We start from the raw sequence: 69,143 nt of genomic DNA on the forward strand, positions 1-69,143 counted from the left end.
AAATCTCGGAGACGGTCTGCTCGCCTCCTCCAGGACACTGCTGGTGCTAACAAACAATCAGCCATTGTTACTGTCTGTCTGTCAGCACGTGTTAGCTGGTGATATCAAAAGCCGGACTCGGTTTCAGTAATGACCCTTCACTCATGATTTAATCGCAGTTACCTTTTTCCCCACGTGTGAAACGCTCACTGTTGCCTCGCCGGGAGACGCCATCTTTGTTGTATACGTTTTTCAGTTCCTGTGAAGTCAGAACTAACTACGTCACTTCTGGTTGTGTACGTGTTCGTGTGTGTGTATTTAATTATTCTTTTTTTTAATTATTTGATTAAAATCATTTCATTTAAAACAATTAATTATTATTCGTTTGTTTTTTTTTAATATTTTAGTTTAGTTTATTGTTATGTGTAATATTTAACGCATCAGTTATAAATAACTGAATAAATAAAAGTAAGCAGTTATAAAAATACGAATAAGGGAATTATTATTATTGTTATTATTTTATTATTATTTTATTTGTATTGTTATTATCATACTTATTATCAATCATGGTTTGAATCTTCTAATGGCTACTTCAAGCATGATAATGCACCATGTCACAAAGCAAAGGCCTCAAATGGTTTCATGAACATGACAATAAGTTCAGTGTTCTTTAGTGGCCTCCCCAGTCACCAGATGTGGTAGAATGTGAGATTCACAGCATGAATGTGCAGCAGACAAATATTACTTCAGATCTTTGGCTAAGGCTAAGTGTTTTCTACACAAACACACAACTAGCCTTATATTCCTGTTGTTTATGCCATAAAAAGGCATCTTACATCTGACATGTTTTGGAAGAGTGTTCCTTCTTCTCACAAACGTCTTGTTTTTTCTGTCTTGCTCTCATCCTTCTGTATGCAAGACATCCCAGGTCCAAATGCCAAGTACCAAGTACACTTAAAAAACACTGAATTTCAGTTCTGCTCATTGGTTCCTAAAAACCATAACCCTTTATTATTGCAAATAAAGGCTACATGTCTGCTTGAACATACATAGCTATCTGCCAGGACCAGGATCTGTCTATGACACTATCACACATCAACACAGCAGTGTGAAAGATGTGAAAGGGAAAAAAGAAGAGGATGATGAGAAAGAGGAGAGGAAAGGAGGACAGGATGAGAGCAACTGTAGTCGTACTTAGGTTCCAGTTTGGGCTGAAGACTTTTATCTTTGTTAGCAGCTCATTAGTTGTAGTAATAATAGTTAATAATGAACAGTAATAATTCAATAGTCCATGTCATGGCTATGCATTATATATTTTTATTGTAAATAAATACTTTAATATAAATTAATACTACTTACTTTGTGAATGTTCAGTCAACGCGTAAAAGAATAAAGATTTTTATGTTATCTAAACGTTTTACTTTTTTTTTTTTCTCATTTCGGAATCAAAACGGAATCGATAAGAACTGGAATTGATAAGCAGTTTTTGAATTGAAATCTATAAAATTCAACAGACAATCCTAACATCCAATTTAATTTGTTTTTTCCTTTCTCAAAAAAAAGTGGGCAGGCGTGTCACTAAAAGGTTGAGATATATTCAGAGCTGTGCATTGCCCTAGGTTAAATACTCATGTGGGAACTTCCTGCGCTACACCCACTGAAAAGTATTTTTGAAACTGGGCCAAGACTCTTTATCTCCACATAATGAAGGGGAGAAGGGGAGTTCACTGAGGCATAATACTGTGAGGTTAAAAAGAACAAATGGCATGGAAAAAGTAAAACATCTTTCCTGTTCAAATTTGATACACACAAACATGGACCTGTATGGCACTGTAAACATGGCTATACAAGTTGGTTCTTATAATGTCTAGCCATACAAACTGCACAGTTACATAAACCATGGGTCTGAGAAAACTAAAGGGTAAAAGCCCAGGAAATCTTGAAGGACCGGGAGGGGGCTGGAATTTCACATCACATAAGGGAGTGTACCATTACAATGGGGATGGTGTTACGCAACAAAAAGAGAGAGAGGAAGGTAAATCCTTTGCTAGTCTGGGGAAAACTTCAATAGAAGAGAAAAGCATCAGAAATACAGCAAAGAAACCAGCAGCGATCAGCTTCTCACTTAATCCAGTAAAGGTATGTCTGACGCCTTTTTTGCAAAGAGCTACGGTGTGTTTTAGTTTCATAGTGTTAATTTCTTGTTAAGCATGTAATGTTGAGCTAATGTATTTGTGCATGACAGTGTTTTAAAATGAATGCAACAGCTATGTATTTGCATTTGAAGATCGGATTTGAAGTGTTGTTTCTCTTGAGCACAACCTGAGGCTACTCTTTGAGCGCACCAATGTCCGTTAGGCCTGTTGACTACTTGTTGTGAGATGAATAGTATATTGTTCTTAGAAAATGGAATCTATACCTGGAACTCAGGTATACCATTCTTGCTCAATAGTGGACTGATGGCAAAGATTTTTCAATCACCCTATAATTCACTTACACCCCAAAAACATGGGAAAACAAGGACCCAGGTTAAAAAATTCAGGAGCCATCTTTTAACATGACATTAAAACTTAGTACCTTGCAGCCCTGTTAAGCAATGAGACTTTTCTCTACCTGGAGGAGGTTATTTCATTTTTTTCAAATCTTTGCCATTGTTGTTTGACTCTGAAGAAGGCTCAGTAAGCATCAAAGAGTTAGTTGTTTGCACGTAAATTGTGAATTGAAGTGCTAAAGTGAATCATCTTTTCCAGTATTTCATTTAGGTTCTGTCATTTTGAACCCAACCCATCGAACTAAATGGAATAAAGAGTGTTTTCATCATCATCATTAAGTTTTTCATTTTCTTACAGTGAATGCTGCGGTGGATTTGTGGATTTGTCTTAGAATATGAAAAGCAAACACTTAATTTTTTCATAAAGATGAATGAAAATGCTGAATGAGTAATTGCATTGAGTTACAGAAGCCAATGAAACAGAGTGTAGTCCAGTTGTGACTTTATGACGTCTGATTGGCTGGAAGGTCTAACTAATAGTAGGACTGGACAGTTATGGCGCAGGTGTTTGTTTGCAGTTCTAAATTACGGTGCCAGTATTAAACTATAGCAATTACAGAAATGTGCTTCGCTAAGTAACTTTCTAGCATCATTTGCATTTACCACCACAGCCACCAACAACTACAAAAATGTTAACAGCTTCCCATTGAAAACAATACAAATTTAATTTCAAACATTTTTGATATTACCGTGAATCTCTGAATGTCAAATCAACTAACTGTAGGCAGAGGAGAGAGAGGACATCAGGAATAACTTCATGCCTTGGTGAAGTTGGTAGCCTGTGGGTCTGAGAGACAACTGCAAAAGAGGGAGAGAAAAATAAAGGAGAGAGAAAACAGGGGGCAAAAGTACACATAAAGAGATGAGTTGGGGTGAGTGTGGGAAAGAGTGAGCAATGAAGAGTTAGACCCAATCCCAATGTACCCCCTGAGCCCTGAACCCTCACAGACTTAATTGATGTAGCCTGGTTAGTGATTGAGTGCGAGAGGCTGCAAGGGCCCAAAATGGTATAAAGAGGAATGGGACAGCACTTATATCACATTACCTTGATGATGCCAAAACATTTGCTTTTAAATGTGGGTTTGGGACTTTTGATTGTAGGCTACATTTTTATTCCCTCCCTTCACTCCCTGTTTGGAAACAAGAAATAATAATATTGGATCAGATCTGATTCAATTTGGATATTTGAAATTCATCATCATATCATCATAGGACAAATAACGCTGCAGTTCTGGCTCTGAGCTCTGTGCACAGTGAGCTCTTTGTTATACTGTCATATAATGTTTTTTTTCTTGTAATGCTAACACTAGGGTTCGTTCCTTTCATACTTGTTTGTTAGATAGATAGATAGATAGATAGATAGATAGATAGATAGATAGATAGATAGATAGATAGATAGATAGATAGATAGATAGATAGATAGATATTATTTATTCCCTAGGGGAAATCCATGTGTCCATTAGCTCATTGATGATAATGATAATAATAATAATAATAATAATAATAATAATAATAATAAGAAGAAGAAGAAGAAGAAGAAGAAGAAGAAGAAGAAGAAGAAGAAGAAGAAGAAGAAGAAGAAGAAGAAGAAGAAGAATAGAAACATTTAATAAATAAAAAATAATAATTAGATTAGTCCACTTCCTTTGGCTGAGGTGTTGTATAATAATGTCACAACGTTATGAACTTTTAATTTCCTTTCTTACAGAAAGTGTGCATAAAGGGCTCAAAATGTCTGCTGGAGAGCCCTCATGCACCAGATGGTTTGACAGTGGGACAGCGCTAAGCCCTCTCAAATTTACGGGGAAGGCGCCTCCAAGTCTGTGAGTCCGTGAGGGTGGACTTTGGGATAGGGACTCAGGGGTGTATCAAGGGGATTCGGAGAGAGCATATGAAAAGTCCTAATGAGAAGAATCCTATAAATAAACGACTCACTTAAAGGATTATGAGACCATCAGTTTCGTGCCATTTTCAGTTCTCGTCAAATTCTTACGGATGCCTTCATGGAAAACACTATTTTCAAATGGATTTGTCTTTTGAAACTGCAATTGCAGCATTGCGCCCACCTGGTGGCGCTGTACCGTGATCAGCACAATGCATAACAGCTGCAATTTCCTCTACAGAGCGTCTATTTTTAACCCACAGCAGGAGTGTGTCAGGCGGCGGCGCCCTGATATGTAGTGGATGTGAGGTGGATGTTGTTTGCTTTGCATCCAAGCACGTTTCATCCCGATCAGCGATTACTTTAAAAGCGGGTCCACGAAGAAGAGAATCGCGAGGGCAGGTGAAACAGTGCAGACACCCAATTTTTACAGACAGGTAGAAAACAGTGAATTACGTTACTGACGAGATGCTGTACAATTGTGAGGTCTGAGAGTAGAGCACAAACTACAAAGAAGTCTAGAAGGACCGGTGATGGAGAAGATCAGAGTCCAGACAGGACGCTTTTACGTTTACGTGATTTTAACGTCACTTTTTATTAATCTTACCCCAAAGAGAAAAATCAGATCCGTCTGCCATTACAGCATAAAGCCGTGCATATGATAGGTTTTAATTCTAAAGTCCTGGATGAAGTCGTATTTGGCCTATGGAGCAAATACATTCATTTTCCTGGTGTTCACTGGGGGCATTGTTGCTCTATTATAGAGCACTGTAGACCATTGGAATAAATTACATTCAAAATCAATAGACTATAATATATTATACCTCATAGGTGCAGTACTGTACATAAGTTACAGTAGGCTATTGAGCTTTGAAGATGTGTGTGAGTGTGAGTGTGTGTGGCCTAGCTACTACAAATATGGCATACGCCTTTATGCAAATTGTGTGATTGCTTGTCCATGAGTCTAGAACAAGTGGTTCTCATGGCATTGTTTTTTCATGATCCAAAAAAAAATCTCCCTTTTAGTATTTAGTATATGGAAAATAATATGAAAACTGTGACATTATGTAAACAAACTGGGATTTGTAGGGTTACAATCCTGAAAATGAATGAACATTTGACAGTTATGATCAGAATTTGAAAATAAATAAACAGAGAAATAAAAATTGAAACTCAGTGAACTAGTAAATTATAATATTTAATTGCTTTTTTGACAACGATATCTTTGTCCTCAAAGAATCTCAGTATAATTTTTAAAACAAGGGTTACCAAAGGTCAAAAGATGCACATGCTCAGAAGCTCACTCCATGAACGTGGAATAACCAGTGGCTCAAAAGAGATGGATGTGGCGGAATCAGGACATCTGAATAATTACCTGTGTAAGTATTTTTTTAGAATGTTTGTGTAGTTGGCATGTCGGTATGTGATTAGAAAGTGACATTGACGCTGTTAGTTTATATTACATGTAGAAATATGGGCAATATGTGCACACAGGGTAGCTAGCTAGGGAGCTAGCCAATACATCATGTTAACAAGTGGGCATACAGTAGAGTAAAAACTAAACTGTTCAAAATCAAGAGTCTTGCAGCCTCGCATGAAAGCATCATTATTTGACTGAAGTGAAAACTGGCAGTTCAGAGTTTTAGGCACGATAGTCTTATAAGTCCATGTGAACTCCTGGGGATGAAGGGAGAGTGGGGCGCTTAGGCTGACACACAGAGGGGGCTTGTCGGGAGTCAGGGAGTGTTTGACTGGCATCTTGACTGGCATCTTGACCGGCATTAGCCAGCGGCAGAGTGTCTGTGATGGGGTATGACGGACTTGATAAACTTGTGTTGTTAACTGTAGCTTGCAAGTTAAATACATGATGTTTTGTTAGCAGTTATGCAGAAGAACAGTCTTCACAAAAGTTGGCACCACTAGTGTTTCAGCTGCAGTGTACTGGCTAATGGCTAATTGCTAATCTCAAACAAGCCTACGGAGGTCAGAGAAAGTAAAATCAAGAAAAATCTAAAAAAGTTTTCAAATAGTTGTGCATCTAGCAGCAGTAACAGTGCAGACAACAGATAGGAGGAGCAGAGCAGCAGGGTGAGTTCAAGCTCCCAGTACAGCTTCCAGTTTTACTCAATAAGCAGTGGGCAAAAGACAACAGGAATCCAGTCCGAGTTTATTTATCAGGATAATGACGAATAGCTTTGTCGTCTGTTCTGCTTTCATATTATTATGTAGTAATTCTAATTTGCTAATTAAAGTCCTCAAAGTCTATGTGATCAGCTCAGATCTACAGAATTTTATCACAGAAAGATCAAATGAAGGGACAAAAACTAATAAAATATCTGTTATTAATTGCTGTTCTGTCCAGTCTGAACTCTAACCTCACAGTTTCTATGGCCTCTAACTTTTACAGAATGAAGTGAAAAAAGATCTACAGTTTAGTTTAGTTCATCTGTTTACTATATGGTTCTTGTAAAGTATGACAAAGGCCATATATGATGGTGTGTCTCCTGATGTGTTCTGGTAGGCCAGTCCAAGTCAAAAGTCCAAGTCCAATTTTTCTTCTCACTCTTTCCCTGAATATGAAGAACTTGCCTACTGAGAAATACAGACACTAATATGGATTAGCAGGAGCATACATCTATCTAATCTAACAACAAAGCAAGAATCTTTTGATCATTTTGATTTTGGGATGGTTAAGATTGTTTTTCAGGATGTTGAGTATGGAAGCAATGGTTAGAAACGGATGTATTTCAGTACTAAGCCATCATTTATAACCAGCATGATAACTCAAATGCCATCATCATATGATTTGCATTTGATTTGATTTTTTTTTTTTTTGTTTTTTAAAGATGGATTCACCATTTCGACCAGAACTGTTTGATTTCATTGGAGTCTGAATGACTCAGTATTTCACAGAAATTTGGAAGAACATTCAAAACTTCCAGGCCTGGCCAGATTATATTCTTATTGCATCATACCCCAAAGCAGGTCAGTCTATGACATGATGTCAGTGTAAGTGCTTTACAGCTCTTAAAAGATATGTGTGTAGAGGTGAGGATTTGATTCTATTTTATTTTCCTCTTTCTGCCTCTTTCTCTCTTTCTCTCTATAGGAAAAAATCCTACATCCTTGACCTGCTGTATTTTGATCAGACATCAGAGCATCAGAAATTTGTCCCTATTTATGCAAGTGCAGAGTGCCTAATTTGGAGATCCCCTTAACTCCTCTGCAGCCAGGTTGAGTCACATATTCATAATATTTCCTATGTCACAAACATTCAAACATTTGTATACTGTGAGGAAAATTATGATTATGATGTGTTTTCATCATGCACTGATAATCAAAATTGAGCCTATTCGCCAAAAGGGCAGCGTTGAGCGTATAAAGGAGAGCTGTCTGTTGTGGACATCTGTCTGTCATGTTCTGTGTTAGAGCAGGATGTCACTTGCACATGTAGTGAGTGTTGTGTGTAACTGTATCTTCCATTCATTTTTTAAAAAAAAAGAGCAGTAAAGGAGCATTTCATCAATCTCACTCTGCTTAAGTTATTCTGTTGTTCATGGGAGAGATATAGAGAATTTTACTCACAATTCCATGATGGTAATTCTCTTTCTTTTGCTTAAATCAGTAAATTAAATTGTTAATATTGTTGAATAGTGATATGTCATTGCGTTGTGTGCATCTATCTCCATCATTGTAACCTTCCATCATGTTTTTATTCAGGCACTCTATCTAAAAACATTTCCTGTGCGGTTCATTGACATGTAAACGGTTGTAATAATGTACAGGATCCAGGCTTTTTTTTAACCTAATTCAAAGGAACAGAAATGGTGGACAAGCTTCACACTTCTCCTCGACTGATGAGGACTCATCTTCCAATCCTGTTTGTGCCGAAGTCCTTTTGGGAGCAGAACTGCAGGGTATGTTTAATAATGAAGTTTGCTTAGTGATTATGCCATCAGAGTAACCATTATTTAGACAGGGAAGCTTTGCTGAGTGCGATGCTAACTCTAATGCTGATCTGAGGGATGTCTAACTCCAGTTACTAATACAAATTATTAGTTCTCAATTGTTCATGAATACAAATTCTATCATGTTTCATGTGATGTTTGCCTCCAGATAATTTGTTGTGTTTTTTTTTCTTATGGAGATCATTTATGCCAAATGCCAAAGAGTATGTATGAGATATAATAACTCATTTGTTTTGTGTTTTTCAAAGATGCAAAAAAAAAAAGTCCAAATTTACTGAAGCATTCTGATGTATTTTGTGGCCTCAGTGGTGTTTGGATCCTGGTATGACCATGTGAACAGCTGGTGGAAGAAGAAAGATACATATTCAAACCTCCATTACATGTTCGAAGAAGATCTTGTTGAGGTAATTTAGTTGTCTCTGTGGGTTGTCCTTGCGTTATTTTACTATTCAGGTTTTTGCAGACGATAATTGTGTGCTGAAATTATCTGACCATGTTTCTAGGATACTGGATGAGAAATAGACAAACTCTGCTGCTTTCTTGGTTTGTCTCTGTCAGTCCAGGAGAAGGAAAGAATTGGATGAGAAATCCAGTTTGAAAAGGACAACATGGTCAATCTTTCAATATACCCAGGGATGGATTTCACAACTTTGTCCTTCACTAAAAAAGGTAAATTAGATAATGATATACAATAAATAAGACATGTAAAAGAAAATCAGTTCTCCACCTAAAATACCTGACTGATTCTCTGTGGTTCTTCAGGAAAGGTTGGTGACTGGAAAAACTATTTCACTGTGGCCCAGAGTGAAGAGTTTGATGAAGATTACAAGAAAAAGATCAAGGACCCCACACTTCATTTCCATGCTGACATCTGAACAGGGCTGGAGTGTATGTAAAGATAATTCAAGGATATTGTGAAGCAAATCTGTTTCAAAATTAAGTTAACTTGTTGCTAATGTTATCTGAGTAAATCAAGTGACTCATCATGTGTGAAGTAGATTATATTTATTTATTTTACTTTGTAACAGAGTTAGATGGAAGGATCAACACCAGTCTCATATTTGGCCACAACCAGCACCTATTAGCTCAGGCTTACCTCTGACCTGATAGCAGTGGTGTTTGACTAGTCACACTTACGTTGATATAAGGACAAACCATGTCCACGCCTGCATTCATTTCAGGAAGTTGTGCAGTTATGTCACAAGGAGTACTACACAAGAAATAGACGTCTTTCGAGTGCATGATCCAGACATAATCACTGTTTTGAAAAATATCTACTGAGCAGGGTAAGTGCGCAGTGAGCTACTTATAACTTCCGGAACATGGCAGGGTTTTTAATATGTATGTTTTCAAATGTGCTGCACTGAAATGATAATTGGCATATTATTAAATGACAGCAGAGGAATGACATTGTTCTGGCTTCATGCTCCTAAAGTTACAGGTCATACACAGCAAATATTTGACCAAGACACTTCAACTGTTTAACTGTTTGTAAATCTGTTGGGATCAATGATTTAAATGTGGAGGCACAGACCATCACAGAAAGATGCGTTGTATTCATAGGTTGCAAATAATAAATCTGCCGCTTATACTTAAGGAAGTAAAGACTAAGGATTAAAGGGATTACATTTTACTTTAACTTTGTTTAACTTTTTTAAATTCCATTCAATGAATAAATAAATAAATGTAAGCTGTCATTGTTCTTTTGTGTATTTAATGTGGCCGGGGAATCCTTAGCTGAACAGGAAATGTTGTAATATTTGAATTTCCCTGCATTAGTAATGTTCTGTGCATGATTTTAAAGCTGGTTGTCTCTTAAATGTTATGTGTTTTGTATTTATCCAAAAATGAATTTACAAAAAACAATCAAGTTCTGGGGCCATGAAAGAGGTTAAATGAACCGAACTTAACTCATGCTATGATAAGGCAATTTACCTAAACTTAGATTTGTTAAATTGCCTTATCATAGCATGAGTTAAATTCTGCAAAAGTCAACAGACATAAGAATCACAAAATGGGACAGTGGATATACTGTCTGATCAGACCAATTGTACACAAAGAGTGATGATAAAAAAACACTCAACACATTAACTAGCAACAAAAGGATTAAAACAGGACGGTTAATCTGTAAATTGAAATAAACATCCTGTTAATCAAAGCCAACAGTATCCAAATACCAACCTCTAAACCAAAAACCAAAGTCTAATGAAACTGACAAATTATTGAACTCCAGTACTGTCATGGTTTGCCATGGCAGGCACTTTTTGTTTGAGTTTATGTTTGGCTTTTGTCACTTCCTGTTTTATTTTGTAGTTGGTTTCCTTGTGTGTCTCAATTTTTCTTTACTTCCTGTCTTGGTCCTGTTCCTCTGTTTGGCGATTGTCTGCCCCGCCCTAATGTGTTACACCTGTGTTCAATCACCCATGCTTCCCTTGTGTCTATACAGTCTATGTGCTCCCCTTTGTCTGTGTCGGTTGGTCTGTTCATGTTGCCTGTTCATGTCGGCTGTTGTTAACCCCTGTGTCTCCGGTTGTTGTTCCTTGTGTGCCCTCGTGCTTCGGTTTCCTGTTCTGTTGATTCACCAGTTTCGTAACTCTAATAAACAATTTTGCACTTCATCCCATTTGTTGGATGCATTTGGGTCCAGCCTTTCCCGCACCGTGACAGAACGAACCGACCATAATATGGACCCAGCTTTAGATCTGGAAGACCCTGAGCCGTCGTCTTCTTTTTGGCAGCTTGCAGCCAGCGCCCCCGTCGAACGTCAGGTCCCTTTTTCACACTGGCTGACCCGCTGTCTGACTCGGATCTGGAGGACCCTGACGAGTCCCCTTTCAAGGGATGAGTCTGTTTTTCCGGGGTTCCGTGGTGGCCACAGAAGGCGATGACATTGTGGCTCCCGTCACCACAGGGAAACCAGGAGCCCTCCCCAACCACCCTGGCTGATGCATCAGCTGTCTCAGCGTTGGGGGTCCCGGTCGACTTCTCCCTTCTTCCCGAGTTAGTGGTTCTGGACAACGTCTCACCTCCTATTCTGTTGGCGGTCCGCCCGATTACTGTATCCTGCTCCCCGTGTCATGTCGTTGGCCTGATTCTGATTCTGATTCCTGATTCTGGTTCCCAGTCAGTGGTCCGGCCGACTACAGTTCCAAATTCCCAGTCTGCGCTCCAGATTTCCTATCAGCAGTCCAGCTGACTCCTGCTCCGGCTCAACCTCCGGAGAGAGCCGGTCTCCGCCACCGTCCTCTGGCCAGGCCTCCGGAGTGACCCGGTCTTCGCTGCTGCCCTTCCGCTCGACCTCCGGGGAGAGCCGTTCTCCGCCGCCGTCCTCCGGCCCGGCCCGGCCTCCGGTGGGAGCCGGTTGTAATGGGGGAAAAAACGGTTTTCCTCCATTTCATGTAACGTTTTCTTTTAATCGGATTGGATGGTCTCTTTTAATGTATGAACAAACTGTATTAACTGATCTCCGCAAATACACTTAATGATTAAGCAAGATGAATGACCCTGAATGAAAGTTGAACTGTTTGCTTAAACGTGTACGTGATGGTCACTGTATAAAAGAGCTAAGTATGAGATTGGAGGGTGTCCAGACTGGCCGGGGAATCCTTAGCTGAACAGGAAATGTTGTAATATTTGAATTTCCCTGCATTAGTAATGTTCTGTGCATGATTTTAAAGCTGGTTGTCTCTTAAATGTTATGTGTTTTGTATTTATCCAAAAATGAATTTACAAAAAACAATCAAGTTCTGGGGCCATGAAAGAGGTTAAATGAACCGAACTTAACTCATGCTATGATAAGGAAATTTACCTAAACTTAGATTTGTTAAATTGCCTTATCATAGCATGAGTTAAATTCTGCAAAAGTCAACAGACATAAGAATCACAAAATGATATACTGTCTGATCAGACCAATTGTACACAAAGAGTGATGATAAAAAACACTCAACACATTAACTAGCAACAAAAGGATTAAAACAGGACGGTTAATCTGTAAATTGAAATAAACATCCTGTTAATCAAAGCCAACAGTATCCAAATACCAACCTCTAAACCAAAAACCAAAGTCTAATGAAACTGACAAATTATTGAACTCCAGTACTGAGTGGTTGAGAGAGGCTGCACCCTATTTGGCCAAATAGTAATAGTGTATGTAATAGTAATGTGTTGCTCTTTGCCTCTGCTTATGATCATTGTGTTGATTGCTGATTCATTCTAATTTGACAGTGTTCGGTAATAAATCTTTGAATCTCCATAGACTCATTGTTGTCTGCTTTCCTCACCTTAGAGCATTATTGCCCCTACACCGGTCTCCGCCGCCGTCCTCTGCCCCGGTCTCCAGAGAGAGCCGTTCTTCGCCGCCGCCCTTCCGCTCGAACTCCGCCGCCGTCCTCCGGCTCGACCTCCGGAGAGAGACGGTCTCCGCCGTCGACCTCCGGAGAGAGCCGGTCTCCGCCGCCGCCCTCCGCTCAACCTCCGGAGAGGCCCGGTCGCCACCGATCCTCCGGCCCGGCCTCCAGAGAGAACGGTCTCCGCCGCGATCCTCCGGCTAGACCTCAGGTCTTCGGAGGCCCAGTCTCCACCGCCGGAGAGACACGGTCTTCGCTGCTGCCCTTCCGCTCAACCTCCGGAGAGGCCCGGTCGCCGCCGCCGCGATCCGGCCCGGAGAGACCCGGTCTTCTACGCCGCCCTTCCGCTCAACCTCCGGAGAGGCCCGGTCGCCGCCGCGATCCTCCGGCCCAGCCTCCGGAGAGACCCGGTCTTCGCCGCCCTCCACTCGACCTCCGGAGAGACCCGGTCTCCGCCGCGATCCTCCGGCCCAGCCTCCGGAGAGACCCGGTCTTCGCGGCTGCCCTTCCGCTCGACCTCCGGAGAGTCCCGGTCTTCTACGCCGCCCTTCCGCTCACCCTCCGGAGAGGCCCGGTCGCCGCCGCGATCCTCCGGCCTGGCCTCCGAAGAGACCCGGTCTCCGCCGCGATCCTCCAGCTAGACCTCAGGAGAGACCCGGTCTTCGCTGCTGCCCTTCCGCTCGACCTCCGGAGAGACCCGGTCTCCGCTGCCGTCCTCCCGCTTACCCTCCGGAGAGGCCCGGTCTCCGCCGCGATCCTCCAGCTAGACCTCAGGAGAGACCCGGTCTTCTACGCCGCCCTTCCGCTCGCCCTCCGGAGAGCCCCGGTCTCCGCTGCCGTCCTCCCGCTTACCCTCCGGAGAGGCCCGGTCTCCGCCGCGATCCTCCAGCTAGACCTCAGGAGAGACCCGGTCTTCTACGCCGCCCTTCCGCTCGCCCTCCGGAGAGCCCCGGTCTCCGCTGCCGTCCTCCCGCTTACCCTCCGGAGAGGCCCGGTCTCCGCCGCGATCCTCCAGCTAGACCTCAGGAGAGACCCGGTCTTCTACGCCGCCCTTCCGCTCGCCCTCCGGAGAGCCCCGGTCTCCGCTGCCGTCCTCCCGCTTACCCTCCGGAGAGGCCCGGTCTCCGCCGCGATCCTCCAGCTAGACCTCAGGAGAGACCCGGTCTTCTACGCCGCCCTTCCGCTCGCCCTCCGGAGAGCCCCGGTCTCCGCTGCCGTCCTCCCGCTTACCCTCCGGAGAGGCCCGGTCTCCGCCGCGATCCTCCAGCTAGACCTCAGGAGAGACCCGGTCTTCTACGCCGCCCTTCCGCTCGCCCTCCGGAGAGCCCCGGTCTCCGCTGCCGTCCTCCCGCTTACCCTCCGCCGCGATCCTCCGCCGTCCTTTCGCTCGGCCTGATCGCCGCCGCGATTCTCCGGCCCGGCCTCCGGAGAGACCCGGTCTCCGCTGCCGTCCTCCCGCTTAACCTCCGCCGCGATCCTCCGCCGTCCTTTCGCTCGGCCTGATCGCCGCCGCGATTCTCCGGCCCGGCCTCCGGAGAGAACGGTCTTCGCCGCCCTCCGCTCGACCTCCGGAGAGACCCGGTCTCTGCTGCCGTCCTCCCGCTCGACCTCCAGAGAGGCCGGGTCTCCGCCACGATTCTCCGGCTAGACCTCAGGAGAGACCCGGTCTTCGCTGCTGCCCTTCCGCTCGACCTCCGGAGAGACCCGGTCTCCGCCGCGATCCTCTGGCTAGACCTCAGGAGTGACCCGGTCTTCGCTGCTGCCCTTCCGCTCAACCTCCGGAGAGGCCGCGATTCTCTGGCCCGGCCTCCGGAGAGACCCGGTCTCCGCTGCCGTCCACCCGCTCAACCTCCGGAGAGGCCCGGTCTCCGCCGCGATTCTCCGGCTAGACCTCAGGAGAGACCCGGTCTTCGCTGCTGCCCTTCCGCTCAACCTCCGGAGAGGCCCGGTCTCCGCCGCGATTCTCCGGCCCGGCCTCCGGAGGGACCCGGTCTCCGCTGCCGTCCTCCCGCTCGCCCTCCAGAGAGGCCTGGGCTCCGCCGCGATTCTCCGGCCCGGCCTCCGGAGGGACCCGGTCTCCGCTGCCGTCCTCCCGCTCGCCCTCCAGAGAGGCCTGGGCTCCGCCGCGATTCTCCGGCCCGGCCTCCGGAGGGACCCGGTCTCCGCTGCCGTCCTCCCGCTCGCCCTCCAGAGAGGCCTGGGCTCCGCCGCGATTCTCCGGCCCGGCCTCCGGAGGGACCCGGTCTCCGCTGCCGTCCTCCCGCTCGCCCTCCAGAGAGGCCTGGTCTCCGCCGCGATTCTCCGTCTAGACCTCAGGAGAGACCCGGTCTTCGCTGCTGCCTTTCCGCTCAACCTCCGGTCGCCGCCGCGGTCCTCCACTCGACCTCCGGAGAGGCCTGGTCTCCGCCGCGATTCTCTTCTCCAGTCTTCTCCGCCGCCCTCCCGCTCGACCTCCAGAGAGGCCTGGTCTCCGCCGCGATTCTCTTCTCCAGTCTTCTCCGCCGCCCTCCCGCTCGACCTCCAGAGAGGCCTGGGCTCCGCCGCGATTCTCCGTCTAGACCTCAGGAGAGACCCGGTCTTCGCTGCTGCCTTTCCGCTCAACCTCCGGTCGCCGCCGCGATCCGGTCTTCTCCGCCGCCCTTCCGCTCGACCTCCGGAGATGCCTGGTCTCCGCCGCGATTCTCTTCTCCGGTCTTCTCCGCCGCCCTCCCGCTCGACCTCCAGAGAGGCCGGGTCTCCGCCGCGATCCTCCGCCGTCCTTTCGCTCGGCCTGATCGGCCGCCCTTCCGCTCGACCTCCGGAGAGACCCGGTCTCCGCTGCCGTCCTCCCGCTCGACCTCCGGAGAGACCCGGCCTGGCCTCCGGAGAGACCCGGTCTCTGCTGCCGCCCTCCCGCTCGACCTCCAGAGAGGCCGGGTCTCCGCCGCGATCCTCCGGCTAGACCTCAGGAGAGACCCGGTCTTCGCTGCTGCCTTTCCGCTCAACCTCCGGTCGCCGCCGCGATCCTCCACTCGACCTCCGGAGAGGCCTGGTCTCCACTGCGATCCTCCGGCCTGCCCTCCGGAGAGACCCGGTCTCTGCTGCCGTCCTCCCGCTCGACCTCCGCCGCGATCCTCTGGCTAGACCTCAGGAGAGACCTGGTCTCCGCCGCGATTCTCCGGCTAGACCTCAGGAGAGACCCGGTCTTCGCTGCTGCCCTTCCGCTCAACCTCCGGAGAGGCCTGGTCGCCGCCGCCACGATCCTCCGGCCTCCGGAGAGAACGCTCTTCGCCGCCCTCCACTCGACCTCTGGAGAGACCCGGTCTTCCCCGCCGCCCTTCCGCTCGACCTCCGGAGAGGCCTGGTCTCCGCTGCGATCCTCCGGCCTGGCCTCCGCTGCCGTCCTCTGGCCCGGCCTCAGGAGAGACCCGGTCTTCGCTGCTGCCTTTCCGCTCAACCTCCGGAGAGGCCCGGTCTCCGCCGCGATCCTCCGCCGTCCTTTCGCTCGACCTCAGTGTCACTTCCTGTTTTATTTTGAAGTTGGTTTCCTTGTGTCTCAATGTTTTTACTTCCGTTTGGTGATTGTCTGCCCCGCCCTAATGTGTTTCATCTGTGTTCAATCACCCTTGCCTCCCTTGTATCTACATAGTCTCTGTGCTCCTCTTTGTCTGTGTCGGTTCATCTGTTCATGTCTGGTTTGTCCTCGGTCTGTTCATGTCGGCTGTTGTTATCCCCTGTGTCTCCGTTTGTTGTTCCTTGTGTGCCCTCATGCTTAGGTTTCCTGTTCTGTTGGTTAGCCAGTTTCGTAAGTCTTCCATTAATAAACAATTTTGCACGTGATTCCCATGTGTTGGCTGAATTTGGGTCCAGCCTTACCCGCACCATGACAAGTTCCTTCCTGACATGGTGAACACCTTATTGTGCCTTATTGGCACTTCCTGTAGTTAGGACCACTGCTTCCGTTCGGCCAATCCTGGCCACGTGAAGCAAGGAACCCCTTGCATCAATACAGAGAATTAGGACAACATAAATTAACATAATGTTGAATATACAAAACTAAATGTGCACACTACAAGTAGAGCTAATGTACTTCCACCAAGCTCGAAATAAACCATAACTATGTTGTATAAAATGAAGACTTATGTGTTTGTGTGTGTGTATGTAATATGGGTGTAAAAGTGTAAAGAAGCTTAAGATAACTGAGGTGTGTCAGTGCATGGGTGTTACTGACTTTTATTGTAGCTGTGTTGCTGCAGGGGCGGCCAACACATGCATTAACCTTATTACTACTTATTAGTTATACATCTGTATTGTACTGGCTACATCAGCTAAGTAAGTATTGAAAATACCAGTTCCATTTTAACGATGTGTACAGTCAACTGAATGATTAAAACTAATATATTTAGGTTTGAATCTTGTTCTGGCAGCATGGCTGGTATTCAAAATGTCATATTGATATTTTCTCACAGATGGAGTTGCCTCCTCGAGCGACACTGTTTGACTTCCATGGAGTCTCCATGACCAGATACTTCACCGACAACTGGGACAACGTCCAAAACTTCAAAGCGAGACCAGATGATATTCTTATAGCTACTTATCCTAAAGCAGGTGGGGTTGTGTGGATTAGAGTATTGACCTTGTGGCATCATTGTTATACTGTATCATTTCATGTTGATGAATACCCTGGAGTTATTTTTTTTCTGATGTTCAGGCCATTGAAAAGCATGTGTTTTAATCTCAGGGACCACGTGGGTCTCGTACATCCTGGACCTTTTGTATTTTGGGCAGGCGTGTCCGGAGCGTCAGACATCCATCCCTATTCATATGAGAGTGCCCTTCCTGGAGATCTGCTTACCGTCTCTACCTGCAGGTTGAATCATGTGGTCACAAGCCTATTAATATCACACTTAAATCTTTTGAATGCAAATTTCTATAGACTGGCTCCTATAGACTATAGACTTTGCGTCCGTAATCTCTACATTGTTGTGTGCTTATTGCCTCAGCGATATTTATTTCACAGACACTGTCAAAAGTCCTGAAACAAGACTCTTTGCCTCACATTAGTCTTGTTTGCAGATATGCACTCAGTCATATGTGTGTCATATGATGAAAGGGCTGCTGTCAGAACTCACGGCTTTTAAGAAACTCAAGAGATTACAATCAGTTTTGTTGTAGTTATTGAAAGAGGTGCTATGTGCAAAGTGACTGGCAGATTCATAGAAAGCCTTTTTTCGGCAAATGTGTAGTTGTATAACTTTCTTTTACTTGATTATCATGTTCTATCAATGTTTTTATCAGCAGGATTTCAGTGTGTAAATTCATGACACCATGTAAAATGTAAAACGTCTGAGAAGCACCTTTTTTTTTTTTTTTTGCCCGTTTTGGCTGTTAGCTTCTTTGGTATATAAACAAGGCTGTACATGCAGTCAGTCACAGATAAATTCTTCTCTTCACAAAGGCAAAGAGCTTGCAGACCAGCTTCCCACCACTCCTCGCCTTATTAAGACCCATCTGCCAGTCCAGTTTGTGCCTAAGTCCTTCTGGGAGCAGAACTGCAGGGTAAAAGCCTTTGAAATGTAAGATTTATGGACCACATTTTAATTCTGATTCAGCTAAGATTTAATTTTTGTTTTATGTCCCTGTAGATAGTCTATGTTGCCCGTAATGCAAAGGACAACGCAGTGTCCTATTTCCACTTTGACCGCATGAACAATTGCCAGCCAGAACCAGGAGACTGGAGCACCTTTCTGCAGAATTTCATGGAGGGAAAGAGTGAGTTCAAAGTAGTTTTCATATGCATGAAGGCTCACTTTCCTCTCATTTCAAGTCTAAATTTTCCTTCATGCATTGCTCTGTGGCTTCAGTGGTGTTTGGATCCTGGTATGACCATGTGAACGGCTGGTGGGAGAAGAAACAGACACATTCAAAAATTCACTACATGTTCTATGAAGATCTCATTGAGGTGAGCTAGACACCTTTTTTGATGGCATAGGTTTTTTTGGAAAATGTTGTAAACACTCTTTTATTCATTAAAAGAAAAGATTTTGTCCGACCTCTTATGGTCATTAATGTTGACAGTTAAGCTGGTTTCTTGTAAAATTACAACATGCCCTGTATTGAAATGAATAGTTCGGCAATTTGGGAAATATGCCAATTAATTTTCTTGCCAAGAGTTAGATGAGGAAAAAAATAAATATGAAAGAGGACAGTAATCTTAGTATGAAGACTTGAAAGCAGCAACTCAGCTAGAGGACTCAAGGAAGTCACTGCACCAGCATGTTACCTCTCCCCTAAAACTACATCTCTCTTTTTGGTCCTGATTAAACAAACAAGATATGTTTTAGAGGGACTGGTAGGTTTTTTTTTTTTTTTTTTCTTAAATCTTTGAACAAAGACTGGCTGTTTCCCCCTGCTTCCAGTCTTTCTGCCAATCTCACCATCTCCTGATTTTGGCATCAATTTAATGATCAGACATGAGGGAGGCACCAGTCTCATGTCGGGAAGTTCTCGTGTTACGTTGCTTCAGTTCACCCAGGTCTGGACTTCTAAATATATCAAGTATTTCAACCTTTTGGGCAACAAGATTGCAGGGTATATTAACATTATATGCAGACCAAGTGAAAGTAAAGCTAGCTATCAATTAAACTGTTGTACAGTATGGCATGTACCGTAAGTGTCGAGGGCAGCGAGTACGTACAAGTGCTAGCATCGGCATCATTCAAGTCAAGTTGAATTGAGTTTGTGGCACTGAATGGTCTCGGCAGCACTTACATACATTAAGCCCTGAGGAGAAATCATGATTCTGTCAGTCACCTTCTGCACTGCTTAAAGCAAGCTGCCACAGTATGAGGAAACGGTAAGGACGACCCAAATGCTGACCTGTTACAGGAGGGCTAGAATAAAGTCCAGGACATGAAAGATTCAACAATCTAGTGGGGAGGGGACTGAGGAGAGGCCGCTCGTATATAGGTATTTACAGAGAGTTTAAACAGAGAGTTTAACATTTCACTAATCTTTGTTGAACTTTCTAATGTTCAACTAATGTTTGACAAATATTCACCGAAAAATCAGTAAATCATTGAATGGTTAAGGTTGGGGTTAGCAGGGTTTGTTGAATTGTTGAATCTCAACTAATAACCTGTTGAAATGTTACAAATACTCAACAAGCTCAACATTGTCACAAAAAGTATTGAGTGAGTTCCTACTGTTAAGGTTGTAATGTTCCATTTATGTGGCTTGCAGTTGGTTTGGTAACATAACGTCCAAGAACACAAGAGCTTTTATCATGTCAGACTTTAGAGTGCAAGCATATGGCTATTTCCTGGAGGCTGCACATACCTGTGCAGGACTGAATGTGCAAAAGAATCAGTATAAAAGAATTGGTCTCATGTTTTAGCCAGCACTGTATAGGTCTTCTCAGCTAACTCTCAGCACGAAAGCAAGTCAGCATTATCAAGATTTTGAAAAAAATAACCGCTATGTGTCTTTGATTTATGTCTTCCAAGGCTGACACTGAGACTCTTTAATGTGTGCAGGACTCCGGACGAGAGATAGACCGACTCTGTTCCTTCCTTTGTTTGTCTCCTTCAGCCGAGGAGAAGGAAAGAGTCATAACTGGAGTGATGTTTGACAACATGAAACAAAATAAAATGGCCAACTATTCCACCGTCCACATCATGGATCACAAGGTGTCTCCTTTCATGAGAAAAGGTACAGTGGAATTATCTACTGGGAAAGGAGTCTGGGAAGAAGAAAACTACTCACACTTATCACTGATTTCATTAATTCATCATCTCTGCTCCTCCAGGGAAGGTTGGTGACTGGAAGAACCATTTCACTGTGACCCAGAATGAGCAGTTTGATGAAGACTACTGGCAGAAAATGAAGAATCCCACACTGAAGTTTCGTACTGAGGTGTAGAGGTCCGGCCGGTCAGGTATAAGTGACAAAGATGATGTCTGATCAGTGCATTTCTCCTCATAGTGAAGTGGACTGATGTTATAAACTGATCAAAAATGATCAAAGCTGGATAAATGTCAGACTTGTATATGTTTGAGCCATGTTGAATCTCCTTTGTCTCTGTTTGGGAATCTGGATTATGTCACTGGTTTGTGGAAATTCATTAGATGTAAGTGTATTGGCTTTATTTATATTTATGTCGTAAAATGGCAGTGTATGTTTAAGACCTGAAAAACAATCTTTTTTTTTTTTTTTTTTAATTATCAATTGATCGATCTTTGGTCTATTAAAATATAAATCAAAACATGAAAGAAAACAAAAGACTATGCATAGCAGTACTGATGTAAACACGTTGTTGCAAACATAATATATCCTCCTTAATAATGCACAATGATACAATTTGAACCGAAAAAGGTGTAGGCTGAAGTCAAAGATTATAACACCTACTCTTATGATCACCATCAACTCTTCTACCTATTAAAGACTTAATTGTTACACAATCTGGATCAGAACAATACACACTCGGCTCCATGTCTGTACATTTATCAAAACTTTGTCAGACACGTGGATACAGTCAGTAATACCACATCACTAAATGTCATTTATCAGACAGATTATAATGGGGTATCAAATGTATATTTTATATTAATCTATCAAATAGTATTTTAAATCTATGAACTGTACTACACATTTGAATTCGTCCTCAAGATTGTTTTTTTTAATATTCAACCTTGCTGAAGCTCATATTTGCTGTCTTTTTAAAAACATGTTTAGAAAAGTAAATTAGAACACACTTTGTATATTAGTTGTGCAATCTTGTAACCAACTAAATTATAAAATTGTTATATCTGCAGTTTTGTGAACAGGCCATTTGTTGGTTCTTTATCATCCAATTCAATTATAATTCTTATGGTTCTGTTTTGTTATATGAAAGCCATAGGTGACGGGTGGAACCAGAAGTGAGCAATATAAAACAAGCAACACTTTAACAGATCCTTAGTCTTATATGGTATTGACATGATTAATATGCATTTTCCAACTTAATTTAGCCTATGTATAACACCCAGAACTTTTATTTCATACAACCTCTCCATTTAACCACTGTATTTGAACTTTGTTTTGCTTGGATCAAAGGATGACTTGTTTTATTACTGTCAAAATGTCATTTAAATTCACCACATCATGAAAAATTAAAAAATTTCTCACTTTTGCCCCCTTGATTTCTTACAGACCCACTGTACACTAAATCATCTTCATGAATCATATAGGTTTGTGCACACAGCTTTTTACTGCAGTGCAAGAGTTCAAGTTAGATCATTCGCTCAGAATGAGCTTGGGGTCACTTTGTTGCCTCAAGTGCATGTGGCCATGTCAGCATAAAAAGTGAATTTACAAGATATTTTGTGTGTGTTGGGGGAATTTCTTGAATTCAAACCTATAGACTAACGATCATTCCACCTCTAGCTGATGCAGGCAAACTAAATAAGGAGGGTTGTAAATTAACCATAACACGACGGGATAAGAGGGGAGGAAGGTTCGTCACGGTCCATAATCAGAATCACAGAGGAAGGAGAGAGAAGAGAAAGGAGGCAAAAATTCAACTGAGAAACAACGATCACAGAACGTCGAGTATTCTGGACAAGGTATGTCTCCATTTTTTTTTTCAAATTTATAATATATATATATATATAATGTACTGTTTTTCAAGGAGGTATGCAAAACTCCAGATAGTTGGTTGCATTTTTTTTTTTGACAGCAATCACATTGATTACTCAGTAATCATATTGAAACAGGTATGGACCAAAATGCAGCACACAACTGGATATAGTTTGTAATGACCTTTAATTATGAACCAGCAGAGATAATGCACACAGGTGGGTATTTGGGGGGGTACACACATACACACACACACACACACACACACACACACACACACACACACACACACACACACACACACACACACACAAGGGAAGGCAAGCAACGGTACCGTTAGGGAGCAGGCTGGAGACGTTGTCGAGGTAGCAAGGGGGCGGACGAACCAGGAATGAGCAGGCAGGCCGGTAATCAGAGCCACACGAATGATCAGGAAACCAGCAGGGAAGCACTCACGTTGCGACGTTTATCGGGCGTTTACCGGGGCAGAGTCGATACCGGGAAGTCAGTCCGGAGATGAACGCTGGAAAGTCTTGCACGGACACAGAACAATTGGAGATGGACTGCAGCTGGGAGCAACAGGTGGGGACGGTGAGGCTGATGAGGAGGTGTGTCAGAGAGGAGAGTGAGACGGAGGCGGGGTGAGTGGAATAACACCAGAGAGATCAGGTAGGCGCAGAGGCGGTGACACATATGTTTTTCTTCTCTTTTAAGGATGGATTCACTTTCTCGACCAGAACTTTTTGATTTCCATGGAGTCTCAATGACTCGCTATTTCACAGACAACTGGGATAATATTCAAAACTTCCAGGCCAGGCCAGATGATATTCTTATTGCAACATACCCCAAAGCAGGTGAGTCTGTAAACATGAACAGGATGTGTTTTGCTGCATACTGTAGCTCTTGAATATTTGGATGATGTGGTGGTAAAGGGTTTTAACTATCTAAATTTTTTCCACTGTCATTCTTTGAGGAAACACCTGGGTCTCCTACATCCTTGACCTGCTGTATTTTGATCAGACATCTCCAGAGTGTCAGAAATCCGTCCCCATTTATGCAAGAGTACCTGTCTTAGAGATCACCTTCCCTTCTCTGCAGCCAGGTTGAGTCACATACAGCAGTCACATATTGATTAAAGTTCAAATACTTTCATGCCTACATGGTAATTGTCTGCTTAAATAAGGAAATAGATCACATTGAATTACATGTCACTGTGTGCCGTGAAGTGTCAAATTACTTAATAATAACAGGTGCATTTATCTTCATCATCATGTGTGAATGGTTGATATGTCATACTGCGATGTATTCACTGGCATGTAAAATTTTTTATTACTGTGCAGAATCTTCAACCATACACAAAGGAACAGACATGGTGGACAATCTCCTCACTTCTCCTCGACTCATTAAGACTCATCTTCCGGTCCAGTTTGTGCCAAAATCTTTTTGGGAGCAAAACTGCAGGGTACAGTAGCCCGAGTGTTGTTTCCATTGCCTGAGCTGAGATATTTGATGATATGAAGATGGTGCACATTTGGTGGGAATTTACTGTTTAATCATATCTTTTAATGATTTACAATGTTCATTCATTGGCATGAACCTCAGACCTCTCATAGCTAACTCAATAACAGAGCACTTGGTTAGCCACTAATCTGGCTAACCATAGTCAGATGATGTTAAAAAGAACATTCCATACACATTAACAAAAGTTATCAAAAACATAAAGTGGTAAAAAATACTATATTCAAACAACCAATATAAAATTTTAAAATACTCCTAGAAGAAAATGGATTTATATGAAAAATATTATTGAACCATGTTATTTTTAATAATTTGAATAATAATTGAACATACAGTACATGTTCATCTGAGATGGGTATGGATCTTAGTTAAGAAAAAAGGAAATTAAAGAAAAATGATAAGTGGACATATTCCAGAGAATTTAAAGCCAGGGAGATAATTCATACAAGATTAAAGCAAAGTGCGCTCTGTCGATAAAGATAATGTGTAAGTACAGGAAGTATCAAAGGACTGATTCCAATCCTTTACCCAGTTTGTATATTTCAAATTCTTACAATCTTAACATTATATTATTATTTCAAAATATTATATTATAATTTTGTGTTTTTGAGTGTTAATATAGTTTATAGTTTACATCTGAATATTCGACTATATAGTGAAAATAAAGAAAAACATTTGACTGGTACTGTAGGTATTTCATGCTTCATGCAATACTGCATGTGTCTTTTTGTTGTGTAGATAGTCTATGTGGCCCGCAATGGCAAGGACAGCGTGGTATCTTTTTTCCACCAAGAGCGCATGACCATGATCCTCCCAGAGCCTGGAGACTGGAGCAGTTACCTCCAGAGGTTTATGGAGGGAAAGAGTATGAATAGGAAACACAATAATAAAGTTACAATCAAAATTTTGAGTTTCACTTGAGATGTTCATGCAATAATAAAGTTGTTTGTATTGGGGATGCACAGACACTCCTCAATTCACAGTTTATTGTTGTGTTGCTCCAGTGGTGTTTGGATCCTGGTATGACCATGTGAACAACTGGTGGGAGAAGAAACAGATGTATTCAAACCTCCATTACATGTTCTACGAAGATCTTGTTGAGGTAATTTTGTTTGCACATGTGGGTTTCACACGTGTATGTGTTTGTGCGATTCAGAAGTCTTTGCCTGTTCACAGTGCTTTTCTAAAGCTCTGCTCTTGCTGGTAATAGCGTGGTGACAGTATCTGACCACTATGTTTCCAGGATACTGGACGGGAAATAGACAAACTCTGCTGCTTTCTTGGTTTGTCTCCTTCAGCTCAGGAGAAGGAACGACTTGCAGGCAGAGTGCAGTTTGACAATATGAAACAGGACAATGTGGTCAACCATTCAGCATTTCTAGGAATGGATTTCAAACTTTCTTCGTTCATAAGGAAAGGTACAGTGAATAGTGACATACAATACATGTGACATGTAAAATATAAAATATCTGACTGATTCTTTGTGGTTCTCCAGGGAAGGTTGGTGACTGGAAAAACCATTTCACTGTGGCGCAGAGTGAAGAGTTTGATGAGGACTACAAGAAAAAGATGAAGAATCCCACACTGACATTTCGCAATGAAATTTAGAGGTCCGGTGCAGCTGCAGCTACATAACGAAAATTCCTTAACTGTGATATGTGATCAAATAGATAATGTTAGAGAGATAGATAGAGATAGATAATTACTGAGTCAGGTGCTTAATTTTAAGCGCTGAGGAAATGATCTAATCAGTCTGAATACATAAGTTTATCAAATATCAAAACTTGATGACTTTGACTTTTACAGATTTAAGCGTTATATCACTAGTTTGTCAAAATGAATTTGATAGAGGTATATCAACTGTACAGCTGCAATCCAGTCAAATGTCAGTCTAGATTAAAAGACTGAAAACAGAAACCAACCCACTCACTTTTTTCTTCTTCTCTTGTCATTTGCTATCTTTTGTCCCTATATATCGTATCTATCTTTTCAGTGACCTCTCTCAGCTGCCTCTTTCTTACATTCCTACTGTGCACATTGATACGTGATAAAATAGATAGTAATGTTAATGTTACTGACTGAGACTTTAAGTTCGATTGACAAGGACACTGTCTAATCACTGTGAGTCATTTCTCTTCATAGTGAAGCTGACTGATGTTATATAGTCATGAGAAATGATCAAAGGTCAAGGCTCAATGAATGTCAGACTTTGACTCTTATGCATTTGACGCATTTTCTGAATCTCGTCTACTTTCCATTACGTCACTAGTTTGTGGAAATTGATTGGATGGTGCACAGTCTGTAAAAAAAAGAGTTGACTGAGCTGTTCATGAGAGCGCCACACATACAGGTAAAGATCACATGCAGGTGAGCTAGTGCAGTGCAGTTTATGTACATTACTTATGACTTGTTTAAGGATTTGTGAGGTGAGCTAAGAGTATGTTATGCTGTCTTTTGACATATTACATATACATTATATTCCCAGTATTATTGTTATTATATGTAGTTAGGTCACTTCAGACTGATCCTTTAAGGGCTGAGCCCATATGAATAAAACTGGTTTGGACTTTCTCCAGAAAAGCAGTGAAAGAGGACCAAATAGCTTGGAAGCCAATCATGGCTCAGTATGCAGCTCACACAAACATGAGGAGGAAACTTTGTCTCTTGTGCTCATATATTGAGAATGGGCAAGTACATCTTCAGCATCTAGTAGTTAAACTTTTGAAATAAGACATTTTTGCATAGTCATACAATCTGGATTTTTCAATGACAGAGAGGAATAAATGTAATTTTTACAAATGTTTATCAAAGTAATTGAAATTCTGTTTTGGTAAATAACAAAACACAATTCATTTCTGAAATAACATGCCAGACACAAATTATTATTCCAAGCAAAGTATTTTTGTATGTCTGTATGTGTGTGGGGGGGCTTTTTAAATTCCTTATTCTTTCAAGGTGGAGAGAACTCAGCATGTCATTTAGCTGAAGCAGTACTTAGGGTGTTTTTCCTGTAAGGTTTTATTAGTTTTAAAAAAGCCATGGGCAACAAATTGTTTTTTAAGCCCCCTCAACGTAAAGAGCCTCTGATGTACTTGTCAAAAACATCAGAAATTTAGGTTTAGTACCCACCACATTTATAACAGATGTGTTTTAAATGTTCTTACAACCTGGCCACGAGTCATACAGAGAACCTTTTTTAATTATAAAATAAAAAAACATTTTGTGACACTCTCTCAGATGGAGCTGCCACCCCGGCCCAAGCTGTTTGACTTCCACGGAGTCTCCATGACCAAATACTTCACTGACAACTGGGACAACATACAGAACTTCAAAGCTAGACCAGATGATATTCTCATAGCTACTTATCCTAAAGCAGGTGCAGTTTTTTATATCTTTTTTTGACACACTATTGTAGCATTTTTGTTGTAGTATGTGTTTGCTTTTGTTTATAGTGTTTATTCATGTGTTTCAACTGCCATTAGCCAACTGAATGTCATCTTTCTTGAATTTTCAAGGAACCACAAGGGTGTGCTAAAACCCGGACCTGTTATATTTCAGCCAGGTGTCGCCTGAACGTCACAGTCCCACTCCATAACAGAGTGCCTTTCCTGGAGAAACACATTCCTGGATCCTCCTCAGGCAAGTTTGTAAAAAGACTGACACTGACCCATGCAGTGGTGATATACAGTAAGTGAGTGTCATTGTGACATTATGGTAACGTCATATTTTCACGTATCAGGAGTGGATGAACTGAATACGTTAACCACGTTTCCAAACATTATCAAGACACATCTGCCAGTCCAGTTCATTCCCAAATCCTTCAGCAAACAGAACTCTAAGGTATACTGTCGCCAATTGATCAGTAACAAAAGCACACATTTTAAAGGATGCTCTTATTCTATACTTTTGTTAGTGCCAACCAATGACTGTTGTATAAAGATGGACAACGTATAAGCTCCCCAAAAGTGAAGCCAAAACATCTTGATTGTCTCCTAGTGGCAGGTTACAGTATAGGTCATAAAGGTATAGGTTTCATGGGATTTGCTGACAATAACAAAAATTTGAATATTACCACACGTGTCCTTCAAATGTGAGATTGGAGACATTTATGTCCATGGTTTTCCAGCATTTTTTTTTTCTGATTTCACTCTGATTGTAGATAATCTACATGGCCCGCAACGCCAAGGACAATGCGTTGGCTTACTTCCACGTCAGTCGCATGAACATGGTCCAGCCGGAGCCAGGAGACCGGAGCAGCTTCCTGCAGAGATTCGTGGAGGGAAGGAGAGCAGAATGAGAGCATCTCATCGAGGGAATATGTAATATGTGAAATGTTATTTTATGTCTTTCTGTTATCTTAACAGTGGTGTTTGGCTCCTGGTATGAACGTGTGAGAGGCTGGTGGGAGAAGAAGCAGACCACTTCAAACATCCTTTATTTGTTCTATGAAGATCTGATTGAGGTGAGTATAAAAGTTAGTCTGTGGGATTGTAAAACACAAGCACAAGATTTCACCTTACTACTACTGAACGAGAACGCAACCGTCTGTGCTCCTTCCTGGGATTGTCTGCCACTGCCGAGCTGAAGAGACAAGTTGTGCAAAAAGTTCAGTTTGACAACATGAAAAACAACAAGATGGCGAATGGCTCCAAGTATGAAGTCCTTGATTTTAAGATATCTCCTTTCATGCGCAAAGGTTTAATGTATTTGCCTCTATGTTTGTAAATCTTGTAGAATTAAAGAGAAAGCAGAGAGGAGAGGAAAAGACGCTATTAAATTTTTATTGCTGCTTTTATTTATACAGGAAAAGTTGGGGACTGGAAGAATCATTTTGCTGCTCCACAGAACGAACAGTTTGATGAAGGCTATGAGAAGAAGATGAAAAACAGAGATCTTCAGTTTCGCACAGTTCTGTAGCTGATCATATTCTCTCTCACCGTTACAATTATGTGAAAACATATAACTAAATGTAAAGAAAATATGACAATAAGGAGATCTCGAGTTTTCTCAATTTTATTTTGAATCCAGACACAAAATGCAGCAAGAAATACAGGAACCAAAGTTCAATGAGCAAAATAAAGGAATCAAACTAACACTGTACTTATGCACTGTGAATACAGACTGGACTGATTGTATTTTCTATGGCACATACTGCTTTGGGGAGGGAACAACACTACAAGTGCTGGAGGTACCACCCTGGTCATGAAGTAAAAGATGTAACAGCGAGTACCGATACAGTGAAATCTTACATGTTCATTGGAATGACAACAACACAAGGCCATTGTACTGTAAATACAAGTCAAATATCTCACGTCACTGGGAGGTACAGCAAGTCACCCTGAGGTAACCTGGAAAACAAGTCATGGACTAGATCTAACCAGGAACAGAGACATGAGTTAATTTTTAAGTTTTATTCCAAAATGATGTTTATCCACTTCGGAAAAATGTCACTTTATCATTACATATTCACAACAGCATCCCAAGATAGCGCTCCAGTAATCAATCTGTGACAGCAAGTCACTTTTCGTTTTTCAACATTGTGAAGGTCATTTTGGAACAAAGCTTTGGAAATGTAAGACTGAGGAGGGAATCTCTGGGCTATTTTCAGGATCACCAAACAGCTTCAAGTTTGTTTTATTAGTTGCTTTCCAATGCCCTTGTCATCATTTAATGATAGTAAAAAAATAAAGTAGAAATCAAAACCCTGCAGACCATGGCCATTAGTTCTACATCCTTATAACAATCCTGAGCACAGCCCAGAAAGTCCTTGACTTTCAAGTATCCACTGTCACAGCTCTGCATGTCCTCAACAGGCCACAATCTGTCAAAATAGCATAATTTCCTGCACAGCTCAGACACATAAGCAATACCACTTTAGATTGTCTTTCACAGTAACAACTACGACTATGTTTCAAATACATCTTTATTCATGAACATCAAAAATAACAATATTTACATTGGTGCTTATACATCATATATTTGAAAGATATTTTCCTCTTGAGTAGTAAAATACTTCAGTTTAGTGCTCAGGCTTACAGTTAAGTGCTCTGTTATTGAGTTAGCTATGAGAGGTCTGAGGTTCATGCCAAGCCAGACTTGTGTGTTGCAGCCCTGCAAAGCTGTGTAGCATTTAATTAGATAATAGATCAAACTGTTTGAATTGACTCAATGCAACTGATAGGATCATGAATGTTTAATATTCTTAGTTAGATGCGGTAAAAACGCTGCCAGAGGCTTCAATTGTATGCAATTATGGCAAAAGCTTTGTCCTACAGCTAAATGTCAAGATGAAATGCATTAACCTCACAGTTGAATACTTGATTCTCATTTTTAAAACTGACAATTTCAGCGAAAGCTAAAAGCCTCAGCAGCAGTTTCACCATGTAAGCATGTGTCTGCATGTCTCTGGCTATTGTTTACTGCCTGCCTCTTTATGTAACCAGCTTCACATTAACCTACAAGGCAGACTGCACAACAACAACAGCGGCAGCATGTTAAGAGCTTAGAAGTAGTAATCCATAGTTGAGTCACTATGATACTGGTAAGACGCTATAGAGAGTTAACCCAAATAATGGGTTTATAGAACCGTTGCAAATAGCGCAGAAACAACCAAGGTTATGTATGGCACATCTTTACTTCACGAAGCAAACTGAAATATGGAAGACAGCAAATAAACTCTATGAAAGCAATGAAATTCACGACTGTTGACATGCAGACATCTTTTTTTCACAGAGACAACAGAAATGGGACCTACAGACGCTTAGAACCACATTTGTTTTTCACCCTTCAAACTTACTGAAACCCTCAGTCGTGCTAAATATGTTTTCAGACATAGAATTCATTACTATTATTCATTATTATTACTATTTTGTGGATTTCTTACGTTATTGAAATTCATCACCACCGAGCCTGCTGAGGAACCTGCTGAAATGTGTGTATGGTCCCAGTGTACTTGAGGTTATGTCAGTGTTATGCAGGTGTGTGTATGTTTGAAAAGAAAAACATGACAAGGAAGAGATGGAGAGAGTTATGAGTGTGCTGTGTTGTTTATCTGTGCTATATCTCCCAGTTTTACTCTCAGAGTAAAAGGTATACCATATCTGTTCCACAAACACAGTTGCTGAACCCATTAACAAGATAAAAGGCAACTAGGCGATATTCTTTAAGTTCATCACCCAGGTCCCTTTTTTGATATTTTCCCTCTTCTAAAAATCATTCATTTCAATGATCAGATTTTCCCAATATTTGTTGAAGTCTTGGTAAGGAACAGTATTTGTTTAAATGGGTATGTCTGATGTGCAGTCATCGGTCCTCATTGTCCATGGTTTGGTTCAAAGGTCAATAATTTCACTGCTGACACTGGCAGAGTCGTCATGTCGGCTGACCTCCAGGTAACTCCGTGACCCCACTGGCCTCCCGGCCCTTCCCCGCACCCTCTCTGAGTCCGGCGTTATGAACGGCCGCGTGTCGTCCACTCCATCCTCCCCCAGATGCCCTGTTGACGTTCGGGAGGGACGAAGTGACACAGGGCAGGACACTGATGAAGGGACACTTCCCACCCCGTTCCCTGCCCACCTGTGACCCTGATGGGAAGGTGTGGGGGGAGCAGTCACCTGCCTGCTGGGTACACTGCTGAGTACGCTGCCCCCCAGTGGCATGGACGACTCTGTCGGGGCCTCGCTGCTCTCAGAAAGCATCTGAGGATCACTGTTCCTCCGCAGCCAGGGCCCCTGACTGACCCCTGAACCCGGGGAGGGGGACTGTGAGTGTTGGTTCAAAGGATGGAACAGGCTGCCTCCTCCGAGTAGGTGTTCCCTGTGCAGAGCCTCATCAATGCTGCGGGTCAGGTCGATCGGAGAGGGGGGCCGCAGATCAAACTCATATAGAGACAGGGAAGTGTCCCTTTCATGATCCAGGCTGCCACTCACTGAGCGCTGTGGAGGCCGGCCCAGCGCCTGCAGTCTCAGCAGGGAGCCCGTGGAGCCATCAAATATGCCTCGTTCTGCAGAGTGGCCCCTGTGGTTGCGTCCCCTATTGCTGTCTTTGACACTACGTGGCGGGACAGGGGCCTGCTCATGGTTTTGGTTCCTGATTAGACTTTTACTGATGTCAGCTCCAGGACGTTCCTGACCAGCCCAGTTGTTAGGCACCTCCCCTGGTCCTCCTCCTCCTCCCACCCCATTACTGTCAGACTTTCTACAAGGCTTCCCTCTCAAACTCTGCACTATCTTGGACCAGCAGGTATGTCTTTGAGTGGACCCTACGGACTGGCCAGGGGACGGCAGGTCTCCTGCTGCTCTGCAATCTGGTCCACCCTCCTCCGTTCCCCGGCAACCTTGAGGCCTCCAGAACATCCAAGAACCCAGGAGGAGGAGGGAGAACCCCCATGCAAGCTCTAGGAGCCGGGCCCAGAAGTGAACCAGCCACCATCCCCAGTTAAAGTGTGTCCAGTCCCCTAGCAGTCCATAGAGCCATAAGGTGGCATGAACATGCAGCCCACAGCACAGTGCCCCCAAAACTGCACACACTGCCAGCACTCTCCCCAGGATCACACTTATCCTCCTACTTCCTGTCCAAGCCTTCCTCCTGGCCTCTTCAGGGACTCCAGGATGGGGAATGGGAGGGCAGCGTATACGTGGAAAGACATAGCAGAGGAAGCCCAGACAGAGAGCCAGGCCCCAGCACAGGGACAGGACCTGCAGAGTGACAGGCACCACAGGCGACAGGGCTGGGGAAAGCATATCAGCTGCCAGCAGCAGGGTACACTGCAACACTGCCAACACAGCCACCAGAGGAGGACGCTCCATAGTTGGAGGTAACACACTTATCCCTGCCACCCTCAAGGCAAGCAGTGCCAGGGCAGCATGTGTCCACACCAGCAGGTGTAGGGGCAAGTTGTAGAGGGCTGTGACTGCAGGGCGAGGGATCAATTTCCGTGTGCCATAGGGGTCAATTAGAAAGAGAGCTGCCCTAAGGCCTCCAGCCAGAAACAACAGAGCATTGGCGAGTGCAAGAGCACCCCGATGAGGACAGTTTGTGCCAGGGGACAGGGTGAGGCCAAGAGCAGCTCCAGCAAACAAGAGGAGGAAGAGACTTGCTGAGCCGTAGACATGCAGCTCCCAGGCGAAAGCCAGCGTCCGGCTCAGGTCACCCCAGTAGAGAAGCGTGCCATTGAGGGAGGGATTGGCGCTGGGGGAGGGGGCTGGATAAGAGGTGGAGTGGGGAGCTTGGTGAGGATGTCCCAGGAGAATGGAGCGGTTCCTCTGCCCAATACCCGTCTGGTAGGTGGGGCTAAACCTTGGTCGGGTGACTGGCACAACACCGGTGGTAAGGAAGGAAGCACTCCCTAGAAAAGCAGAAACAGAGTTTTGGTTTTCAGATTTTTAAACATATGAAGTCAAAATGTTATTGAATACAGGGATATGATTGTCCTTCCTCAATTCCTGTCATTTAACTGAAAAGTAGAGCAATGCTATAAAAGTGCATGAAATACTATTCAGAGCCACTAGAGGGGTGTAGCTCACCGTCAAAGTCATGAGCCAGGCCCATCTGACCCTCAATGTTACCTTAATGAGTTCTGCACAGACACATTGTCCCAGGTCAATATGTAATATAAATATGAGGACAATGTCTAATCAAGTAATCCATCTTATACAGTCTCAATAACATCTACGTATTTTAAAAATCTGCATCAGCATCATTTCTCTTGTCCCTGTGTCAGGTTAATGTGTTGCTGCCCATCACAATTACGACCTAGTATGCAAATAAAAGACCTAAACCAAAGACAGTATCCCTTTGTGCAGGTAGAAATATACATCTTATATATTCATAACTACATCAGACATTTTGCTGAGTGAAAATCCCTTCAGTAATTGTGTGTCTTAATTGGATTAGATTATGTAATTTACCAGAACATCTACGTTACAATCTACAGTACAGTGACGCAATGCATCTACGTATGAACAAGGAGACCTCTCTGTTAAAATTTGCAGTATTGTACAATACAAAGATCCCTAATGGGACAAGACAACACCCTGATGATTTGGCATCTCTGTCTGTCTCTGTCGCTCACTTTCTCATGCACATACATTCTTGTGTTTGTTTAAGGCACTCCACCTTCTCCTCCTGTAATACCCTGGAAACACCCAACAGCACTATAATCATTGGGCCATTTGTCACCAAGTGCTTTGCGAGCTACTCAACTGTGAAGATAACAGCATAAAAAAACATGACATACAAGAACTAAGTGAACACTATAACATTATGTGAATAACAGTATTACTAAATGCAATAATTTAAAATAGTATTTTATAAGAAGATAATAAATATGTTAAATATAAAGACTCAGTGCCGGATGGGGCAGTAAGAAACAGTGGCAGGGTAGGGGTATCTTGAGTTATTTATAAGGAATTGTTTCACACATACACATTTAACTGGATGGATGGTGGAACAAAATGATCAGTGCGAAAACACTCAGACCATCAGCCACTTGGAGGACTGAGGAGGTCCTCACCCTGAAGAAGACAACCATAAACCTGACATGCTGACTAATGACTCACTCCAGCATGTGTTTCACTTCCTGGCTCTCTCTCTCTCACTCCCCACTCTATCACACACACACACTTCACTTTCAGACTCACATAGGCGAGCGCCGCATACAGATCACAGACACACTTCTTTATTTATATAAAGGTATGTTTTACTTCCTTCCCACAAACTTTTTTTTTTCTTACAGGAGCAAGATCCAGACACATTCCAGATGTGCTGATCACATTTCACAGCTGGATACACTTAAACTTACCCCTACCCTTGTTTTTTTTTTCACTCCTTACATTGCTTTATATGTCCACATGTTGCAATGAACTAAAAAAAATTAATATCCTGTTCCATCTCATAGGAAATACAATCATATTTATGGCCCAGATAATGTGGACAGATATATACATACTGTACATATGGGTGCTCAAGGATGCAGACTGTTGCTTCTTTCAATGACCTGTCGAGGAGCCTACTCGAAGACTTAGAAAGTGCTCATGAGCCCGAGAGTTTGAAAGTCATTAAGATGTTGTTCTCATGGTATCTAAGAGACTGGCCCATGTGTCCCATGTGTCATGCTTTTCCTTTTTCCATCTACTTTTCCTCAACTCCCCTCCCTTCATCCCTTTCTCTGTGCATCTGGTTTTCATTACCTTCTCCACTCCCTGCATTTCTATGCCCGTACCTTTCTTCTACCACACTTTCACCCAGCCTGTCTACTCTCTCATCTGTATTCCCAACAGTCTCTTTTTCAGACCTTACTTTTTCCCTCTTGTCTATCTCTCCGCTTGGCTGCGAATCTACCCACCCCCTCATACCCCCACCCCCACCTCCAGCTCATACTTTCTTGCCTTGCTGTGTCTACCCCACACAACTACCACCCCACTTTCCATGGAAAAGTGACTCTACTTTTTTCCCTCCTTTGAAGCTTTTTCCAGATTCTTCCAGTAAAGAAGTCCCAGCTGCATAAATCATTCCATTTTGAATTATCAAAACACAACACCCTTGTCTCTGACCTGGCTTTGATGACTGTAAAGTTGTACTGGCTGTATTCCTTCCTAGTTGTGCTGTTTTGTTGGGTTGATTTGATACTTTTGAGGATGTTCTCACAGCCTCCTGTGTAGTAGTAAGCACACTAGCAGTAGATGTGGTTGTCACTTGCGGCGTTGTGGAGTTTGAATGTGAACTCTTCTGGCTTTGGCCAGTAACTGGAAGTCCTGAGGCCTCTGGCTGTTTATCAGTAGAGCCAGTGGTGGTCGTCGTCACAGCAGCAGAGTCCTGCTCTGGAGGAACTCTGTCGGTGGGAGGACTGTTTTCTGTCAGTTCACCTAAAATATGGTGGAAAAGACACAGTTTATCAAGATTTTGTCCTAAACAACACCTTACTGTTATGAAGCACTCATTCTAATATATCTGATTTCTCACCTGCTGATACTACAGTCCGAGGTGTTGCTTGTGTTACCACAGGGGACGGTGTGGCTCTTGTCTCAGTCAGTGGTGATGTGGAGACTTTACTGGCTGTTGTAAGCAGAAACAGGTGAGGCTTCACGCTCCGACTGCCCGGTGGTGGTGTCTTTACGTCAGAAACTGCGGTCTGTGCCTGTGGCTGATACTGTGCCATTTCATCGTCAAACGTTGGCAGAGGAACAGGTAATTCCTCCTTCACAAACACCACTGTTGGAGTACTACCCGATCCTAACCCCTGTGAATCACCATCCTCTGACTCTTTGACTGATCCCTCCTCTGTTTTACCTGCTATCACTGGCTTGGAAGCTGCAGGCTCAGCGACAGCAGTGGAGGACAAAGTGGGCAGAGGTGGAGTCAGGCCTTTTGTAGTAGCATCTCCCTTTGCAAAGGCCCTGCTGAATACTAAACTAGCTGTGTCAGTCCTGGGCCTGGAGGCAGTTGGTTGGGTTAAAATTGGTCCGCTGCTGAGGTTCTGCGTAGAGAGGGCAGATATAAAAGAAGGAGTGGACTGTGCAGTAGGACGTACCATTCTTTGCCCCTGTTGCACTGTATTCGTATTTGTCAGCCTATCCCGGATTGTAGCTCTGATAGGCACATCACTTCGCCCTCTGGGGGGTAAAGAGGGCCAGAATCGAGCTGTTTGCTTGGTTGGTGGAGGTGAAGAATTAATAGGCAGGTCCAGAGGAGAGAAGGAGGAGGAGGAGCCGATGATGATCTGGGCATCTGAAGAATGGAGGAAGGAGAGGAAGAAGCCCAGGAAAAGGAGGGGCATGTGAGCCATGGTCTGCCTCTGAGTGGTGAGCAGTGACTGGTCCCTCTGTCTGTCTCTGTGTCTGTCACACCATCCTTCCACTGTGCTTCTGGTGGCAGAGAAAAACAGGCGTTGTGTAAATACCATGCAATAAAACAAGCGATACAAGCACAAACATATAAAGGACATGTAAACATTACATCATCATCACAGGCAGAAACACAGTTAAGCACATTGATGTTGATTCAGCTCAGTTGAAACTTGAATCCATTGCAGAATTCTTGTCTATGTAGTAGTAATGGTCTATAGCTTGCTAAAGTTAATACATGAAATTGTGTAACTCTCTAAGAATTTGTGATTGTGTTTAATTTGAGGAGTGCATACTGCAGCCTGCTGATTCAGAGAGCAGGTCAATGAAACTCTCACAGGGTTTCAGCAGCATGACACCAGCACACACACAGGGTGTGGTAAGGTATACTGTTTCAGAATACATGGCACATTTGCCGTCACACACAGACAAACACAAAGGCAAGAGTTCAAATTGTAAGTTATATAAGAAGTTGCACTTTCAAAATTAATGAGACAAAAACCAAAAGAAGTCACAGATGGTTTCATTCAGTGGCAGATGGACACATTAAGTTTTTGCCACACTACCCCTGCCATAAAATGTTCTTTGGATGAATATCAGTTCCTTTCTCCTCCAAAGTCTACTCTACTCCCTTTTATGCTAGTTGTGTTTGAGTCACAGATGCCAGGAACTGACAGCTGTAACACAGAGTGTGGTGAAGCTTAGAGAGCCCAGTGACACGTAGAAACCTTCAGGCTCCTGAGGATTACACAATCCTACGAGTCATCTAGCTAAACAGCTGTGAGTTGCATCCCTTCAACATGCACTTCTTATCAAAAAACACCCCTTTTCTTTCACTATTTCAGCCTCTGACTTATGTAAACCTCCCTTGTTCACACTAGTCTCCACCTATGACTCACAGTAGGAGATAACCTCAGGGAGCAGAATCGGGATCATACTGAAACTTCAGTCTGAAACTTCAGGAGGGAAAACACAGAAAAAAGACATCAGTGACTATGGGAGAATTCATTCGGCTGCTTATGACTCACCCAGGGCTCATTCACAGCCGTGACATCTAGTTCTCCAGAGAAATTACTGCAGCTGCACACTACGGTTGGTATATGCATCTTGTGCGCCATGAACACATGCAAAATGTGAGAAATCTGTGTGAGTATATGGAAAAATGTGTGTAAGTATGTGTGTGTGCACAAGGAGTCAGTCACCAAGCAGGAAGTCACACAGCACACTGTAGGTATGTAAGGAAATTTTTAACTAGTGCACAGCAAATACAGTCTGCATGCTTTTGAGCTTGTCGTGTATTTACCCGTGTTTTAATTCCCTGATTACTAAGTGTTAGTGGAGCAGCTGTGGAGAAGAGCTGTCCATGAATACAGTAATAGAAGTGGTGGTATATCTCAATCTCCACCCACTCACAGTAGCCTCAGTGTTTGTTTTCTTTCCTGTCTCAGCCACCTCTTCTGCTCTCGGTCTAGTCGGCTGTTAGCCAATCCAATCTCTGATTAATCCCTGTTTTCCCCCCTTTCTTTCTTTCCCTCATGTCCCGCATTTAACTGGAGTTATTTCAGCACAGTCATACAGCATGGACCTGGATGAGGGTTGAAAGAAAGCCCTGAGGAAAGAGAGATAAGAGGAAACAGAGGAGGTGGATGTAAGAATGTGGCGATAAGAGAGAGGCTCACAGAGAGGATGGGAAGGAGGGGATGGACAGAGATGGAAGGGTGAAGAAGGTGGAGGAGGTACAGTGATGGTAATGAAGCTGACAGGGAGGGGATCTGTGACAAAAGTAGGACTGAGAGAAGTGGTGAGGGCTGTAAATTTAGAGAATGTAGAGAGGAAGGGGGTTGCTAGTTGACAGAAACTGACAGGAGAAGAAGAATACTTGAGAAAACGAAGAAGAGTCACGAGGGAACTATGTCTCAGGATTAGCAGGTTTGTTATGGTCCAAGCGGAGATATGGCAGTCTGTCCAGGAAGGCATGCGGAGAAACTGAGCCCGCCTCACCTTTGCTCTGAAGTTAACAGGCAGGTGTGTGGCCTTTGGCAGCTGGAGATAAACAAGCTGAGTATTGAGAAATGGCTTTTAGTAAACATACCACTATCTTAACGGAAAGTAATCCGGCGTGCGTCAGCCTATGTGTATGTGTATGTGTATGTGTATAAAGGTAGGCAGCAGTGATTAATGAGTCTCAAAAGGCATTCGGCCAAATAAGCTCTGGTGAGAGGAGAGAAACAGTCTGCTGCTGTATTTGAAACGCTGTCAGCATTAATCTCATCTCCACACATGGGCCATGAGCACAAACACATAGCCACACACACACACACACACACACACACAGCAGTGGTCCCTCAAAATGTTTTCCTTGACTGGATTTAGACAATTTTACTACAAGTTTCCACGGAAGTATTACAAATGGAGTAAATTGACGCAGATTGGCAGCTCCTCTAAGCAGTCCGAGTTAAAGACTGGGAACAAGCTTGTTGGATTTCATTTCTAACCAAACACTTCAAAGATCGGATCAGTGTAATCAGCTGGTTGGTGTTTGGCTTCTATATAGATCTGCATTCTCTCAGCCAATCATAACTCCTCCTTGCATACTACGTCCCTTTCAACAGTGAGTAAAATACAGACATACACACTCACAAATAAGACAACACGTCCCTTTATGACTGTCCAGGGGGAGAAGGCAGATGGATGTATTTTTATCACATTCAGCCCCTCAGGGCCGAGGGACACATCACTCTGTATTTCATTTGCACTGGGGTGTGCATGTTGTGTAGATGTCGTCACTCTCCCTCGCACAATACGTTCTTTATCCAGAGCAGGAAATGCCCATGGATAATATCCAATAGTACAGCAGCAAGCGACAATCTGAAGATTACTATAAACTCCTTGCTCACAGTATAGACCTGCTGGTTATACAATCACATTAGTCAGTACAACAGCAGCTGTTACTAATCGGTGCACTCGTGATGTCATGTCTACACTAATGCATTAATATGACTAGCTAATGTCACTTTACATAAGGAGCCTGGCAGAAAGGCTGGGGTGTACAGTCAAGTTTTTGGAGAATTTCTGTCATTCTTGCAAATGTTCTCTCTCTCTGCCAGATACAATCTGGCAGTGCAAGATTTCCATTAATTTGAGTGAATATTTCCAGGGACAGACATAAGTCCATTTGGGGACAGAAGGATCTGTGTATTTTCAACAAAGACTGGTCTAGTCTACACTTGTCTCTGTTAGCGTTGAGTACTGAGCCTCAATACTGTTTGGTAATGACCAAAAGCTAAGAGTATTGAAAACTGTCAATTACTGAAAGACAGTATTGACTGTCTGGACAGATATGCAATATTGTTTACTGATTCTTTTAACAGATAGTTCATGATTTAAACTACAATTTTGCGAATTTTGAACTGTACCTTATTTAGGCCAAGGTCTTAAGCAATTTCTTTTGTTAAATGAAACAAAGGATTTTGTACAAAAACGTGTTCACATTCCTCAAAAAAAGGTATCAACATAAGCACTGTTTTGGTATCACTAACGATACTCAGGTACTGTGCCACCTTCATGACACTGAGGCGCAGGCTGATGGAAATGTCATTGATTTAGCAGATATTTGGTCAAAAAACGTACTGGACAGAATAAAGGTATACCTGATGATGGTGCTAGATGAAATAGGAGGAGATTGTAAAAGTTGTTACAGTTCTATGGGCTCAAATTGGGTAAAAAGACTTTGAGCTTGTAAAGTGATGTTCACAAATAATTCCAAAGATTTGTATTTATATTTGTAAAATAAAAAGTGCAGAAACCACATTAAAAGTTCCCTCACTGTGCCTTATGCTGAAGTAGATTTTCAAGATGTAAAACAGCGCAGGCTCTTCTGTGAGGTGGTTGACCATGCTGTAGAAAATAATGGTAACCATTTAATGTGCTGAGTATGTATGCAAACCCACCCCCAGGGTCCCGGAAGAGCCTGCGCCATTTAATGACAATCCATCAAATAGTTTTGGAGACATTTCACTCAAAACCACAAATTCTGACCTCAAGGTGGCATTAGAGGAAAAATCAGGGAATCTCCAGAATCATTAGGATGCATCCTCTGGGAACTATGAATGTCTGTGCATAATGTGAAAGCAATCCATCGAAAGGCTGTTGAGATATTTCAGTCTGGACCAAAGCTGCTAGCGTGGCTATAAATTAATAGCCAACCCTATAGTCTTCTTCAGTACATGTGTGAATGTTTAGACACATGCTCACGCTGTGTGTCTGTGCATGAGATTACAAAGTCATGTCTTTGACTGAGTGCCCAATACCTGAGTTGACTTGGAGTATCCACTGTCAACGTGGCTCACTAATGAGCAGGATTTAACAGTCATGTTAAGAGACATGACCTTCATCTGAGAAGGAGAGCTTGTTAATGGAAGATAAGGACGAACATGAGTGATGGAAAATACTAAATCAAAAACAATAAACTGACAGTAAGAATCAGATTACAGAGAATCAGAAACAGAGAAAGAGACTGGAATAAACCAGCACACAGCTGGTGGACCTCTGCAAAGCAACAAAAGAGCAGTTATGTATTACTGCTTGCCCATCAGCTTGCCATACAGATGTATAACTTGTTTGCACTTCACCCTGGAGGGGGAGAGGTGAGACTGTGAAACACTGTATGTTTGTGAATTTGTGTGTACGTGAGACAGAGAGAGAAACAGCGAGGGGGGAGAAATAGGCGAGGGAGTATGTGTGGTTATGTTGGTATGCGAGTGGTGGGGGAGGTCGCTGGTTTGACCGTTAAAAATTCCACACCTTGAAATAACATATGGATAGCAAACAGCTTCTGCGATATTTTATTGCTCATTTTGATTATTGCTACCACATTAAAAATAATTTTAATAAAACAGGGACTATAGTACATACCATACTATTCTATTATATCTATTCATCTTAAATTAAGTTGATATATACAGTATTAAGAGATACACAAGCTCTTAAATGGCATTCCAGGAAGTTTCCGCCCAGCTTCTAGACCTCTACACCAGACTAAAGCTCACCATTTAGCTCTTAAGACAAACCAAAGTGTGTTAAAGATGGCTCTCTGGTGGCGCTCCACTGCCTGGGGGGCTATCAAAACTCCAATGGAGCGACCGACCACACAGAGAGGTCATGCTATACAGAGAGAGGAGGCTCCAGAACCAATCACGGATGCTTTTGATCCCCAATTGAAACGGATGTCCAGCTTAAAAGTGCTGAGCCCCACAACAACTTTGACTGATGTTCCGCCTTCATGCGAGCCACAGATCAAAGGCTGAAGGTCAGCCTTAAAGGGTGAGGCATTTTAACTGTCACTCCACCCACACACATCTACAGACACAGACCTCTGCACAAAAACACATGCTACGAAAATTGACACATGAAAGGTGACCATGGAAAGAAAGTTTACCAGAGAACTGGCATTGTCAACAAAGGTTTAGTGAATAATTATTATGAGCTGAGGGTGCTCAGATCTTCAGATTAGCATTCACACATTCCCAGTAACACACCCTGAGAGATAGCAAGTGTGGTGACTGATTTAGACAGCTGCTAAACCATGTCAAGCCACAAAACACTTTCAGGAAAACTGATTACAGGCATCACAAGTCATAAACTGTGTGCCTGCTACAAGGACTTAACCACAGCTCCACTTCAACCCAAGACTCTCACTTTATTGCAGCTGGATGCAATAAAATGACTGCTGTGTTAAGTGGTGTGTTGCGTGGCAATCATTGAATTTGCAAACAAATTGTATGTTTATAAAAAATAAAGTATTATCCAGTGCATGGATGTCCTTGGTGCATAATTACAATTGTATTGTAATAATTGAATTTGCTTGACTGCTTGGTATACCCACAGCCAAAATGATCCAGAGCCATAAAAGACCTTAGAAACAGATGTGTCTAGTGGTTAGTGGGTTAGTGCCTCATTGATATAGTGATGTCTTGAGTTATGCTTTATTTTCCACTGTTCTGACAGTTCAGGATTGTCTGTTCTGGGAAGTGTGACATGTCATCTTTCAACTGGAAGGTATTGTTTAACTATCCTGCCTGTTTAAAAGCATCTGGCTCATAATAAGAGTGAATGATGACTTTATTTTGCAAGATAAGCCATTAAAGTAAACCATTTAAAGGCTACTCAGTGCTGAGGCATTCAGTCATGGATCATCTTCTGTCCATTTATTCTTTCAAAACCCCACTTCTCCAAAAAATACAATCAAAGCAGAGAGTAAATCTTTGTTGAGCTGCTTTAGAAGTGGATAGAGCCTTTTTCCCTTGTCTGTGGATCAGGGTGTGTTGTTTTTCTTTTGAATTCAAGACGTCTGGCAGGGCCCTGCCTCTGCATTACATCCAGTAGCACTTTGGAGCAGCTCCCTGCCCCGCGCGCTCTCAGTGAGAGGCGCATTGGCGCGGTTTCCCCCTATTTTGCCTTCTTCCTCCGCTGGATGAGTTCAAATCCTGATGAGGAACAGGTGGAGCCGGGTCCACTGAAGTGCCACAGCCTTTCTCTTACATGTTGAGGTTGGGCAACCCTCGTAAATATACTGTAAACACAGACACAACACTTTGCGCGCACCTGTAAGCAGTGGCCAAATGGAGAAATAGTACTCCACTTGTTGCTGTTTCACAAAAGTGCACACATTTATTTCCACCTTCTGGACAGGCGAGCCTTATTAATTTCCTGAGATATTTGGGCAGTTTCCCATTCAAATTAATGAAAGAATCTTAGTGGTCGAGTCAAATGGCTACTGAAGCCGTAAACTGGCATTTTACGATAATTTTAATCTATTCCTAGTGATGGGGTCTTTATTGAACTGAAACAAAGAATCAACATAATGCGTAAATTGCGACTACATGAATGAACAACTGAGCCAATTTTCCATAGGTGAGTCCTCCTATGTTACATCCCCTGTGAGGTATCCGTACGCAGCTAGCTGTAACTAAATGTAACGAAGAAGCCAGCTGTAGTCAGTAAGCTAGAAGTTAGTAACGTTAGCAAACATTAGCTAAAAAGTGTCGGTGTAAACCTCACTACCGTAAAGGACTGAGGGTAGTTTGGGGATTCACATTGTTCCTCAATTTAACACTCTTTTTATTTTCTTTTACATCTTTTACATTTCAGGCTGGCATTATTCACCGCTAGTCACGAAAGGTAGTAACGACGTTACTGTGCTCGTTACCATCCTGACGACACAACCCAACTGACAAAATTCGCCCAAACTGCCGCTTTCTCCTACACTCCTCGCGACTAGGACATTTAGCTCTTATTCCCGATAACAACGTACACAAAGTGCGGAAACCAAGTACAGGTAAGATGACAAAAAGAAACCTGAACCAGCGAGTAGTACCGCGGCACAGGTAGAAACAACGTCACGCATGGGTTACTACTGCGCAAAGTATCGCCGCATAGCAGCTAGTCCACAACTGTTATCTGAAGTCCATCCGTTACCGACCAACATACCTGCAGCAGGTCTGTGCGGCTCATCTCCGATGGCGTTCTCTGCGGCAGGGTACGATGGCTAGGACATACCGAGCCCTCCAGGAGGAATAGCGTCGGCCAAGTTCACCGATTTTTTTGGTCGCAGTAGTCAACTACGGCGATGGAGGTGAAAACAGTCCTCTATCCTATCACACATACAGAGAGTGGTTGCGTTCAAGAGCCCTGTACCGCCGCCAGCTCTCTCTAGTCATGAGCCGGTTAAGGAGACGTACGCCCCCTCCGACCGCTCCATCTCTCTTCACATCGCTCCCTCCCTCTCATTTTTTTCTCACAAGCGGATAAACACGATTGCCGTCCTACCAACCTACCGCCTGGCACGTCTGTTACGCAACAGCAGTCCGTCACGCAGTTTTCAGCTTCGGTGTATCCGTGCAGTGTATATCACCTCATCTACCTTTCACACACAGCAGCCTGCTTAGACAGTGCCGAGTGGAAATATGACGACACTGGCATTGACATCATCACACAGCACGCAGTGCCTCTATCCATGTTCTGGGGTTTTCAGCTGAAAATAAGCTGTCACGCTCTGAAATGGATTGTTAAATTGGCGGGGCGGTGTGAAAAGGACTGTGATGTGGAGACCGGTGAGGAGGCACCTGACATTTCTGGCAGAGTGGTGCAGCAGTGACAGGACAATATGCTGGATACAGAGCTGTGCATGAAACTCTAGCCTCCCTCTCTCCCCCTGCCCTCCAACTAGGGTTTGTAGAGGGGAGCAAGCCAGACTCAGCCAACACTATACTGTTTCCTCATGCTGCACCTTGGCTCTGTGCCTCCACCTCATCCCCCGCCTGATTGTCTCTTTGTCTTGCACAAACACAACACTCCAGTTTGGACATGCTGTTTAGACTGTATCTCTGCCCTGATTGAGCCCAAAAGCAGACATAAGTTGACAAAGAACATTAAGTACACAACATACTCTCAGCTTGGTTACCAGTCAATAACCATCTCATCCTGTATCATTTTTATCTCTCCATGTTTTTGTCACTTTCATTAGATTGTCTGCATTGTACAGCTGAGTCCTAAAATAACCTGTGCAGCTCAGAGGATTGTCCTAATGCCATTACATTACTACTGAGCAAGCAGGAGAGACGCTGAAAGGTTTGGACAGGAGGAGCGGGGACACTTCAAAATGCTAATCCCATTATTGCACGTGGATTATGACTAATATTCTGTAGGTAGGGGATAAGTGATCAAATCCTACATATTTATAGACAATGGATGTTTATGCAAGTTTTTGCAAGAGATCTTATGCAATTTAGAATATTAGCACCCTAGGTATTTTGTGTATGTATGTACATCTACTTCCCATCCTCTACTCACCTCCTGAGTGCAGTGTTTATAGTACGCATTGATTGTTATCCAGTTATATTTTTCCTGTGGCAAGATTATTTTGATCTGCTCTACTAGTATACTACTTTATCTGACATTTCGTATGAAATGTAAAAATGCCCAGATAAGTCTTTCCTCTTACACGGCTGGCCTGGCCTCTAAACACAAATAAAGGAGAGCTCAGGCAGGTCCAAACTCATAAGTGAGATATTTGAACTTTGGTGGCCTCATGTTTTTTCACTGATTACATTTAGACCTTTCTCTTAAAAATTAATGACCTGACATCAAGTGACTTTGTCTTCCTGTCACAGTTTTGTTCCAAAATAATAAACCCCCAGTTTCGACAGACAGTCGACTGTCCCATTACTCCCCTCTGTCCTAGGCTAGTTTGACCTAATGAGAAAAAATATGGGCACACATTTTCTCATTTTCAATTAAATAATCCTAGCTTTCTTTATAACAAAAAATAAAACAACCCAAACTACTGTGTGCTTTCATGTCCCACAAGTTGTGGAAGAAGTACTCAGATCGCTTGAGTAAAAATACTAAGACTAAAAGTAATACCACACTATGAATATATTCCAGTACTAGTAAAAGTCCTTTTCAAAATTCTACTTATGTAAAATAGGACAGTACAGAAACATTATCAGCTTCATGTGCTTTAAGTATCTTAAAGTAAAAATTGTGGTTGTGCAGTAAAACATCCCTGTGTAAAGTACAAGTACCTCAAATCTGGCACTTAAGTAGGCTACAGTACTAGTAAATGTACTTAGTTACTTTCCACCATTGTGTCCCCCTTAAAGTAAAGTCGGTCAACCCTGTAACTTACACGTATATTGCCTTTGACTGACAGCTCTTGAATCATATGGGGAATTTTTAGTGGGCTTTAAATAAAGTGAGAGGGCAGCCTTATTTAAAGCTTCCTATATGAACAAATTCTTAAAAAGGAAGGAGTTAGTTGCACTGACACTGACATACACCAAAACCACACGTGGAACTTATGCTATCCCAAACCCATATATACTGTGGATAGTATTTCTATACCATCTTTGTCCAGGAATGTGGTGAATACATTCCACTTAGTCATTTGAATTGATCCTGGTAGGGGCTCTGAAATTTAACACCAGAGCAGACGGAACTGTTTCTTCCACCCAATCTATAAGGTATTGAACCTTAATCACAGCCAGCCAAGCAGAGATTCTATCAGATGGTAGAAAGTATTAATTTTCTCCAAAAAATAAGCCTCTTTCATTAAGAACAGGCAAGACCTTCATATGCTAACGTCCATCTGCACACATACAAGTCAGAAAAGCTTAAGATCTAAAATACTTCTGCCGTCACTGTGCTCTCAGTCTGTCTCTCCCTGGTTTTCCCTTCAACCTATGGTTGTCTAGACACCAAAGAATAATCTCCCCAACTCTGGGCCCCAAAGACAGACTTCCATGTGGGGACTGCCTCCCCCGTCTCTCAGGCTCCCCCACGGCTGTCTCCAGCAGCATTGGGTTTCACCACATCTAAGGTGAATCAACACAACTCTCTTTAAATTTTATCCATCTTAGGTATTGTATCAGATACTGTTATATAATACATCTGTTACTATTCAGGAATAATAACATCCATCATTTTAAGTAGCAGACAGAATGTGGATGTGCATGGAGACAATTTTGGGCTCACAGCAGAGAGAAATCATTACAATAACTATAATGTAATAATTATAAGACTTTTTTCAAAATTTAGACCTGACATATATAGTTATACTTTTGATATAAAGGGCAACATGATTATACTGTGAAAAAATATAAACTGTCAATGTCAGAAATTTATATATGTGGATATTAAGATTATTATTACATACATGAATGCATATTACATTCTTGCATATAAATTCCTATATAGATTCACTATAGATATTTCCAATGATGATCTATACAATTCCAGTGAAGCACCTTATATCAAAGCATAACATTATACAGTTCACTATCTACTAGACTTGTACTAACTAAATACAGAACGTTACCAGGTATTATTGTAATCTATATTTATGATCTCTGGTTGTATTAGGCCTTCATGGGCAATGTTGCAAATCAATGAACATGTTTGCTTTGTGACTATATACACTATTTTGGAGGCTGCAATTTGTGGTGATGTTAAACTATTTTGCATTACAAAAAGAGGTGTGTCTCTTGTTTAGCCGACCCTCATTGATTTAAATGGGGTGGACAAAATAATAGGAACACATGTCAACATGCATTTCAACATCACTTCAAACTACATCCAATGATGGTTTTGGACAATGTAGTTCAAACCGTGATCCAGATAGAATTTATGGCAGGACTGTTAGTTAGTTAGGTGTTCCTAAGAAACTCACAACTGTGGGTATTTGATTTTAACATTAATGCATCAGTTTGATCAAGTAGCTTGATTTGTCAGGTATCTAATTAACTGCATCAGCCAAAACCAGACACTCCCATGTGGTTATTTCATCCACGAGCCCACACACATACACACTCTGGATAATATTGCTCCCCACATCTCTTAAACTCAACGCCCACAAAACCACCTCTCACATGTTGTCACCCAAAGACAAACAAATACAATCTCCCTGCTGCACATCTGGAAATAGACAGAGGCCTTTCCCTTTTGCTGGAACTCCAAAGGTGGCGCCCCCTGGTGCCTGTAGGAGAGCCTCTTCGAGAGAGAGAAGGTGCGTTGACGATGTCCTCTGAACTGAACAGTTCCTGAGGGCATAACACAAGCTGCGACCCACCTCTTACATAAGGCACAGGCCACTGGTGTGTTGTTTTAGTCTTTGTGTGTCAACATGCGTGCACTCATGTTTTTTTCCATTAAAATCAAGTCTCTACCTCAAGCATACTTTCACCTATCCCACTCTCCTTTTTTAAAAAAAAACAAACAGTTGTGTCCTTTTAACTCTTTTTTTCTTTTTTTTTTTACTATGATTACTATCTATTTTTTTTCTTTTCAGTGTGACTGTGCGACTCTGCCTTAAAGCTGGGCCCCAGATTCTGTCCGGCTCAACCAGAGTGGAGATGAAAGCTGACTCACATACTCATTAGCTCACATGGCTGCACACCCTTCCACAAATAATACAAACACTCTGTATGGGTATAAGGCATGCACATACAGACACATAGATGCAACAACTAAATGCATAATGCACCTGCTCACTTAAGCCTACATGTCAGGGCAAGAACGAGACTTGATTGTCATGTATGCTGTTGCCACATTTCAGAATGATTTTTTTCCCATGTATTTTAAACAATCTAAAATATTGCTTTCTCATTATAAAGAGACATTAACGGGTCAAACACTCCGAAAGACATGTCCATGTTGTCACCAGAGACAGTCACACTAGCCCCAAGCAGTGACAGCAGATAACTGCAATCCATGCTATAAAAAGACCAGCTGACACAGTCAACTAATGCCTATAGATAAACATACGGACACCATGGCACTTCACAGCCACCCAGAATTTTATGATCCAATGGACAGGCAAACTATTTTAATGCAGCGAAGCCACAGAACAAACACCATTTTGGTGTCTTATGACCTTTTCAGACATGCACACAAATGCCATGGCGTGTGGGTACATGGTGTAACAGAAACCCGGGGGCTAAACAAACAAAAAAAATCCACACAAGGAAACAGTGCAATTTCTTCTCAAAATTAAAAAAAAAAATGCTTAAGCAAATGGTCATCTGTGTGCTATTATCTTGTGGCGCAATATCTTCCAGTGCATACTGCCTCCTAGGGGCCACTTCCAGCAACATTTAGCAGAAATGAGACTGCTGGTTTTACTGGGCTTGAGGGTATCTCTGTGTTGATGATTGTGCTAATATGGACTTTTTCTCTCAAAATACATAAACTATGAAAAGCGAATAAAGACTTTTGTTTTTATTGTAAAAAAACACAACAGTGTGTAATAGTGAACTCATGTGGAAGTAGACATTACAGAAGGAGACATTACAGTAAAATGTAAAAATACATGTAAACAAAACACCTGAGAATTGTTTTTACAGTAATCAGTTTTATCTCACAAATAAATCTACTATGTTTTTCATTTCAGTGGGTTTTTTCAAATGAAGCTGAATTTAAAAAAAAGTCTGTTATTGTAACCTGGTGTGAATCCTGATGTGAGAAGCTTGTTTACCTCATACCACCTTCTCTTTCTTGACAGTCATCTTTGCTTTCTTGTGGCATGCTGACTTAGTTTTCATGTGCTTCACAGTTTGATTTTCTTCCACCTTCATTTTAGTTTTCTTGCATGCTATCCTTGTTTCTTCTTCATCTCTGTCTTCTTCCTCTTTCTTTGGCTGCATCAGTGGCATTTCTTTTAGCTTTTGGAACTTCTTGAGGTCAGCACAGAACAACACCTAAAACAGAAAGAGACACTGTGATTATAGCGGAGTATAATTAGACATGGCAGAGACTGACCAGCAGTTACTGAATGCTAAAATAACACTGACCGACTGTGCCCAACCAGCATAAGGACCCCACAGCTTTCGGAAAAAATCACCTTGTAGAAATAGAACATTAAGCATTGTGAGAATTGAGAACAACTGTTCAATGTTTGGAGCCACTTGGAACTACTGAGATGCATGAATACGAACCAATATCTCTGTGAAGTTTATCTGTGATGCTCTTCTGTCCGTTGCCAGCAGCATATTTGTAGTCACGCTTAGCAATCTGCCACACATGTGTATCAACGGGCACGGCCTCTGCCTTATCCAGGGACATCAGACAGGCACAGTCTGCCACCTACAGGATGACACAAAGCCATTATTACATGTTACTCCAAGTTCACTTAATTTTAGAAAAACATTAAGGGCCACTGTACCTTGGTGCCCACACCAGGGAGAGTGCGCAGAGCATCACGGGCCTGCAGATATGGGACACTGCGCAGACCGTCAAGCCACTGGAGTCCATGGCTGTCAAGAATCTGCTTCGCACTTTGCTGCAGGAACCGAGCCCTGTATCCAAAACCGAGATCCCTGAGACATGCCTCTACGCTGCTGTCTGCCGATTACCATGCGAAAAACATACAACGATGATAATCATTGGATATGAACATGTCAAAGACTAGCTCCTCATAGTTACTCAAGATAACTCAGTTTGGAAACAAATCAAGGCCTACTGGAGGGATTTTCTGCCACTAAACCACTAACACTATAGCAAGAGTGATGGTACGAGTTATATCACCAGGGACTCAATGGACCCACGGCCCTAAAAAAGTTGTAAAAACTGCATCACATGTATACGTTTTCTTGACAAGATTATAAAAAGGTAGTGTGGGGAATGAACGGAGCACCTGCAAGTGCAGTTAGGGAAGGAAAGTCATAGTAAGAGGTTTGATCCAGCTGGCACAGTGGGGCACCCAGAGCCTGACACAGTCTCTCCACCATGCCTTGGATACGAGAGATGTGGTTGTTGGAGGTGCAAATGAAGGAAAACAAGCATTCAGTGGGGTCCTGGCGCAGCATTCGCACACCTGAGAAATACCAAACGATAATATTTCAGTCACATTTCATAAAACAAATATTGACTTAGTCATTACTAACTGTGTTATAATAAGTGATATGATGAATGCACAAACACACACTGACCTGTGAAGATATCTGCAATTTTCTTGAAGTGGGGATCTGCTGCTCTCCATTCTCTGTACAGCTCTCCCAACTCCACATTCAGCTGGAAGTAATCTCTCAGCATCTCTTTTTCCTCATCAGTGTCCTGCACTGCAGTCTCAGCCACTATCTCATCCTCTTCTACCTTCAAAGCCCCTTTGAATCTCTTCTCTGGCTTGTTTTCCTCCTGGAGAGAAATACCAGCTCTCCCCTTCCTGTCGCATCCCCATTTCTGCCCTTCTTGGTTTTTATAAACGTGGTACCACAGGGTGTCATCTGTCTGGGTCAGAGTCCACACTCGTCCTCCCATCACTCCGGTCCAATGGCCCTCTGCGGTTTCTCTCCAGCTGTAGGTTGAGATATATGTTCATGCAAATACACAGGGATGATCTAAACTCCGCTCTGCAGCTCTCTTGTTGCATATTATGTTCTAAGGCTATCTGAGTCTGCTAAACCTACCGGAAAGATTGTCCACAGGCAAGGGTGAGATCCAGCCGCAGCTCTGACTTTGTGCAGGCCAGAGATCTCCATATTTTTGCCCCCGATGACAGCATCGCATGTTTGGCCATAACTGTATTGATGCTAACAGGTACCCTGTTGGATAGTTAAAGACTAGAACGAGCGTATACTGACCTATCACAGTGTCCTGGCATTATAAACGTATCATGGTGTGATTCAATAAAGCAGCCTAAAATAAATCCTACCCATCCATGAAAAGTAATTTTACAGGGAAATACAACTTAACTGTACACTATACAGTTGCCGTTGCCAATCTAAGCAACTTTCGCGGAGTTGTTTATGATGGTCAACGAAGACCTTACACTGAGTTGGAAAGACGTATATATTTGAGGAGAAAAGTTTCGAAATGTTTTAGCATTTGTAAATTAAATTCAAACGTAATCTAATGTGAATAAGATGCCATTATTAAACTTAATCAATGTTAATAATTGTCGAAAATGACTGAATGTCAATCTGATGCAACATTACACCGATTCCGGTAGCACCACCCTCACAGATGTCAACACAGCCGCTGATTGGCTCTCTTGCTTATAGTAGGTAGTAACTTTAAATCAAGCTCATTCGCGATTGGTTAATACATCCGTGCCTGCGGTGTCTTATTGGTTAATATTTTTATATATCTTTTCTTTTTTTCTTTTCTTTGAGGTGTACAGGAAGTCGCCTTTATCTCCCTCTCCCAGAAGGAAACTCGTGCACGGTGGTGGCGTGTCTGTGTGGCTCCAGTCTAGCCGGTGATTACGGTGGAAAAATGGCGGATACGATGACACTTTTCACTTCGATAGGGCTCAGTGAGCAGAAAGCAAAAGAAACGCTGAAGAATGAAGCGCTGAGTTCTGCCCTGAAGGACGCAATTACTCAGGTACGAGCCAGTGTGTTGGAGGAAACTGAGATGCCTGTAGAGACAGCAGCTGTGACATTCACTTCTTCAGCTCACTTGTTGTGTCCACCCCCTGTTCTTAGTTTTTTTTTAAGGTTCTATGTTAATGAGTTTAGACATCATTTATGTCTGAGTACCTCACTGTCTTTTATTAATGAAGTTTCTCTTGACTTTGGGTAGGTATAGGGTCACTATGCTTTCACTTTCACATTCCTTCCGCTGTTTACAACAAGCCTGTGTCAATAAGCAGATAACTACACTGGGTCCCCAAAAGCCCCATGTTTACCCTAGATACATAATCTAAATCATCTCAAGTTTATTAGAAATTTGCACCTCCATATTATGGCTTGGTCTTGTCTCAACAACTGCAATTGTTTTAGTGTACATTATGCTTGTTGTTAAGTTGTATTTTATCATATTGCTTTGGTGTCTTTCTGCCTGTCAGGTAATTAACACACAGAACAGCAACAACAATTATTTTCATCAACAATATATTAGACAGTTGTTTTCTTTGATTAACTGAGTGATTGTTTGGTGTATAAAATAAAGAGTAAATGTAAGTAGAGAAAATGCATCATTATTTTAACCATCATTATTCCCAGAAGATCAATGATCCAAATGACTAACCAACAGTCAGAAAGAAGATATTGACTTAAGTATCATAGAAAACTGTGAAACTAGCAAATATTTACATCAGAGAAGCTGGTTTCAGTGATTTTTTGGCATCTTTGCTTAAAAACTGACTTGAAATGATTCATCAGTTATGTACAGTGGGGTTTAATGTGCCCCAGGAACCCAGTCTAGCCAAGGTTTGCAGACCATCGCTCCAGGGGCAAGATGAGGAAAAATAGTGACGCCGGTGTTCCCTGACTGTCTTAGCTGTAGTATCGCTCTTGACACTCTCACATTTTTAATGAAGCAACAAATTCAATTCTTTTCTCATTGTTTTGATAGGCCCAACGGGTCCATGGGCCATCAGGAGTGGACAAAGCCATGGGTACACTGCTCTACAGTATGGCATCCCGCCTTAAAGACCTAAAACGTCTGGCATTCCTTTCAGACAGTATAGCTCAGCGCAAAATCTGCACAGAGCTACAGCTGGCAGGTAAGTTCTGACTGATGAGGTACCACAACTGTGTGGACATGAACAAGATGCAAGGATATCTGATAATATGACACACACACAAAATATATTGCCTTGCATAACCAAATTGAGCCAGGACACAAGGTTTTGAATCATTTATTTCAACATGATATGCATTTGAATTGGATCCTGCTAATGTGGCACTCTGAAACAAATCTGGGTAAGCTTGACACAAATTTTCCTATAGCTCAAAAACCTCAGACAAAGCCTGAAATACAAAACATTTGATGGATATAAAATACACAGTGAAAAAATGTCCTGACACCACACCTAATGCAAATTGTGAAGGAGGCTGGGGACGTAGGTGGTGGTCAAGTTTAGAAGCATTGAGAGCATTGGAGAAAGCAGAATGTGTGCCCAGCCCTGATATATGGACTGCCTGGATGATTGACATAGGTTGTGGATAGAAATGTGTACCAGGTATGTGTATGTGTGTTCTATGAATTTATACCCATCTTTTTTTTTTTTGCAGCTGCACTGGACTTTGTGAAAGGTCATCCTCAGGACCCCATCAACCAGAATGAGTTTGAAGAAGCATGTGGAGTGGGCGTGGTCATAACACCGGAGCAGATTGAAGACGCAGTAAGCGCACGAGTTTACACTGATCAGAAGTGTGTCCTTTTACAAGCTTTTCGGGGCGTGGTATGTTCAGCGACAGTGGTATGTTGTGCAGGTGGAGTCTGTGATCAAGAAGCACAAGGAGCAGCTGGTAAAGGAGCGGTACCACTTCAACATGGGACTACTAATGGGTATGATCTCACACTGAACTGACATCCTTACAACCTCACAGATAAACAGAAAGTCTCACTGGGCTTTTGTGTCTGTTGCAGGAGAGGCACGCGCTGCCCTAAAATGGGCTGATGGGAAGGTCATCAAAAATGAGGTGGACATGCAGGTGTGTTGGAAAAAGAGAATATTATTAGTAGTAGTATATCTGTCATTGTGATTGAATTTTTTGATGTGAGATTGTGATTCATTTCCCACTGTTCTCCAATTGCTCTCACCTAACTAACTCTGGCTTTGGTCTTAAAGGTCCTTCACCTGTTAGGACCCAAGACAGAGGCTGACCTGGAGAAGAAGCCTAAGGTAATGCTTCAACAGGAGTTGAATCAATCAATCTTCTCATTTAACCGTCTGCAATAAAGCGAATACGTTTTTTTTTCCATGATGTCAAACAATTTCTTTTAATCACTGCACTTTGAAGGATTTGATTTCATCTGTAGTTAATATCTAATTATCTTGCAGCCCCAGAAAGCAAAAGTCGCAGAGAATGAGGTGAAGCTGAAGAAAGAGGAGCTGGCAGTGAATGGTAAGCAGCAGGCAAAATGGGTGGCACACGGGAGTGAAGTGAACTGTGTGTGTTGGTGGTTTGTTTTTAACTGTGTGTGTTGGTTGTTTAGGTGAAGTGACCACTGGGGAGGGAAAGTCGCTCATGGAACAGCTCAGAGGAGAGGCACTCAAGTTCCATAAACCAGGTGAGCCACCTGAACAGTGAGATGCAGTCGTGCCGCTGTCTTTGAATTTTTTAACGAGTTTACTCACTGAAGATGTCGATCTTTCATCCTTACCTTTCGTCATACAGGAGAGAACTTTAAAACTGAGGGCTATGTGGTCACACCGAACACTATGTCCTTGATTAAAAAGCACCTGGAGATCACTGGTGGACAGGTACAAACTTTATATGTCTTACTAGAGCTGAAATGGTTAGTCATTTCAATGAATAGTCAGTCAACATAAAAATAACCAGCAGCTAATAATAATCTATTTATTGTTTCAGTCATTTTTCAAACAAAAATCATGAACATTTCGCTAGGTCCAGCTTCTCAATTGTGATGATTTGCTGCTCTTTTTCTTTGTCCTATGTAATACTAAATTATTAGCTCGGGGTTTTGGATGGAACAAGCTATTTGCGGACATCAACTGGGAGTTAGTGAGAATGTAACAGGCATTTTTCACTGTTGAAAATGATCATGTGTGTGGTTGAATTTTCTCTCTGCTGTGTCTGAATCCTTTTAGATTCGTACCCGATTTCCCCCCGAGCCCAATGGTATCCTTCACATCGGCCATGCCAAAGCTATTAACTTCAACTTTGGTTATGCAAAGGTAAAAGTCGTTTTCTCATCTTTCACCACCACATAAGCTGTTTAATCCTCTCTGGTGCAGGTGTTTTCTTTAAACCTTGCCTCTTCCATAGGCAAACAATGGAATTTGTTTCCTGAGGTATGATGACACAAATCCTGAGAAGGAGGAGGAAAAGTACTTCACTGCCATCAGAGACATGGTGGAGTGGCTTGGTGAGTTTGATTTACACTTTATTTTGGTCTGATTAAAGCTTTGTCAATTACACTCTACATTTATGAAGAGAGTTTTTTTTTTTTTTACCAGTATAAGTGTATTCCACAGGCTACAAACCTTATGATGTCACGCACGCATCGGACAACTTTCAGCAACTCTACGACCTTGCTGTGGACCTTATTCGTAGGTGAGTGTAGGAACTTTGTATACCTGTTAGTAAATGTGCACAAGCCAATAGAAGATGTTTCATTCCTCTCTTTGCCATCCTCCAGGGGTCATGCGTATGTGTGCCACCAGAGGGGGGAGGAACTAAAGGGCCATAACGTTCCTCCATCACCATGGAGGGACCGTCCCATTGAAGAGTCTCTGGTGTTGTTTGAGAGGATGAAGAAGGGCCTGTTTGCAGAGGGAGAGGCCACACTCAGGATGAAGATGGTCATGGAGGACGGGAAGATGGACCCTGTGGCCTACAGAATCAAATACACAGCACATCATCGAACAGGAGATGAATGGTATGAAATCTGAACTCTTGTACTTTTTCCACCCAGATGGTTTCAATCAAATATAATATTTTTCTTCTTACTCAAACCTAAACTCAAATCTTTCTATGCAGGTGCATCTACCCCACTTATGACTACACCCACTGCCTGTGTGACTCTATTGAAAACATCACACACTCACTGTGTACCAAAGAGTTTCAGGCCAGGTATACATGAATTCTGTCACATCTCAACATGATAATCTGTCTTGGAGGCATACACATGAATTGTCGATGTTGACCTTCCTTTCTTTTATTTCTGTGACAGGCGTTCATCATATTACTGGCTGTGTAACGCTCTGGATGTGTACTGCCCTGTTCAGTGGGAATATGGCCGCTTGAACCTCACCTACACTGTTGTGTCCAAGAGGAAAATCATCAGACTGGTAGAGACTGGCGTTGTCAGGTGAAATAGGATTTATATTTGCTATTCCATTATTGGTTATCAATTTTTCAACTATTTATATTACATTATTATTATTATAAACAGTCTGTCCTGTAATGAATTTAAATAATGGGGTATAAAAATACTAAATGGATGGAAAGCATGTGTGTACCAGTACTAGTACTTTTAGTGCCACATAAATCGCTGGTCTGAAGTTTCCCTATATAAAAATATTCAAATGAGTTCCAAGCAGTATGCTTCTTAAAATCAATATCAACAGATACCCTGAGTGGACTGATTAGCTAATTAAGGCTTCAAATTAAGTTTCAAAATTCAGGTTAAGTCTGTGGTGCAGCCTGTTAGAGAATAGAGAACAGAAAACACTCTCTTCAAGGTTTCAACTCACTGCTGCTTCCCTGCAGTGATACCACTTCCTCTCGTACAGCACTTGCAAAATATTAGGCAAGCATGTTGCTCTGTTTACAACTGTCATATCTCATATCTTAATTAAGACATAAGGAACATTTAGGTAAAAGTCACCTACATCTGAAATGACAAAAAGACATCACTTTAACAGCTTCATGAACTCAGAGATGTTACAAATTTTGTGCCTGAAAAGGGTTTAAGTCCTTCCTCTCGTATTAAAAGATATTACCACTTATTGTAAGAACATCACAAGTATCTTGAAATCTTGTGAATTTAAACCATATACAGTCCAGACTGTAAGTATTTGGTCATTGAATGCTAAGGATTTTCCACAAAATATGAAATATGATAATTTAGTTTGATGTTCACCTGTCCAATTACTTTTAAACCTCTAGACTTTGGGCACTATGTGTTTAAAGGGCTACATCTCTACACTGTTCTTTCTTTATTGGTGTAAACATACTCAGATTAAAGCTGAGACTTGACACGTTAATGTAGTATCCATTAATTAATTTCAAATTGAATGTGCTGAAGCTCAGAGACTGAAGAACAAAAAAGTGTGCAACTGTCCAAATACTTACGGGCTGGATTGTGTACTCCCAACTGTGATTTGTAGTGCAGTAGGGTTGAACGATCCAAATCCAAATTTCAAGAGCTACATTTTTTTGATAAAGGTAAAATGTGTCACAACATACCATAAATGAAGCATTGTTGTGTTAAAGAGATGCCCCAGCCTACAAATCATATTCTCCAGATGTGAAGGAACATGCTTGTTTGGTACAAGACCCAACAAAAAAGTGAAAATTATATGCAGAACTGCCAATTCCAATTGAAACTGTGACTCATATTGCAATTGCAATATCTTCCAAAATAATCTCAGTATGATTTTTTTTCTCTTTCATATCACTCAGCTGTAGTGTGCAGCGAGTTTTCATGTGCTCTCCTCATGCTTCATTGAATCTGTTGGATAACAGTAGAAGATATCTTTTCTTATTACAGGGACTGGGACGATCCCCGTCTCTTCACTTTGACTGCACTGAGAAGAAGAGGTTTCCCATCAGAGGCAGTTAACAACTTCTGTGCACGGGTATGTAGAATAGATGGATGGAGGAACTAGTAATTACATGTAAGAGGACAGTCCTGTTGTATAATAATACGCTGCATCTCTTGGCAGGTTGGAGTCACAGTTTCCCAGACAACAACAGAGCCCCACCTACTGGAGTCGTGTGTGAGGGAGGTGCTTAATGACACAGCACCCAGAGCCATGGCAGTGCTGGAACCACTCAAAGTCACCATAACGAACCTTCCTGAGAACTCACGGGTTTGAACATTTTTTTTTTTTTTACAAATGCACAGACATTATACATCAAACTGCCTCCTGAGACTTGTTATACCCTGTATATACCCTGTCTTTTACATAGTATTAAACATCATATGTGCTGACTCTTCCTGCGGTTGTCCTCTTGTTTCCCAGTCAGATGTACGAGTACCAGACTTCCCTGCCAACGAGGCCAAAGGCAGCCACACAGTTCCATTTACTCGCACGATCTTCATAGAACAGAGCGACTTCAGAGAGGTCGGGGGGGGGAATAAAAACCCTCACAGTATAAGAAGCAGACTTTCTTTGTGAAATGTTTTTGATCGTATACATGATGATGGACTCCCTTTGTTTGCAGGTGATGGAGAAGGGTTACAAACGGCTGACCCCAGAACAGCCTGTAGGACTGAGGCATGCTGGGTATGTCATCTCTGTGCAGAAGGTCATTAAGGTAAGACTCGAAGTCGTTTCACTCAGTAGCTTGAAAAGACACAGAATCCTCTGCCCCCTTGTTATTTGTTGCCCATATTTAAGCGATCCAACCAAATTTGAAGGATATGACCTAAATCCCTTTCATAACTATACCCTGCTTACATATTCTGTTTCACTTAAAAAAATACCTGCCATTATTGAAGAGAAAGATGCTCTAACTGCTGTGAAATCCTTTAATATGTAATAGCTTTCCACAGATCTTATTCCAGTTAAATGTTAACAGAGTGTGTGTGATTCTGTTTTCTCAGGGTCTCTGCAGGTCTTGAAAAGCCATAAAAAGCATTGATTTCAGTTTCCTCAAAAAAGGCCCTAGGGCATATTAAAAAAGTCTTACGTGTCATTGAAGGGTCTAAAATACTTTTTCTAGCCTGCCACTGGCAATAATGTTAGTTGTTAAAATGCCTTTTATGAGATTTTAGGAAAAACTGGCTGTAAAATCCCCAGTTCTACTGCTCCAGATCTCTGATGTTATGTAAAATTCATATTTGGACCTTAAATTAATTGGATATTTCAGCTGCTTATCCAGGTCGAGGTCAAGTTTAGTGATGAATTGATTCCATGTATCCTCCGTGTCCTCACAACGCGTCATGGTCTCTCTTCCACTGTTTCTCAGGACGCTCAGGGTAAAGTGGTGGAACTGGAGGTGAACTGCTGCAGCTCGGAGACTGCAGAGAAACCGAAGGCCTTCATCCACTGGGTCGGCCAGCCGCTTGTGTGTGAAGTGCGTCTCTATGAGAGACTGTAAGTCACAATCAACCGCTGTCACTCACAACCATTACTTCATGTAGAAAACTCACTTAACCAAAAGTTGTCACTGTCTTTTTAGATTCCTGCACAAACATCCAGAGGATCCATCTGAAGTGCCCAAAGGCTTCCTGAGTGACATCAACCCTGTGAGTAAATCTGCTCTCCTGTGACAGAGGGTGTTTTTGGATTAATTGAGATCAATGGATGAAGTGACAGTTTGTTTTAATATATGTATTCTTTTTGTGATTTAGCATTCCCTGCAGGTGATCAGCAGTGCCTTAGTGGATATCTCAGTTAAGGGAGCAAAGGTTTTTGACAAATACCAATTTGAGAGAGTTGGTTACTTCTCCCTGGACCCTGACAGCACCGCAGACAAGGTACAGTAAACAGTCATGTCTTACATTACAAATACACATTGATGAAAGATTCTGTTTTTTTATTCAGTTGGGAAATTATTTGGTAATTTACTTTCTTTTGCCACAGCTCGTCTTCAACAGAACAGTCACCCTCAAAGAAGACCCTGGGAAGATTTGATTGACTGAGAGCAAGCTGCACATCGTACTTCCCATGAGCCCATAGATACATGCCCAAATTGTTTGCATCACTTAATGTGTAATATCAGCAAGGGCACAGGCTGATTAGGCTGAGATTGTGTCAAGTCAGATACTCTAATCATTACATGTTCATCTGCTGATCTGCAGTTCTCATATGTGGATCGATCCCATTGAAACTGGAAAATATATTTCTATTTCTTGATTGTCAGTTGTGATTTCTTCATCAAAATTATCATGGTAACACTTTGATCAATCTCAGGATTCGCCGGTCAGTGTCAGAGCCTTCTTCATTTTTTTTTCTATATCAGCTGCAATAATATTCACTTACAGTGTTTCCTCTTCTTTGTTGAATGTATGCAACTTTGATTATTGTTCAACAAGGACCTCATGTATGTAAATTTCATATAGGCTCTAAGCTGATGTTACACAGAGGGGATGCTTTCAAATGCCATGGCTTTCATACAAAGTTGGTGGGTCAGTGCCAAACCACTGTGTGTTTTTTTTTTAAGACTCAGATGGGTGCACATGTGTCCTTTTTGACATGGGACAAGAATAAATAATACTTCAAACTGCAATGTTTCTGTTGTCTGAAGTAGGATACACTGTTATGTTTGTTGAAGCCAATATTATATTTTCCTACCTTAATATGTTTGATTAATATATGATGGCATTTTATCTATATGATGACCATTGGTAGTGTTGATTTCATATATATGTGTGTATATATATATACACACACACATATGTGGGGAAACAATTTATAATGTGGGTCAATAAATGGAGGCTGGATTAAGAAGGGTCCACAGGGAATCCTGAGGAGGTAAATTCAGCCATGAAAAGACATATAATATCTCTTCTACTTTTCCATAATAAGCAATAATAGGTTTAGGTTAATACTGATGCTATTTGGCCCATAACACAAACCAGTGTGGTAGATGCAGACCATGCTGAGGTGTAGTGCGTGGGAATTAACCCCTAGTTGCCCAGAGCTTCTTGAGCACCACCCAAATATTCAGTGCATCTCAATGGAACCACCTTAAAAGATTCAGAAGCCAGTGAACCACTAGGAGCGTCTGTCTGGCATAACTGGGTTTTAAGGTGGACTGACATCTACCTGATCTTGTCTGCCAGTTTGTCTGCGTGTGTCGCCTTTAACAGACTACGCTACAAGCGTCACTTGCCGCGATATCACGCGATGCAAATACCGCGATAGAACGACACAGTTACAAATCGCTTGCTTATTGGTCTGAGGGTATCGTTGTAAGATGGCGCCCAGCGAAATATGAGTGGTTAAGAAAAAGAAAAAACTACAGCTATCCATCTAACGAAAATCACGAAAAATTAAGAATAAACCAGCCACAAAGAAACACCAATAGCACCTCGTTTCCCTGCTGGTTGGAAAAGGACCACCGTTTCGAGGGCAGAGAAGCGCTAGTGGGCGGTTCGATCCTCGGCCCGGTTGAGGAAGAGAGGTAGCTAACGCGCCTGCTAACGTTAGCTTGCTAGCAACGGAGATAACAAAAATACAGTAGGTGTAACGTTACTGACATGGGAGGGTTACCCAACTTCCGTTGTTTTCTGTTTACGTACCATGTGCTACGAAGTTAAAACATTGTCGTTCAAAGACATGGTGGCATTATTACACTTCGCTATACACAGCTGTGGTCGGATCTTACTTGCAAACAACACGCGGCTAGTTAGCCGTGTACCTGGCTAACCTAGCGCGTTGTGTAATCAGCTGTTAGATTAGCTCTTATAGAGCTATTGTACCATGCACACTATCGCAACTTAAATGTAGTGTACAACTTGCATGTTTTCGTCATGCAGCACTTTCCATCACCACTTTGAATACTGCATCGGATTTGGAAAGTGACCGCGCTTTTGTCCCAGCTCGTATACACGCAGTTAGAATTAACCCTTTCCTATTACCATCTGTGTATGTTGCCACTGGACAGTGAACTGTAGGTCAGACTGTAAACATTCTTAAGTTTCAACTAATGTCATGTTTTGTTAACTTTTTATTTTAAATTCAAAAGCCGTGTATGTTTCTTTTGTGTCGATGGTGTTGCCATCAACCATTCTATGTTGATGTTATTATAACTGCACATGAGCCTTACAATAATTTAAATCAATCGTTTGTAAATTCACCATGTCCACAGGTTCCCCCTAAAGAACAGGACACTGTCAGCAGCAATGAATAACTCCCTGGATGGTGCAGGCTCCTATGAGGAGCTAGTGAGACAGAAAGCTCGGAGCATCCCTCAGCATCGCATGAAGGAGTTCCTGGAGTCCTTGGCCAGCAAGGGTCCAGATGCCCTGCAGGAGTTCAGCCAGCAAAGTGGAGACACCACGACTACCACCACCACTATGGTCTACCAGCAAGAGGCTAACTGCATCTACACAGACAGCACAGAGGTGGCAGGGTCATTGTTGGAATTGGCTTGCCCGGTAAGTCAGTGTACTAAATGGCCATATAAAAAAATCGGTGAAAGAGGTCTGTCCTTGAAATTAAGTTTTTGACAGACGCTGTCTTCTGTTGCAGGTTCAGGTGCAGGTCCAGCCTCAGCAGCAGCAGATACAGGAGTCCACGTCTCAGCAACAATCTGTACAGCAGAATACAGAGCAACAGATAGTTCAGGTTTGTACCTTTAACGCACCTTTATGTTGTGCTTGTCACGTAATCCTGTTCCATTTCACTCTTGATACACTTCATTTAGGCCTATCCATATTTTCAGGTGCAAATTCAGGGCCAGCAGCAAGGTCAAATGCTGGGTCAGGTCCTCCAAGTGCCCTCTGGTTCCCATCAACAGCTACAAGGTGTGACTACTGCACAGCTGATTCAGCCTGGGGAACTCACAGAGGAGCAGCACCAACAGGTACACATGTGCACAACATGAATGCAGGATTACAAATTTTGTCATCAACCAGAGTTTAAATTTAGTTACCAATTGTCACTTGTTCCCATGTCTTTCAGCTGCAAGCCCAGTTGGTTGCAGCGGTTGCAGGAGGACAACAGATCCAAATCCAGACAGTGGGGGCCTTGTCTCCCACCCAGCAGCAGGAAAGTGCAGAGAGAAGGGTACTGGGAACCACAGTTGCCACATCCCAGGGAGCAGGTGTCCTCCAGCCAGCCAAAAAGCGCAAGGTGGACATGCCCATCACTGTGTCCTATGCCTTGCCTGGTCAGCAGGTAGCCACAGTCCTGGCTATCCCTCAGGGACAGGGCCAGCAGCAAAGTTACGTGTCCCTGCGGCCAGACCTCCTAACAGTGGACAGTTCTCACCTTTACAGTGCTACAGGCACCATCACCAGTCCAACAGGGGAGACCTGGACCATCCCTGTGTATTCTGCTCCTGCTGGGTCTGGAGGCCGCGAGCAAGTGACACACATTGCCATCCCCCAGGAGGCTTATGGGACAGTCCAGGTTGCAGGGGCAAACACTACAACAATGACCACAATGCCAACACAAGTTACTATTGAAAATGACAAGCTAAAAATCCCTGCCAGTCAAAGTCAAACAGCGCAGGCCGTTTCCAGCATAACAAGCTCTGGAGGAATGGGGGGGCAGGAAGAAGTGGTGCACACACTGGCTGCAAACACGCTGTTCCCTGCTCAGCTGATGAATGGAAACATTCACATCCCAGTGGCAGTACAGGGTTACCCCAATGCTACACAGTCCCTTATCTGGGACCCACAGCAGCAGGTACTGCACACGCAGGGGCTGTCAGGGCAGGACGCACAGCAGCTACAGGTACTAACACAGTTGTGGATTTGACGGATGGTCTTTTGTCTTTACCAAACATCCTTTAAGTCATTTATTTATTTTTAGCACATGGTAACCACGTTGGTGTGTTTGTGTATGTGCAGGGTCAGACAGTGGTAGCAGAGGTAGATGGTCAAGGCCAGCAGCAAGTGCAGGTGCAAGAGCTGCTGCTGCCTGCCACACTGAAGCCGGAAGAGGGCCTGGACGTCTGGCGGCTTTGGGCTCAGAGGAAAAACGCAGAGTTGGATAAATCAGACAAAAATAAACTGGCCCCAATTGGCCGTAAGTGCACACACACAATGTTTATTATAGTGTTAAAAAAATATATTTTTTTCGTCTTTATTTTCATCTGTCAAGCTTATGACTGACGTGTGTGTTTTTTAGGACGTCAGGCACTACGTTTCCAGGAGGACTTGGTGTCATGTGCAGTTGCTGAGCTCTGCATGGGTCTCTCCTTGATGACCACAGAGGCTCGGGGGCTGGAAGGGGAGTCTTATGAGGCTGATGTTCTATACTATGTATTTCTGTGCATACAAAAAGTAAGTTCACCATCCACACAAACACACACGCTCCATTCAACACCCATTCCTCCTGTTGGTACTACTGCATCTTTCTTTGTCTGTTTTCTTTCCTCTAGTATCTGTTTGATAATGGTCGCGTGGATGACGTTTTCTCAGATCAATACTACACTCGCTTCGCTCACAGTCTGCACCAGATCCTGGAGCCTTGGAGACCATCAGTTCATCCGCTAGGTGAGAACTAAAGGTGTTAATCAAACCTATGGTGAACTTGCAATTTGTGTTTTGTTGTTTTTATACAGTGCACAAGAGAGAAAACACAAACCAACCATTTTTGTAATGATACTGATCAAAATTTCTCAATCCGCATGCTGTAATTTTGAGTTAATGCTGATATAGAGTCTAATCTGATATTTTTATGTACTTAAATATTACAGCTGCACAGCAGAATTGAAGCCCGATGTAGGATTATAGTATAATGATTAAAGTCAGTTTTATTACCTCAGCATTCAGAACATATTGGTTGCAGTTGTTTCTGTTTCGGCGGGCATCCTATGGAGTTTTCTGTGATATAATTTGGGAAAATGAGTGTCAATGTGAATCAATCCCTGAATGATATGCAAACATATATGTTGATGACGTTTTGTCAAACAGTGAGACTTTGGAGGCGGCCACGTCTGTGAAATGCTCGTGTTTTTTTCCTACACTGTAGATATTATTAACTGAAGCTGCGGCTGCTCTTTATTTGTTTGCATCACTCTGTGGTCATATTCAGAGCAAAATATAAAGTATGAGAGAAAAACTGTCTGCTTGATGGTTAACTCAATTTGATTGTTATTGTTAGAATTGTTCTAATAATAATTATTATTATTATTATGGTTATTATATAAGATATATGAAAAGTTAGTGTTTTCCGTTCTAGAGGTTATCATAATTGAAGCTAGAGGACGACTGTCCTTCGAAGCATTGCTGTATTTTAACATCGGTTCATCAATCGGAGTGACAGGAGGCTCCAGTCCAGTTTTAGTGATTGGTTGCTTCAATTTGGATTATGAGGACTTTATTATTAAATAACACTTATTTAGCCAGAGCAGACCCCCTACTAGAAACTGTAGGTTTTAGTAGATCTGCTTTGGGTAGATTCTAACTATATGTTGGATAGTAGTAAACATAACAGATTAAGTGATGATTTGGATCCATCCAACTGGATACATCTTCATAGTCTGCTCTTTACCTCTCCTACCAGGTTACGTTATCCCCAGTCATGTGACAGAGGAAATGCTGTGGGAATGTAAACAGCTGGGAGCTCATTCACCCTCAACACTGCTTACAACTCTAATGTTCTTCAACACAAAGTGAGTTGCACTATGGTCCCACGTGAAGCAATTTACTTCAGTCATCACATACAAATGATTTTTCTATACTGCTTAACTGACATGCAGCAGCATTGTCCATTATATCTGTACATAAGGGCAGAGCTCCATGTAGATCACAGATAATTCCCAACTTGCATATTAGCAAAATACAACCATACAAAAGACATTGCTGTAGTTATTCTGTATCACCCCTCTGCCCCATTTTATCAACTGTCAACACACGCTGATCAAATACTGCATTATCTTTTTTTTAGGTATTTCCACCTGAAAACAGTGGATCAGCATCTAAAAGTGGCCTTTTCTAAGGTGCTTAGACACACCAGGAAAAGTCCCAACAACCCCAAAGACAAGAGCACCAGCATCCGATATCTAAAGTCAACAGAGAGGTTCATAGGTCAGAAAGGTAAGAGCGCACATGGATTTGATTTGTGCTGTGATGTCTGGGAGGAATCCACATTTTTAAGGATAATGAACCATTTTCTTTCTTTGTTCAGTGACAGATGACATGTACTCAGAGCAGCTGGAGGACCCAGAGAACCCACTGCGATGCCCCATCAAACTCTACGATTTCTACCTCTTCAAATGGTAAATATAAAACATAATTTAAGGATGACAAAAGGATTTCAGTGAAAAGGAAAATGTTTTTATGAGGAAACATGTTTTCTGAGGTATAACCTGTTTCTGTGCCTTTGCCTATGTAACGAATGATGAATCCAACCTTTGAAAATTTATGAAACAGTATCATTGATAAGAAAAAAAACAGGTAAAAATGCCTCTTGCTGCTACCATGTAGAGTCTTTCACTCTGGCCAGGTGTAGGCATGACGAGAGTCGAGCTTCTCTTTTGAATGTGCTGCTGCTGCTACATTCAAATAAAACTCTGTGTTGTGTTATTGACATGCAAGGTGGAGTACACATTGCACTCTGTGTTCAAGTGCTTAAACTTGTGAGAACACTGTTGCTAGGCAACTGACAAATGGATGCTGTATAATAACTTTTTTTTTTTTGTTCTCTTCTCAAAAACGGTGAAAGATTTTTAATGTTTTCTGCCTCTTAACAGCATGCCAAGGAATAACGGCAACTAGCTTTTCTGGCCTTGGCTGCCTTTTAAAAATGTCAGCATTCTTCACTGAAAATGGAAAAAATTGCTACTTAAAAAAAAAAAAAAGAAATTACCACAGAGTGGGTTGTTCATGTGAACCAAGTAATCACAGCCACATTCAAAGGATTTTTTTAACACCTTGGATCCGATCAGTCGTTTCATGTGTAACATTTTACACAAGGACCTAAAGGTTGAGCTCTCTGGACATGGAAGCATAAGGGAATATGCAGTCTGTGGCCACTTTATTTGGTACACCTGTACAATCTCATGTAATTCAATGCAACAGCTCCATAAATTCTCTTTGGAAGCCAAAAAAGTTCAAGTTTTTTTGACATTGTCAAAATGTGTAAATGGGAGAATGTGTTTATCACTAAAGTCATAGTTAAAGGCAGTGTCGTACTCGACTTCATTATATTGAGTTGTGTTTCTAATGTTTTTTGTCCTTTACATTTACATACAGAATGTTAGAAACACCTTCAATACAATACCACCACTAACTATGACATCAATGCTTAAACATATTATTGAATTAACACAAAAACTGGACATTGTAGGCATCTTAAAAGATGTACAGTTGAGATGCACGTGTACCTTATAATGTGGACAGTGTATGTCAATAGGATGAGGAGATGATGGCCAACATTACAAAAATAAGACCCACATTGTAAAAACTGGATTTTTCCCGTGACAGTATCTTGCTGTCGCTCCAGCATTTCATAGACATCAGATAGAAATTTTATTTGAAGGCACACCTTCCTACTTCATTATCTCAAAAAATATTTCATAATTTTTTTTTTAATGCACAGACAAGCTGAAACTGTAACCTTGACATCTGATTAATAAACATATCCTGAAAGTGTCCTCACACTGTGTTCTCTCTGCTCCTGTGTCAGTCCACAGAGTGCTAAAGGTCGCAACGACACCTTCTACCTGACACCTGAGCCCGTGGTGGCTCCCAACAGCCCCATCTGGTACTCCACTCAGCCAATCCCAAAAGAACAGCTGGAGCAGATGCTTGCCCGCATCCTCGTCGTCCGTGAAATCCAGGAAGCCATTAACATGTCGGAGAGCGTGCACTAGTTTGACTGGGAGGAGAGCAATTAATGGACTAGACTCTCCCTCTTTCTTTTCACCCAGCCTTTGATTGCTCATTATCAGTAGTTTTCTATTCTCTCACACCCTCTTGTGGTCTGTTAGGGTGGCATGTATATGTTTATATTCATTATGTGTCAGCATATCTTGCGCACACGGACTGTACATACACATACAAACAATACAGATAATAAGTTGTCTTACTGAGGCAATTGCTCAAGTTCTTTTTTTCATTTTTGTTTTGGCCAAAGGATGTAGTGTCTAATCTTTTTATTGGACCTGAACTCTAATTTAAGTGTTATTTTAACTGTTGGTTCTCCTTACCAATAGTCTGGAACAGTTCATTTTCTCTCCTCATTTGTTTTAATCTGTAATATACTTCATATATATTTTCGCTGGGGTTGGCCTGCGCTGTGCTGCTTTTCTTAGACATCCCTCTTTGTTGCTCTACCTTCCCTCATCTGCCTTGTTCACTGTTAAGTCTCACAGTGAGTACCTCAGTGGTATTAAGACTGCATTACGTAGCCAAACATAGGCTAAAAGCGCATTTTCAACTTGTGTGAATTCTCCCTCTTTCTTTGTATTTCTCGCCTGTCTTGAGCTGAGTTCACATGCGGACAAACCGAACTCTGGAGATGACTCGCTTGTTAGTGAATGCTGCTTTGGGCTGTGACGCCCCCTGTTGGACTAGCTCAGCAGCACTAAAATCGCACCAGGACTTTCCTCCGTTACGGACTTTTATTGCAATACAGTGTCACCACTCGACCTGCAGCTACTAGCACTTGCCACGTGGTGGAGACGTGGCAGAGGGAGCGTG

The 69,143-nt window shown here is 42.5% G+C and overlaps 7 protein-coding genes and 1 pseudogene across 12 annotated transcripts in view; 5 read left to right on the forward strand and 3 right to left on the reverse strand.

The window, feature by feature from the left end:
• Window positions 1-213, reverse strand: part of wdr46 (WD repeat domain 46) — a 7,220-nt gene extending 7,007 nt beyond the window's left edge. The window contains exon 1 of the mRNA XM_022739162.1: window positions 163-213. Coding sequence (XP_022594883.1) covers window positions 163-213 — 51 coding nt within the window. The remainder of the gene's footprint in view (window positions 1-162) is intronic.
• A 9,220-nt stretch (window positions 214-9,433) lies between these two features.
• On the forward strand, window positions 9,434-20,927 carry LOC111217366 (cytosolic sulfotransferase 2-like). 2 transcript variants are annotated; one of them, XM_022739197.1, is made up of 8 exons: window positions 9,434-9,666; window positions 17,175-17,313; window positions 17,447-17,575; window positions 18,164-18,264; window positions 18,351-18,477; window positions 18,570-18,667; window positions 20,241-20,415; window positions 20,513-20,927. In XM_022739197.1, the coding sequence occupies exons 2-8, from the start codon at window positions 17,175-17,177 to the stop codon at window positions 20,623-20,625; spliced, it is 882 nt and encodes a 293-aa protein (XP_022594918.1). In that variant the 5' UTR covers window positions 9,434-9,666; the 3' UTR covers window positions 20,626-20,927. The 2 variants fall into 2 exon arrangements, with proteins under 2 accessions (XP_022594918.1, XP_022594919.1); XM_022739198.1 differs by lacking the exon at window positions 17,447-17,575.
• Window positions 20,928-22,230: 1,303 nt separating this feature from the next.
• Window positions 22,231-25,748, forward strand: LOC111217365 (cytosolic sulfotransferase 1-like). 2 transcript variants are annotated; one of them, XM_022739196.1, is made up of 8 exons: window positions 22,231-22,307; window positions 23,035-23,174; window positions 23,294-23,422; window positions 23,661-23,782; window positions 24,577-24,703; window positions 24,843-24,940; window positions 25,082-25,256; window positions 25,334-25,748. In XM_022739196.1, the coding sequence occupies exons 2-8, from the start codon at window positions 23,036-23,038 to the stop codon at window positions 25,444-25,446; spliced, it is 903 nt and encodes a 300-aa protein (XP_022594917.1). In that variant the 5' UTR covers window positions 22,231-22,307; window position 23,035; the 3' UTR covers window positions 25,447-25,748. The 2 variants fall into 2 exon arrangements, with proteins under 2 accessions (XP_022594917.1, XP_022594916.1); XM_022739195.1 differs by lacking the exon at window positions 22,231-22,307 and adding an exon at window positions 22,693-22,902.
• Window positions 25,749-27,075: 1,327 nt separating this feature from the next.
• On the forward strand, window positions 27,076-28,755 carry LOC111217367 (annotated as a pseudogene).
• A 90-nt stretch (window positions 28,756-28,845) lies between these two features.
• On the reverse strand, window positions 28,846-44,391 carry prrt3 (proline rich transmembrane protein 3). Its single transcript, XM_022739233.1, has 4 exons — window positions 44,169-44,391; window positions 35,800-36,701; window positions 35,391-35,702; window positions 28,846-33,184 (listed from the first exon to the last, which is right to left on the reverse strand). Exons 2-4 carry the CDS (start codon window positions 36,620-36,622, stop codon window positions 31,170-31,172), a joined length of 3,150 nt encoding a protein of 1,049 aa, XP_022594954.1. The 5' UTR covers window positions 36,623-36,701; window positions 44,169-44,391; the 3' UTR covers window positions 28,846-31,169.
• A 5,048-nt stretch (window positions 44,392-49,439) lies between these two features.
• Window positions 49,440-52,090, reverse strand: ogg1 (8-oxoguanine DNA glycosylase). Of its 2 annotated transcripts, XM_022739151.1 has the most exons (7): window positions 51,641-52,088; window positions 51,164-51,528; window positions 50,869-51,048; window positions 50,398-50,576; window positions 50,171-50,318; window positions 50,027-50,076; window positions 49,440-49,933 (listed from the first exon to the last, which is right to left on the reverse strand). In XM_022739151.1, exons 1-7 carry the CDS (start codon window positions 51,748-51,750, stop codon window positions 49,712-49,714), a joined length of 1,254 nt encoding a protein of 417 aa, XP_022594872.1. In that variant the 5' UTR covers window positions 51,751-52,088; the 3' UTR covers window positions 49,440-49,711. The 2 variants fall into 2 exon arrangements, with proteins under 2 accessions (XP_022594872.1, XP_022594873.1); XM_022739152.1 differs by lacking the exon at window positions 50,027-50,076 and having other exon boundaries at window positions 49,831-49,933; window positions 51,641-52,090.
• A 269-nt stretch (window positions 52,091-52,359) lies between these two features.
• On the forward strand, window positions 52,360-61,051 carry qars (glutaminyl-tRNA synthetase). Its single transcript, XM_022739153.1, has 23 exons — window positions 52,360-52,559; window positions 53,532-53,682; window positions 54,194-54,303; window positions 54,395-54,470; window positions 54,552-54,616; window positions 54,754-54,807; window positions 54,967-55,030; window positions 55,122-55,196; window positions 55,304-55,389; window positions 55,738-55,824; window positions 55,916-56,015; window positions 56,125-56,203; window positions 56,289-56,528; window positions 56,630-56,722; window positions 56,823-56,960; window positions 58,365-58,452; window positions 58,540-58,686; window positions 58,840-58,941; window positions 59,042-59,134; window positions 59,789-59,916; window positions 60,002-60,068; window positions 60,174-60,299; window positions 60,406-61,051. Exons 1-23 carry the CDS (start codon window positions 52,449-52,451, stop codon window positions 60,454-60,456), a joined length of 2,331 nt encoding a protein of 776 aa, XP_022594874.1. The 5' UTR covers window positions 52,360-52,448; the 3' UTR covers window positions 60,457-61,051.
• A 696-nt stretch (window positions 61,052-61,747) lies between these two features.
• The window catches only part of qrich1 (glutamine rich 1), a 7,793-nt gene continuing 397 nt past the window's right edge, over window positions 61,748-69,143 (forward strand). Inside the window, exons 1-12 of one of the 3 annotated variants that reach the window (XM_022739236.1) lie at window positions 61,748-62,004; window positions 62,636-62,924; window positions 63,019-63,114; window positions 63,194-63,352; window positions 63,451-64,227; window positions 64,344-64,521; window positions 64,624-64,778; window positions 64,877-64,991; window positions 66,004-66,112; window positions 66,388-66,536; window positions 66,628-66,718; window positions 68,128-69,143. The exon at window positions 68,128-69,143 is cut by the window's right edge and continues 397 nt beyond it. In XM_022739236.1, coding sequence (XP_022594957.1) covers window positions 62,670-62,924; window positions 63,019-63,114; window positions 63,194-63,352; window positions 63,451-64,227; window positions 64,344-64,521; window positions 64,624-64,778; window positions 64,877-64,991; window positions 66,004-66,112; window positions 66,388-66,536; window positions 66,628-66,718; window positions 68,128-68,314 — 2,271 coding nt within the window. In that variant the 5' untranslated portion in view covers window positions 61,748-62,004; window positions 62,636-62,669 and the 3' untranslated portion in view covers window positions 68,315-69,143. The remainder of the gene's footprint in view (window positions 62,005-62,635; window positions 62,925-63,018; window positions 63,115-63,193; window positions 63,353-63,450; window positions 64,228-64,343; window positions 64,522-64,623; window positions 64,779-64,876; window positions 64,992-66,003; window positions 66,113-66,387; window positions 66,537-66,627; window positions 66,719-68,127) is intronic. The other 2 variants (XM_022739238.1, XM_022739237.1) reach the window with 2 other exon arrangements.

Source organism: Seriola dumerili, unplaced genomic scaffold (assembly GCF_002260705.1).
Source record: "Seriola dumerili isolate Sdu_G_001 unplaced genomic scaffold, Sdu_1.0 BDQW01000043.1, whole genome shotgun sequence".
Classification (NCBI taxonomy): Eukaryota; Metazoa; Chordata; class Actinopteri; order Carangiformes; family Carangidae; genus Seriola; species Seriola dumerili.

Coding starts and splice junctions, on each gene's coding strand:
- LOC111217366 (XM_022739197.1), top strand. CDS start 17,175: ATGGAGTTGCCTCCTCGAGCGACACTGTTTGACTTCCATGGAGTCTCC. Junction 17,314..17,446: donor AGCTACTTATCCTAAAGCAG/GTGGGGTTGTGT, acceptor TTTTAATCTCAG/GGACCACGTGGGTCTCGTAC. Junction 18,668..20,240: donor TCTATGAAGATCTCATTGAG/GTGAGCTAGACA, acceptor TAATGTGTGCAG/GACTCCGGACGAGAGATAGA.
- LOC111217365 (XM_022739196.1), top strand. CDS start 23,036: ATGGATTCACTTTCTCGACCAGAACTTTTTGATTTCCATGGAGTCTCA. Junction 23,175..23,293: donor TGCAACATACCCCAAAGCAG/GTGAGTCTGTAA, acceptor TCATTCTTTGAG/GAAACACCTGGGTCTCCTAC. Junction 23,423..23,660: donor CTTCCCTTCTCTGCAGCCAG/GTTGAGTCACAT, acceptor ATTACTGTGCAG/AATCTTCAACCATACACAAA.
- qars (XM_022739153.1), top strand. CDS start 52,449: ATGGCGGATACGATGACACTTTTCACTTCGATAGGGCTCAGTGAGCAG. Junction 53,683..54,193: donor CACAGAGCTACAGCTGGCAG/GTAAGTTCTGAC, acceptor TTTTTTTTGCAG/CTGCACTGGACTTTGTGAAA. Junction 60,300..60,405: donor CTGACAGCACCGCAGACAAG/GTACAGTAAACA, acceptor CTTTTGCCACAG/CTCGTCTTCAACAGAACAGT.
- prrt3 (XM_022739233.1), bottom strand. CDS start 36,622: ATGGCTCACATGCCCCTCCTTTTCCTGGGCTTCTTCCTCTCCTTCCTC. Junction 35,703..35,799: donor TCGGACTGTAGTATCAGCAG/GTGAGAAATCAG, acceptor ACCATATTTTAG/GTGAACTGACAGAAAACAGT. Junction 33,185..35,390: donor TTTACAGTCATCAAAGCCAG/GTCAGAGACAAG, acceptor CTGCTTTTCTAG/GGAGTGCTTCCTTCCTTACC.
- ogg1 (XM_022739151.1), bottom strand. CDS start 51,750: ATGGCCAAACATGCGATGCTGTCATCGGGGGCAAAAATATGGAGATCT. Junction 51,049..51,163: donor AATTGCAGATATCTTCACAG/GTCAGTGTGTGT, acceptor GGTATTTCTCAG/GTGTGCGAATGCTGCGCCAG. Junction 50,077..50,170: donor TAAACTTCACAGAGATATTG/GTTCGTATTCAT, acceptor TATTTCTACAAG/GTGATTTTTTCCGAAAGCTG.